Raw genomic sequence first — 72,089 nt, forward strand, 5'->3', positions numbered from 1 at the left:
AGGGTTTAGGGTTAGGATGAAAGAAGTTACAGGGGTTAGGGTGGTTAGGGTTAGGGTTTAGGGTTTTAAGAAAAAAACCTTAAACCTAAAATTTAGGGTTTAAGGTTTAAAAAATAAACCCTAACCCTAAGAGGTTTAAGGGTTTGGGGTTTGGGGTTTGGGGTTTGTGGGTTAATGATCAGGGTTTAAAGAAAAAACTCTAAACCCTAAAATTTAAGGTTTAGGGTTTAGATTTAGAAAAAAACCCTACCATAAAATTTAGGGTTTAGATTTAAAGAAAATACCCTACCCTGAAATTTAGGGTTTAGGGTTAGGATGTTAGGGCTTACAGTTTCAAACCCTAAACCCTAAAATTTAGGGTTAGAGTTTAGGGTTTAAAGAAAAAAAACCTTTAAAATTTAGGGTTAGGGTTCATGATCAAGGTTTGAAGAATCTAAACATTAAAATTTAGGGTTTAAAGAATCTAAACATGAAAATTTAGGGTTAGGGTTTTAGGGTTTAGGTTTTAAAGAAGTTAGGGTTAGGGTTTGAAGCCCTAAACAGTAACCCTAAATTTAGGGTTTAGGGTTAGGATTTTAGGGTTTACGGTTTAAAACCCCAAACCCTACATCCAACCCTACATGAAAGAAGGGTTTAGGGTTGTTAGGGTTTTAAGGAAAAAAAACCCTAAACCCTAAAATTTAGGGTTGGATGTAGGGTTTTAAGGTTTAAAGAAGTTACAAAACTCTAAACCCTGGTTTTTAGTGTTCATGGTTTATGGGTTTATGATTAGGGTTTAAAGAAAAAACCTTAAACCCTAAAATTTAGGGTTAGGGTTTAAAGAACCTAAACCTTAAAATTTAGGGTTATGGTTAGGTTTATTGTTAGCATTTAAAGAAAAAAGGGTAGGATGTTAGGTTTAGGGTTTAAAGAAAAAATATATGATTAGGATGTTATGCTTTTAGGGTTTTAAAGAAGTTTAGGGTTAATGGTCAAGGTTTAAAAAAAAAACCCCAAAATTTAGGTTTAAGGTTTAGGGTTAATGATCAGGGTTTCAAGAAAAAAACCCTAAAATTTAGGGTTAGGGTTTAGGGTTTAAAGAATCTAAACATTAAAATTTAGGGTTAGGGTTTTCAGAAAAAAAACATATGGTTAGGATGTTAGGCTTTTAGGGCTTAGGTTTTAAAGAAGTTAGGGTTAGGGTTAATATTTAAAGAAAAAACCCTACCCTAAAATTTAGGGTTTAAGGTTAGGATTTTAGGGTTTACGGTTTAAAACCCTAAACCCTACATCCAACCCTACATGAAAGAAGTTACAGGGTTTAGGGTTATGATTAGGGTTTAGGGTTTTAAGGAAAAAATCCTAAACCCTAAATTTTAGGGTTGGATGTAGGGTTTTAGGGTTTAAAGAAGTTACAAACCCCTAAACCTCGGTTTTTAGGGTTCATGGTTTATGGGTTTATGATTAGGGTTTAAAGGAAAAACCTTAAACCCTAAAATTTAGGGTTAGGGTAGGATGTTAGGGTTTAAAGAAAAAATCAATGTTAGGATGTTAGGGTTTAAAGAAAAAATCAATGTTAGGATGTTAGGATTTAAAGAAAAAACCCTACCCTAAAATTTAGAGTTTAGGGTAGGTTCTAAGAAAAAACCCTAAACCCTAACCGTAAACCATAATTGTAAACCCTAAACCATAATCGTAAAATTTAGGGTTTAGGGTTTTTTTTGTAAACCCTAAATAAACCCTTTAACCCACCCTAAACCTAAATTTTAGGGTTTAGTGTTTATTGTTTTGTAACTTCTTTACACCCTAAAACCTTAACATCATAATCGTATATTTTAGGGTTTTTTACTTCAAACCATAAACCCTACAACATTAAACCCTAATCATTAATTCTAAAGCTAACCCTAAATTTTAGGGTTAGGTTTAGGGTTTATGGTTTGAATGTAAAACCTAAAGCCTCTTTAAACAATAAACCTTAAACCCTAAAATCATAACCCTAAAGGTTTAATTTTTTTTCTTTAAACACTAATACCTAACCCTAAATTTTAGTGTTTTGTAATTTCTTTAAACCCTTAAACCATAACATCCTAACCCTAAACCCTACATTTTAGGGTTCAAGGTTTTTTCTCGAACCCGTAACCCTATTACCCTAAAACCCCAACATTAGGGTAACTTCTTTAAGCCCTAACCATAAACCTTAAAACCCTAACCCCAACCCTAATTGTATCCCTCAAAACGATATCATTCTAACATTGATTCTTTTTAGTGTTATCCCAACTTGTAAAGTTCATTTTATTTTATTTTATTTATATTTAGTTTTAAAGAATTCAATTATTGTAACATTGATTATTTTAGTGGTTGAAATAAAGTTGATTAATTCATTATTAATTGTGATAAAGCATATCATTATAATGAAAACTATAATGAATAATTAAAATGTACTTTTATTTCACCTTTGCACTCACAATTTTCTTTTTCAAACTAACTTAAATTTATAAAAAAATATTTATTTTAAATAAAAATATTTACACGTAAGCTTCCCTTAGCTTCAAGAATATTTATTCAAATATTCTCTACTAACAAGGCCAACCACGTGAAGGTGGAAGCTTCTTTGGCCTCCCCTAATGGACCTAAGACCCCTAATTGACCTAAGACCACCACAAAACGACACAACACACAAACACACTACAAATTTAATTAAAGCCCCTATCCACCTTTTAATTAAATTCAAATTTAATTAAAACAGTTATCCTAAATTAAATAAATCTAATTTATTTAATTGCAACCAAATTGAATTAAATTCAATTAAAACCTATTTTCCCTCACCCACTTGCAAAATCCTACACCTCCCACTTGTATCCTAACCCTCTTCTAACCTCTTTTAGATTCTTCTAAACCTAATTAATTAACCCAAACCCATCCATTATCCCTTTTCCCTAAATTTGAGGTGGTCACTTCTCAAATTTGGAGTAAAGTCTTCAAAATGCATTAAAGCCTTTATCCATTCAATGCCCCCAAATTCGGAAGGACTCTTACAAAGTTATCCCCAAAGTCTTCATAACCATTAATGGTTAACTTAACCCTCTTACATGGTTAAAGAATTTCCATAAACTCAACCTCCACTAACCCAAGGGTCTCATCAAGCATTTATTGCTTTGACCATGGTTATCCTTAAACCTTTGCACAAGAGTTTATCCTTTGGGTAAAAACTTTATCCAATGGATAACCCTAACTTAGCCTTAACCCTTAACCCCTAGGGTAACCATGATGTCTTCTCAAGAATTTAATGCTTCTTACACCTCCTCTCAACCAACCTTATGTTGACAATTGTCACCATTTCATTGGTGCCAATTGTAAACATGGATTCCCAACTTTCAAACTCAACCCTTGATTAACTCTTTCAATCCTAGCCATCCATTGCCCGATTTTTGCTATAAATAGAGCTCTCATTCCTCCATTTTTCATATCCAAGTCTTTAGCATCACACTTATACTTAAATCCATTCAAGCTTTCATATTTTATATGCTCATCGTTTAGCTTCTCTTTTAAAACAGGAATTAATCTAAATATGCTAATTTAGAGTATGTTCGTTATCATCTAGCTTAAATCATGAACTAATATAGCATGCTAGGATAGTTTTGTTTACTAACCTTGTCATCTTATAGCTAGTTTATTGCATTTGTATCATCATGCATAGCTTAGGATGCATCTCATATTAAAATCAACAAAAGCATCCCTCGTTCTTGCATTTATCATCCCTAAACCATTTTGCTCGGTGATCTGAGAGCAAAAACATTGGTTTGAGGGACCGTGTAAGATAGAGAACCATGGAACCATCCTTGGGAAGCTGAGCCATACTTCATGACTGCATAGCTTGCACCAAGAAGTCTTGTGGGTGTGTGAGCAAGGCTCCATAGAGCTTCGTTTTTCACATATTGAGTTCTATCGGCCCGCTTTTCCCGCATACATTTTTGGTGCCCACCGTTGGGCATTACCCCATATATCAAATCAGTTTTCAAATATAACCACTTTTCCAGGTTCGCGGAAAATGAGAATCAGCGCGTGGGAATCATTCCCTAGCGCATCTGGTCAATAGCCTAGCACATCCAGTTCACTGTTCAGCGCGTTGGGTCCATCATCTAGCGTGTCAAGTCTCTTTATTAGCACATCAGAATATTAAACTTTTCTTGTAGGTCTCGGCGCGAGAGAAAAACAGAGCAGCGCTTCCAGAACACAGAGTAGCGCATCCCAAAAATAGTGTAGCGCATCACCATTTTCTTTTAGCGCATCACGGATATTTTGTAGCGCATATAGTTTGTTTTGTAGCGCATCGAAAACAGACAGAAATCAAAAATTTAAAATCTGTAACCAGGAGTAAAAAAGTATACTTGTTGAAGTCCACCAACCATCTAACATTTTCCACTTGTTTTCTTACATGATTCTAACAAATTTGTTGCAGATAGGAACTTAATTTTAAAAATATTAAGATAGTTAGGATTTTCACTAACTTAGTTAAGTTAGTTTAAAATTTTGAACTTCTTTTATTCTTAAAATTGAACTCACCTATTTCCTTTGGGCTATAAAAAGAACCACAAATCAGAACATTTCTTGCTTTCATAGGAGAAAACATATTTTTGGGCTTTAAAAAGAACCATACAAACCTTCCTTTTTTGCAAAAGTAGCTATAAAAAGAACCTCACCATCCTTTGGTGTATAAAAGGATTCATTTTCAAATTTTTTGCAAAGGAAAGAACCTCACCTAAAAAAATGTGTTGCAATCAAAGAGGGAAGTTATTCTCCTTTTGTTTACCGATTTTTCTTTTGTTGACCAAATTGAACCTTTTGCTTTGTTGACTCGATTATTTTCTTAGATAAAATAATCACTGATTTGGGGAAATGAAATTAACACTATGCTTTTTGGAGCAACATCTCCCAATAGAAGTTAACAAATCATTTATCTTGAAAGGCTAAAAAGAAAAATTGTTTGCCTTGTCTTGAAAGTGGAAGGAATATGCTCTCCCCTTAACTGGGTGATCAAAAATTCAGACCTCTTAAAGCTTTCTTTACTTCAAGCAAATAAATTTCTTTAACAGGTCTGTCTTCCCAAGGAGTTGGAATCAACTCTTAAAGCCATTTATGGCCGGTGTGAAAGGAATAACCTAAGTGGGAAATGACTTTGATGCCAAGTGTTCCTATCCACTATAATCAAAAGTGGAAAGTGACGAAAATCCTTTTCAACGGTTGCGCGCAGTGATTAGCCTTCCCCCAATATCCTCGAGATACATAAAGTCTTTGTTCTAAAGGTTGGAAAGCCTCTTGAAGGAGTTTATCACTGACGACCGAACAGGAAGCCTAATTACGAACCATAGAAATAGAAACCTTGAACCGAGTCAGTAACCAAACATTTATAACATCATAGTGCAAAGGTGGGGAAGAATCTGCCCCCAAGATCACTCACCATATATCTCCCAAGATAACTACTCAATTGTGAAGCAATTCACTTTGAGTTAATTTCTGGCAAAAGGCAAAAAAAGGGGCACCCTCTAGGGGGTGACACAGTTGTTTGAGTTGACAAAGTATCGAAACTAGTGGGCTATGATGGTATTTATGACCTTTGAATAAAGAGTCCTTCTGAAGTGTATTATTCGTATCCAAACCTGTTAAAACATTGGGGATTTGAACACATCCTCACAAAACACACTTTTTGTTAGATTAGGCAAAATGGTTGTCTTTTTTGTGATGTGCTTGCATTTACTACTTCAGAAAATCATCCATCAAGACTGAAAAAACTCACAATCAAATCCGAAAATTACAAAGAAACCAACCAAAGAAAAAATCAAGGCAATTTAGTGCATGGGAACAACTTCTTAGTGTGTAGGGTACTTATGTTAGCACATCCAAGCATCAAGTTAGCGCGTTTGGTCAAAACAGTAGTGTTTTATCCGAAATTTCAAAATAGTGTTAAACAATTAGCGCAGCAGGAAAATAGCCTAGCGCGTTGAAACATCAGCTTAGTGCGTGGAAGCCAAACTTTCGCGTGTAGGGTTTAACAGTTAGCGCATCACAGACCCATACTAGCGCATAGCCTTTCAAAACAAACAGAAAACAAAATTTAACAGTCAAAACTTTAGCGCGTGGCTGGGGGCAGCCTAGCGCATGTGGTCATTCTTTTAGCACATGAAGTAAATTTAATAGCGCATCTTGTCTCTATTTTAGCGCGTGACCAAAAACAGAAAGACAGGGGGCAAAACAGTAAGGAATTTGGAAAATTTGGAAAACATCTTCAGAAGCCTCTTTTCATCAGCATCATTTTTCATCAAAGCAGAGTAGCGAAAACAAAGCTTTAAAAGCTATTTCTTGAGCAAAGTTTGTGTCAAAACAAACATTGTAAAAATCCGAAACTGATCGCACGATAAAACATATCTATCCTATCAAAATCCAGAAACATCATCACAAGTATCAAAAGGATCCTTTATCATCTCACGAATTTCATCTCAAAAACACTTGTTTAAAAACTTCAGGTTGTCAAATCAAGTTTCCATATCAGGAAACTTTTATCCATATCATTTGACACGCTTTGTCATAAAGGGGCATCTAAACCTTCACTTTGATAAAAGTAAAACTTGAATTTACAAAACAAGATCAAACTAAATCCAAAACAAATCGAAGGAAACCATTGATCACTTATGTATGACTAATCCCCATATTCTGAGAAGAAAGAATCTTTATCGTAACATCACGTTAAGGAAACAACAACCAAGTTTTTCCAAATTTATCAAGAGAAACAAGTTTTTATACATCAATCGTCAACTCTTCAAATCTCATCGAGTATTCCTTCATCACGTCAAACGTTATATCCAAAACAAATCCAACGAATTTGACAAAGAGCCTTTAAAGACTAGGGCATATTGTCAAAAATCTGCTTTTAATCAAATCATAAACTGTGGAGGAAGGATCAATCCGGCATTCTTGCCCGACGAGTGTATCACTTATAACACACCTTGACCTGAACCACCAACCCTCGAGCAACATATCAAAGAGGATTTTGTCCCCTTCGTCACTGTAAGTTTCTACTAAAATATCTGTTACTCACTCTCAACAAAACCAACAAAGCGAGGCACAAACAAAGTCCGGTATGAATCGAAGGTTGTCGAATCCTTTTGAAGGTCCACACCTAGAGGATACTAAAATTTCTGAAGAGCTTCTTCAGGAATGTCAGGAAAGTGCTTAATTCCAAAAGCTTGTAGAAAGGCTCATGGAAAATGACAAAGAAAAATATTTGCTCATGCTCACAAGTAAAAGAGTAAAACTCCCTAAAAACCTTGACGCAGATGTATTTAGAACGCGACCTCAACATTACGAATATCAAGAACGACAATGAGAAAGGGAAGCACGCGACCCTGAACAAGATATCCCTGATCAAAACATACCAGAACAACATACACCAAGACAAAACATCCCAGATCAAAACATACCGGAACAACATACACCAAGGCAATACATTCCCGAGCAAAACATACCATTCCATACACCGTTTCAACCCAGGATCAATACAAGGGAAGAACCTTTCCCTCAGCAAAACAATGCGCCTTTGGTTGCCCTTACTCAACAAATGCAAATGTTACAAAGAAAAATGCAAGACATGCAACAAGGGACAACAATGCAGTACTCATTAAACAAAATCTGTCCTTATCCTTTTGACAGAAGATTGCACATGATCCCTTTTCCTCCAAACTCCGACATGCCTAAATTTGACAAGTACGATGGAAAAAGTGATCCCCATGATCATGTCAGAGAATTCTGTACCATGAGTCTTGAATTTGCTCATGATGACACCTATCTGATGAGGTTATTCCCAAGAAGCTTGGGAGGGCAAACAATGGAATGGTTATCCAAAATTACACTGCCTATCAGATCGTTTGATGAATTGGTTAACAAGTTCATAACACAATATTCCTATAACATTCAACATGCTATAACCATGCTAGACATCTGCAACACCAAAAAAAAGAACAACGAAACAATCATGATATTCCTTCAACGTTGGCGACATATGGTATCACGATATCCTCGAGATATTCCTGAAAAGGAGAAAATGGAAATCTTCATCGACAACTTGAATGGTGAGATGAGTTACAGGCTCAAACTCCAATGCATACCATCTTTCTAAATTGATTGAAAACAGCATTCAAGTAGAGGAAGCATGTGTCAAAAAGGGAACGCTCAAATTCTTCAAAGAAGGAACAAATTCATCAAACTACAATAACCAAAACAACAGCAACTTGGACAAGTCTCGATTCTAGACTCGAAAAAAAAACGAAGGCAACAAATCGCATGATCCAAAATCTAAGCAACCAGTGCTCGCATTATCCGGAAATCCTCAGGCTACGAAAAATCCTAAAGGTGCTAATTTAAATGCTAACACATATGCACCAAACACCAATCAAGGTCAACCCAACGCAAACAACACCAACGATACTCAAAACAAAACCAAAGGACCTAATAACAATTCACGCGACAGCACTAACGATTTCCAAAAGTGTATTTTCACACCACTGGGGCAATCACTAGAGTCAGCATTCAAAGAGCTTCTGGCAAACAAGATTCTCTCTTTACCTGCAATCAGTAACTATGAACCCCAAATCAAACCACCTTGGTGGAATGATTCACACTATTGTGATTTTCATCATAGCAAGGGTCATCGGACGAACGATTGCATGAGATTGAAAAACATTGTTCAAGACATGATTGATTGGGGTGACTTAACGGTAGATGGTCTCAAAACAAATGGTGACCACGGAGCCTTTAAAAATCCTCTTCCAAATTACAACAAAGATGGAGTTTCAACCTCAAATGATACACGTGGAGCTCGTATCAACCACATCTACAATAACACCATCAATCACATATCAACTGAAGACCATCAGGTAAACATCATCACAATCTGAGACCAACATGATCATGAATCTGTCAATGTAACAACCCGAACTCAGAAATATGTCTTGAAAGGACATACCGCGCCTACAACCACTACACCAAAGATCCAATATGATTTAGTCAGCCAACTATGCAAAACTCCGGCTCAGATATCTATACTAGAATTGTTGAAACTGTCGCCCAAACACAAAAACATATTGGAACAAGTGCTCTTGGAAACAAATGTACCTCAAGATCTGGATGCAGACAGATTTCAAGCCATGGTCGCACATATGACAGGGCGTCATAATCTCACCTTCTCAGAGCATGATAATACTTCCTTGAGTCATCCGCATAACACTCCTCTCCATATTGAAGTCATCGTTTATAAACACCGAGTAAAAAGAGTCTTAATAGATGGAGGAGTTGGACTTAATATATGTACTTTAAAGATTATCCGTGCATTAGGCTTCTCGGAGGAGTCTATTAATCCCCGTAAAAAGATTACCATAAAGGACTATGATGATGAGGAAAGGTCATCTAAAGGAACCGTGATGTTACCCATTCAAGTTGGACCAGTGCAAAAAGATATTATGTGTCAGGTCTTAGATATAGACCTCACCTACAATATTTTATTAGGTCGACCCTGGATACATGAAATGCAAGCAGTGCCTTCTATGTATCACCAGTGTGTCAAATTTCCTTACAACGGACAAGAGGTCTCTATATCTTCCGATCATAATCCATTTCAACATTGTAATGCAATGGGGGCAACCCAGGACAGTTTGGTTCCTCATAATAGGGAAAAGCAGAGATCCTCAACATCAGATCTACAAAAGGCAAAGCCCGAATCATTATCTAGAGATTTCAAGCAGAAAATGCAAATCAAAGAACAAGGTATGGGAGAATACTCTTTGGAACCCCTGTGTTTGGCCAAATTACCAACATCACCTAGATCTCATGGATTGCCTACTCCATCAACACATCAGGTAACTCAACCCATCACCAAATTTGATGGTACCTTCATCCAACTAGGCACTCTAGCACATGAATCAGAAGATAAAGACATTCTTAGCTGGTTATACAAAGATGAGGAAGAAGATAACAGAGCAGCTGCTCTGGACATAGTTCTGCCAACACACCTATATGGAAAGGGCTACTTAATTATGCAACAAATGGGATATGACAGTAAAGGACCTATTGGCAAATGCAAAGAAGGAGTCACTGAGCCCATGGATCTTCCTTCACAGCCCAGTAGAGACAAAACAGGATTAGGTTGTAAACTCACTTTCCTATTAAAAAAGACACCATGCATAACTCCAAAACCTCAATGGAAAGCAAAGAAGAAGTACAAAGAAGAATCCTGGCAAGAAGCACTATTTGAGTCAGCAGAAACAATCCGCAAGGCATGTGAACGTCAAGAACATAAGCTACATCAGGAAAAGCTTCTAAGTCACAAGAAGGTCATATCTGCAGCAGTAGCTCATATTCAAACACCAATATCTCAAGAACTGATAGTATCATCTCCTGATACCATTATTTCTCCCCAAGGAGGCACAGTCTATGAACAAATACAGAAAATAGAAGCAGGATCTAACACCAAATCAACAAAAACTATCAAACCGGTATCCATCATCAAAGATCTATTTTCACCCTACAACATACCTATTTACAACACTGATAGAATCTGGGATGATGCCTCAGAGACTGATTCTAATGAATATGAATGGGGTAGCTGCTCAAATGCTACTGCAGATATCACTAATAATACTGGTACCATATCCCTTTCTCAGGAAGAACATAACGCAAACGGTAGACCTCTTGAATTTGGACCACAGAATATCTATGACGCCAAGAAAAGCGAACAGAAACATTATGAACAAGTCTATACGGAGGATAATACCATCGAAGACCTTGATGAAATCCTTGACTTCTTTACCAAAACCAATCACGATGAAACCTATGTCTTGACACTTACAGTGGCAGAACTTGATCCACCGAACGATTCCTCACCGCTTGTCTTTCCTGACCTCATTGACTGGGACGAACCCGAAATACATGATATACCAATTTTCCCAGACGATGAATCTATTATCCATTACCTATGTACTGTTAACCCGGAAACAAGCTCTACCAGCGAACAAAGTAACTATGTCTGCACACCAGGGAGTGCCAAGTCTCTTAGTCGCAAAAATGAACCAAATAAAAGATTTGATGCTAAAAACCAGTCAATGGCAGCTCTAGATCACAAAAAAGTAAAAATAAAGGACGCATCTGAGGGTGAAAACCTTTTTAAGGCATCTAAAGATGGGAGACTTGACACTCTTCCAGAGACTTTCATGAGCGATCACCCATATTGATTGAGCTCACTCAATCAATCAACATTGGTACCACAGAAGCAGTCAAAAACATACACCTTGCAGAATCTCTAACAGAGGAGGAAAGATCGGCATTTATCGTCTTTTTTAAAGAAAAGCAAATTAACTTTGATTGGCCATATGCTGATATGCCTGGAATTGATCCACACTTAATCATGCATGACTTGTCCATCTCTCCAGAAGTTAAGCCAGTCAAACAAAAACTACGAAAGATGAATCCACAGGTGGCACTCATGGTCAAAGCTGAACTAAAGAAACTATTAGATGTCGGATTCATCTGACCCATCGACTATGCAGAATGGATCTCTATAGTGCCAGTATCAAAACCAGACGACAGTATCAGAATCTGCACTGATTTCAGAGATGTCAACAAAGCCTATCCAAAAGACGACTTTCCTTTACCCAGCATCGACATAATTGTAGACCTCACAGCAGGCCATGCAATGCTCTCACTAATGGACGGTTTCTCAGGCTATAATCAGATCAAAATAGCCCCGAAGATCAAGATAAAACAACATTCACCTATCCTTGGGGAACATACTATTGGAATGTTATGCCTTTTGGCTTAAAGAATGCAGGGGCTACTTATCAAAGAGCAATGACAACAATCTTTCATGACATGATGCACACATTCATAGAAGACTATGTGGATGATCTGCTAGCTAAATCAATCACCAGAGCAGAACATCTTGGCATCCTAACAAAAATCTTTGATCGATTGGAGAAATTTCAAGTTCGGCTCAACCCTAAGAAGTGTGTCTTCGGGGTTACATCAGGAAAGTTACTGAGCTACATTGTCTCAGCTAAATGTATTGAAGTGGATCTAGCAAAGGTACAAGCCATTATGGAAATGCCACCACCAAAGAATATCAGTCAACTCAGATCTCTACAAGGATGACTTCAATCAATCAGGCGATTCATCGCTAAACTAGCTGATAAAAGTCTACCATTCAATCATTTGCTCCATAAGAATGTACCTTTCAGATGGGAGACCAAGTGTGCAGAATCCTTTTATCAAATCAAACAGTATCTGATGAACCCACCAGTTCTAGTACCACCAGTCGCAGGAAAGCCCCTTATTCTATACATTTCAACAACAGAAATATCACTGGGGGCACTGTTAGCACAAGAAGATCAACAAGGAAAGGAACGAGCCATCTACTACATCAGTAGGACATTGAATGGCTATGAACTCAACTACATATTCATTGAGAAGGCTTGTCTAACAGTAGTCTTCGCCTCTCAAAAGTTCCGACATTATATGCTAGCACACATAATTAAGCTAGTAGCAAAAATTGATCCTCTCAAATATCTACTCAACAAGCAGCTCTTACTGGTAGATTGGCTAAATGGGTCATGATTCTCAGTGAATTTGATATCCAATACACAGAACGAAGAGCCATCAAAGGACAAGCAATTGCAGATCAACTGGCTGAAGCACCGCTACCAGGAAAACAAACTATGGAGATTGAATTTCCGGACAGGGACATTCTTGCTATTTCTACCACGCAATGGACTCTATACTTTGATGGATCCTACACCCAACATGGTTCAAGTGTTGGTATTCTCTTCATCACTCCTGAAGGACACACTATACCAAGATCATATAGGCTTATGCTCCCATGCACAAATAACGTGGTTGATTATGAGGCATTGGTTATAGGCATCAAAATGGTCGTAGAATGGAAAATCACAGAGTTAATGGTCTATGGAGATTCACAAGTAGTCATCAATCAAATCAACAATGACTATCAGACAAAGGATGACAAGCTACTACCCTACAAACGAATGGTGGATGACTTCAAACACCATTTTGTACACATCACCTTCAAGCAAATATCAAGGTTGAACAACAAAGCAGCCGATGTCATGGCTACTATCACTTCATTACTACAAATTCCTAAGCAACAGAGTCATTACGAGTTCCTGGTAGAGCAACTGTTCTCCCCAGCCTATGACCACTCTGAATCCCATGTTGTCTATGCCTTAACCGGTTCGGATTCACCTTTATATGGACCGATATATGATTATTTAAAGAACATCCTACCCATTGACTTATTTCAGAACCAAAAACATAATTTTATCCGACAAGCCGCCCGTTATACCCTTACTGCTGATACTTTGTACCGTCGAGGTCTAGATGGTACTCTTCTTCGTTGCCTTGATCGTAACGATTCTGATTCCGCTTTACACGAGCTTCACGAAGGTATTTGTGGAACACATTCAAGTGGGACTAATCTTGCTAAAAAGCTTCTAAGGATGGGATACTACTGGCCTACAATGGAGAAAGATTCTTACCACTTCGCCAAGAAGTGTCATAAATGTCAGATCCATGGCAATCTGATACATGCACCAGCACAGGAACTGCAGCCATTTACAACATCCTGGCCCTTTTGTCAGTGGGGACTAGACTTGGTCGGCAAAATTCATCCTTCATCTTCAAATGGACACAAGTTCATTATAATTGCAACAGAATATTTTACCAAGTGGATAGAAGCAGTCCCAATGACCACAGTCACTAGAAAGCAAATTGCGTCTTTTATCCTGAACTATCTGATCTGCAGATATGGTATTCCAAGTTCCATCATCACTGATAATGGACGACCATTCAAAAACCAAGATGTCTGAGAACTATGTGAACAATTCAAAATACAACATCGGTTCTCTACACCATACTACCCCCAGGGGAATGGTCAAGCAGAAACATCCAACAAAACAATACTGAAAATTCTCAAGAAAACAGTAAATGATGTAGGCAAAGATTGGCATATACAACTCAATCCAGCACTTTGGGCATACAGAACCAGCATCCGTACACCTACAGGAGCAACACCTTTCTCATTGGTCTATGGATCAAAAGCTATTTTACCACTGGAGGTAGAAATTTCATCTCTCAGAGTCTCTCTAAAAGGCTTAATCCCAAATGAAGAGTATCGGGTCAACCGACTGCAAGAACTGGAACTATTAGATAAAAGACGTCAGCATGCTTACACTCATCTCAAAGCATATCAGCAACGCATGTGCAGAAGCTACAATCACAAGGTCATCCCTCGCAATTTCAAGGTTGGTGACCTAGTCCTCAAAGAAAATCCAAGAAATCAACAAGATCAAGAAAAGAAAGGGAAGTTTTAACCTAACTGGTTGGGTCCCTATGTCATCATATCAGTCTATGGATCAGGTGCCTATCAGCTCACAACCTCAGAGGGAGATGTGCTCGACGAACCAACCAACAACATTCATCTAAAGAAATAATACACTTGAGTAGTCTAATGCACGAAAAAAGCAAAAAAAAAAATCAAGAAAAAGCAAATAAAAGGGTACAATAAAAACAACTGGTGAAAACCTGGTAACAGGCGCCATTGTGAAAGAACAGCTCCTCCATCTACATCTATGCACTTGCAATAAAGTACTATCAGCCATCGCCTGACACTTAGCAAATATCCATTCAGGACATACTTAGCGTAGTCACTATCCTGGTCTATCCATATATCCTCTTACCACATTTTGCCATGGCTTGGTAATCACTGTACATATTCACATCAAGAGGCACACTCAGCTAGGGGCAATAAATCGTCAGAACTTGTAACACATTCAAGACATCAAGACTCTTTTCCAAACTCAGAAACATCACATCCAACGACCAAAAACTTCACTCCATCGCAGAGCAAAACATTGGATCACTAAAACAAAGAATCACAAAAATACCAAAGATGGATGATTTTCTAAAGTACTAAATGTTGCATTATCGCATAAAGTCTTGACTATTTTTGCATTTGAACTTTTTAATTATTGGATTCTCTGCATTTTCTCACTAAATGCTTCAAAGCTAGAGATCATGCGGAAACTCTAATATTTTCTTAGTCTTATGTCTGGGAGGCGATCATTTGTACTGTGTAAATACTTGTCTCGAGACCTGATACATCGAATATCACTAAAGACATGATTCCACTTTACGCATACAAATGGTTTAATCTTGTCTGTTTATACGCAATCCGCACTCTGGTCATCCTGGTTCAATTATACCTTGACGCTTGTGCTATCTTGCAAAATCAAAAATCATGTAAATTTTTCTCAGATCATTATGGTTCAATTATACCATTATGCTTGTATAAATTTTCAACATATCCCGAACAAATCAATGTTCAATGATGATACCTATATCAAAAGTGAAATAACATATGGTTATATCAAGATGACAAATGCAGAATGAGGATGCTCCAAAAACAAATAGTTACATATCATTTTAAAATAGTTGCATTATCATTTTAAAAGCAGTTGCATATCATTATCATACATCTCATTTTCAAGATACATCTCACATCATTATCATTATCATACATCTCATTTTCAAGATACATCTCACAGCATATCAAAGCATATATCATACATTTACATCATGCATCATCTCATCTATCTAAGCATTGCATCATCACAAAGTAAAGAAAGAGCACATAGAACATGCATCCATATAACCCATCACATGATCAAAGAAAATGGTGCCATCTATATATAATATAAAAAAATGATCCAAATGTACAAAATCTATCATGTCTGTGCCTAGTACAAGTAAAACAATGATCTAAAAATACAATAGAGACATCATCTCTTAGGTATGACTATCTCCTGAGGAGAATGGTCTCGCAGCTGATGTCCCAGCTCCTGGATCTCCAGGAGGATCTTGTCTCGAGGGCCCCGTCACGCCTCTGCTCTCTGACTGTGTCCCAGTCTCTCGAGATCGACTCGATCTCGCCTGTGTGAAGCTCTATACTCTGCGCTCCCTGGGCACGACATCCTCGTAATGGCATCTGTAATACTCCACCTCCCTCACTCTCGAGGACAGCTCCCTCATAATATCTCTCATCGGACCCCCTGCTGCCGCTCTCTGAATGTTAGCTGCCAACTCCTTTGCCCAACCACGTCACTGTATCTTTGTGTCTCGCTCTAGTGTCAACTGAGTGATCTGATGCTACTGCGCCAATAGCTATGCCTCCAGCTGCTGAACTGTTAAATGCAGGGTCCTGATCTACGCATCCTCCACATGCGTCGGGACTCGGACCCGTAGGGGCACCCGTGAAGGGGTACCCCCTATCCCTTTGCCTGTCCTAGGTGCTAGTGGAGGTAACTCATCAGTCCTCCTCCTCTATGCCGACCGCCTCCATTCATCTGTCCCTCCCACCGCTGCCATCACCTCTCCCACTCTCCCCTCCTCCCTTGCTCCAATAGCCAGCCCTCCTCTCCCCGTGTCCATCACAGCTCGCCGAACTGCTCTCTCCACTCGACCTCCCCCATCCCTACCCCTATCTCCTCTCCTCCCCCGATATCCTCTCCCCCATCATCCGCCTCTACCTCCATCATCTCCATCTCCCCCAACATCCTCCTCATCATCATCAAAGGCTGGTCGCATCTCCTCAAGATCTGATATCCTGGCAACAACACGAGCTGCAAACAAACCCGCAAACTCATGGGTCATCCCTGCGTCTAAAATCTCGGGAGCATAGTCTCATATCTGCCCTGCTAAGCTGGAGAACTCCTTTATGGCTGCTTTGTTGTCAATAGTAGGACCCCAATCAGGTACGTCTTGTCTCTGATGCGCATACAAGCAGGTCCCTTGCGGTATACCCTATTGCCGACCATACTGCCTCAACACCTTGCCCACCTGAAATCTCTCTATCAGAAAAACCGGCTAATAAACACATAGGGCATCTCTAGACCATCCTCTGCCCAGACCTCACAATCTGTATACGGTCGCCAGACGACTGTATCTATATTATCCAGGACCCTCCTCCAATGCTCCAATTTGCCTAGCTTACGCTGGACAACTAGACCCCTGTAACCATAAGCATATGCCCGTTCAACAGGCCTATCTCTGTCTACCAGTGGTCTCGCTGCTGGAATGTGCTCCCAGCACCATACCTGTAAAAGTGTCATGCCAGCTGACAAACTGTCGTAACCCAGATACACAACGTCATGCAAGTCCCTGTACAGGTGGACTAACATGGTTGATCCCCAAGAAAACCTGCGGCCCTGGGTCACCATCTCCTCAAGAACCAATCCCCAACCCACAAAGAATCCCTTTGACTTGCGATCAGGGCAAAGGAATCCACCGATGAACCCTACTAGTACTGACGAGAGGGGGGCATAATCTAAATCCAGGAACAACTGCCATGGGATCTCATACCCACATACCGTCTCATCATGAAAAATACGCCGCAGTGCCTAAGTACCACCCTCCTCCGTCTGCTCATAGGGCAATAAAGCACCTGCTACTGGAATCCTCAAGATCCTATAATAGTCCTCTGGAGTGACTGTCATCTCGCCCGTAGCAAAGTGAAAGGTGTTCGTATCACTGTGCCACCTCTCAGCAAGCGCTGTTAGTAGACCCCGGTTCACAGTGAACCAAGGCATGTCTAGCAAAGATGATAAACCACATCTCTCGATCACATCTAAGTCAGCCTTTGCCAACCATGGTATCAATGCCCAAGGTCTGGGAAACCGCTCCCGCGACTGCACCACTTCCAATCACTCTGTCAAAACACAAAACAAATTCAATATTAGTGTCCACATCCAAGCAAAGATATCAAAATCAAAATCACATCAAAAGCATGAAACAATTTGCTCATCTAATCAAGTTCCACATCATATCATATCAACTTGTAACACAACTCAAGTTTTCAAAAACCATATCAAAACTTGTAAAACAACTCAAGTCTCCACATCACATAAACTTGTAAAACAAATTAAGTTTCCCACCCATATCAGCTTGTAAAACAACTCAAGTTTCCAACCCATATCAACTTGTAACACAAATCAGGCTCCACACATTGAACTTGAAACAGTGCAAAAACAAATCATGGTTCAATCAAAACAACACCTTCATATCTACATCAATAACTTGAAACAAATCACAAATTAAATCAAGTTATATCAACACTCATATTGGACACATTTTCAAAAATATGATCAAAGACACAACAAATGGCAAAAATCCACCTCCCCAAGCAAAATTGACCTTTTGCTATGTAATTTTTCACCTTCAAAAATTACTAACTCTTGCAAAACCCGATCCATGTGCTACAAAAACTTGGTTGTGCGCTGAAATACACCCATGCGCCACCCTGTTTTCTCCACGCACTATTATGTCTACCCTATGCGCAATTCATTTTCCTCCATGCGCCACCCAACCTACCCTAGGCGCTAAAACCGACTTATGCGCTAACCTATCCCATGCTAGCGCTACCTATTTGACCCTATGCGTTGGGTCTAACCTACGCGCTAAATCCCCCTACCCATGCGACCCCCTGTGACCCCTGTGCACTAGGTCTAACCTATGCGCTACCATTTTAACCTGATGCGCTACCCTATGTTCATCATGCGCTAACTTGAGACCATGCGCTAGCCTAAAACTTTCATGCGCTAAACTATTCATTTTCGGACGCTACCCTAAATTAATACCTTATGCGCTACCTTATTTATCGTATGCGCTAAACTACAACTTCTATGCGCTAAACTGTTAAAACCAAATTTCAAAAATAAAAAACGAACCAAAAACAATCAAATTCAAAATCAAAAAGGGGTCAAAAGCATTGACTTACTGGTGATCCGTATGCGTCAGGTCACCGATGCCTCCGAACACGCTCGAATCGATGCGTGGAATAAGGAATAGGCATTTTGTCTTCTCTCCAAAAGTCTCTTTCTCCAAAGTCAACAAGCACAAATGAAACAAATCAAAGCACTTTTTCCCTTTTATAGGAGAAAAATGAAATTAGGGTTAGGGAAATGAGCATGTAATTTGCTCGTGGTCTCCCTCCTACCCTAAAAACACGTCAATTATCAGGAGATAAATCAATTTCAACGTTTCACCTAGCCAAAATTTTGTGCCGCAAACGCGATTATCAAATCAAATGAAATTTTTCAAAATATTGATTCATCTCCCGAGGGGGCATTATCACCATCAAATCTAGGGCAACACACAACAAATCTGGGGCATAACATAAAAATCATAAACAACATCGATCATAAAATCGCAATAACACATCATTTTCTTTGAAATAACATGTGCACACACGTCACTTCAAAGAGGGGCAAAATGTAGACGTATAAAAATGACCATATTCCTAAATGAATATTTTATGTTCATTTCTCTATTTAATTAAATCTAATTTAATTAAATAATCCACATTCTTGTATTTAATTAAGTAAATTACTCAATTAAATTCACTATACCATTTAATAGGATAAATTCATTTATTCAATTAAAGCCCCTATCCACCTTTTAATTAAATTCAAATTTAATTAAAACAGTTATCCTAAATTAAATAAATCTAATTTATTTAATTGCAACCAAATTGAATTAAATTCAATTAAAACCTATTTTCCCTCACCCACTTGCAAAATCCTACACCTTCCACTTGTATCCTAACCCTCTTTCTAACCTCTTCTAGATTCTTCTAAACCTAATTAATTAACCCAAACCAATCCATTATCCTTTTTCCTTAAATTTGAGGAGGTCACTTCTCAAATTTGGAGTAAAGTCTTCAAAATGCATTAAAGTTTTTATCCATTCAACAAGCGTTGAATACCCCCAAATTTGGAAGGACTCTTACAAAGTTATCCCCAAAGTCTTCATAACCATTAATGGTTAACTTAACCCTCTTACATGGTTAAAAAATTTCCATAAACTCAACCTCCATCTAACCCAAGGCTCTCATCAAGCATTTATTGTTTTGACCATGGTTATCCTTAAACCTTTGCACAAGAGTTTATCCTTTGGGTAAAAGCTTTATCCAATGGATAACCCTAACTTAACCTTAACCCTTAACCCCTAGGGTAACCATGATGTCTTCTCAAGCATTTAATGCTTCTTACACCTCCTCTCAACCAACCTTATGTTGACAATTGTCACCATTTCATTGGTGCCAATTATAAACATGGATTCCCAACTTTCAAACTCAACCCTTGATTAACTCTTTCAATCTTGGCCATCCATTGCCCTATTTTTGCTATAAATAGAGCTCTCATTCCTCCATTTTTCATATCCAAGTCTTTAGCATCACACTTATACTTAAATCCATTCAAGCTTTCATGTTTTATATGCTCATCATTTAGCTTCTCTTTTAAAACATGAATTAATGTAAATATGCTAATTTAGAGTATGTTCCTTATCATCTAGCTTAAATCATGAACTAATATAACATGTTAGGATATTTTTGTTTACTAACCTTGTCATCTTATAGCTAGTTTATTGCATTTGTAGCATCATGCATAGCTTAGGATGCATCTCATATTAAAATCAACAAAAGCATCCCTCGTTCTTGCATTTGTCATCCCTAAACCATTTTGCTCAGTGATCTAAAAGCAAAAACATTGGTTTGAGGGACCGTGTAAGATAGAGAACCATGGAACCATCCTTGGGAAGTTGAGTCATACTTCATGACTCCATATTTTGCATCAAGAAGTCATGTGGGTGTGTGAGCAAGGCTCCATAGAGCTCCATTTTTTACATATTGAGTTTTATCGGCCCACTTTTCCCGCATACACATATTACAATGCTATCAAGTCAATATGCTTGACCAAACTTTAACTACATAAATGATTGAAGTCTAATTCCATCTCTTGTTGTTTTTATACATCATGATGAAAAATAATTCATGTAGCTGCTCAGCTCACTTTAGGATCCTTCTTATCAAACTGCAGTTTTTTCGCTGCAACATGCTACCACCCTGTCATACCAATTCAGCTATAAATTAGTCAATGTAATGCAGCAAGTGAAAACAATAATGAAAATGATCTCCAATCCAAAAAGATTCGGGCATTTTACAACTACCAAAAAAGACAAAAAATAGAAATCACAAAGGTAGAAAATTGTTTGAGTTTGAAGACAGTTACAAACAAAAAAATAAAATAAAAATTCACAAGTGCATTTCGAAATACGTGGAACATTTATACTTTCTTTGTCATGTTTTGTTTCTTCAATATTTTTAAAGGAATAAGGGAAAACCTCATTCAGGATGCTATGACCAGCATTCTTCACAATATCCATGCTTGAATTATGAAAATATTTTGCATCCCTAAACCCATTTCATGTTCAACAATCTTGGAGATGAACTTGATGACACTATGGCAGTCACCTCACAACAGACCAAAATGTAGCTACATACCCTATTTTAGACCATAATACTAGGATTCTTTCAGTTTTCTAACAAGTTTAAATAGTTGCTTGCTTGTTTCACTACAATCAAGTTGTGATATAAATTTCTTAAAACTCACTCTTCCCCCTTTTAATATTTTAATAGCCCTTTTGACAAATTTTCAAATGTTATTAAAAATAATGACTATTTTGAACACAATCTCTATCTTCAAATCAAGATCTTGTTAGACTATTTGCCATTGATGTAAAAATATATCAAAAGATCCTAAAATATCCTACTATAGTGCGGATGCAATGATATTGGAATGAAGAATGATTAATGGTTTGTGTAGATAATGGTCAAACAAACTTCATGTATTACATATCTCCATTGTTCTCTTTGGCTGCATATGATTTGGCTGTACACAGTTGTTCTTATGATTCTGGATTTGTATATTCTTCTAGTCATACATAAATAAGATTGGAAGATATTATTCCCACGAACATGAAACAACAATTAAGAAAATGATAATAATGGATGATTGAAAGAACTAATATACTCAGACCTGCATTGCTGCTTAAATGTTCAGTCATGTTCAGATTTAGAAATGCTTGAAGAGGAGATATGTATTGGTTTCCAGCATGAAAGTTTTCATTGATATAGTTTGCCTTATATAATATCTTTCTCATTGGTTGATTGGTTACAATGTTTTGTTTATTTTTGTTAAGATGATTAGGTAACTTGATTGAAGTAGTTAGACTATTTCGGTTGTAACTACTTGAATAAGTTAGAACCATCACAAAGCTTTGTTTTAAAATGCTTAGAGAGAGTCGATAGTTTGTAGAGAATAAACAGGTGTGATTTGTAATTGACTTGGAGAGAAAAGAATATTATTCTAAAGCATTCATTGAAATATAAAGGAATGTAACTATTGTGGTAGTTCGAATAGAATACACAGTCATCAAGGACGTGGACTTCCAATGTTTTGTGTTTATACAAATACACAGTGAGTACTGTACAAAGGCTGTGATCAAAATCATGGATAGTCAAATTGCACAGTAAATGCAATTTTAAACTACAATCAAGGTATCATCTTCTTACATAAGGAAGATATTATTCAGATATTCAGGTTACTAGTCATTGATTAGTTTTATCTAAAGAATAATATACAGATTTGTATCCAGAAATTTGTGTTTTTACTTCTGGAAGTGTAGATATTGTTCTCTTATTCTAATATGAAAATGCAGTTTGTCTAATGTCTGTTCTAAGTTGAATCACAGGCCGAGTGAAATCTGAAGTACAGTATTGTGGCAAATAGATCTGTATAAATTTATTGATTAGATGTGTTATGCAATTGGTATCAGAGCCAATACTTGCAAAAGACCTAACAAGTCTAAGTCGATTCTCGTAGTTAGAACACATGGCATGTCAAGAAGGAGCATCCTCTAATAAAGGACCACTCTTTGATGGGATTGATTATGAATATTGGAGTATTAGGATGGAAAGTTATTTGGCTTCAATTAGTTTTGATGTATGGATGTCCGTTGAAACTGGTTATACTAAACCTAATCATCTTTTCACTAATCCTACAGAAAAAAGGGATTATGAAAATAATACAAAAGCTAAGAATGTATTATTATGTGGTTTATCTAAAAATGAATTTGTCAAAGTTATGCATTGGAGCACAGCAAAGGAAATTTAGGATAAGCTAAAAAGTATTTATGAAGGCAATGACAAAGTAAAGCAAGCAAAGTTGCAAACATACAAAGCTAGGTTTGAAGAATTAAAAATGAAAGAAGAGTTTATCATAGATTATCTCCTATGAGTTGATGAAATAGTAAATGCCATCATTAGGCAAGAAAGTGCCTGAAGCAATAGTTGTTCAAAATGTATTGTCATTATTACCCTCTAGATACAATGCAAAAATTTCCACTATAGAAGAGGCAAGGGATCTCACTAAACTCAAATTAGATGATGTTAATGGAATACCAATAGCCTATGAAAAGAGAATGACAGGTGGTGAGAAAACTATCAAAAGGGAAATTGCAATCAAAGCAACCAAGAAGGCAAAGGAAGAAACTTCAGAGTCCAAAAGAGATGTAGATGAAAAGCTTATAGAGCTTGTAAAGAAGATAAAAAGGAGTTTCAAAAGAACAAGAGGAAAAAAATCTCTGAAATGCTGCAATTATATATGTAACTCAGAGGCCATTGACTACAATTCCTCCTCTATTACCAGGACCCTGGTTTTCAATCCTGTTTTGGCCTGTCTAGATGGGGGATGAAATAAGATGTTGGCAGGAAAAGCTTATGATATTTATAATGCAGAAATTTGGTCATCCGGTCTATGTATTTATACTCTAAAAACATCTGGGTTGTGGCCAAACCTGAGATCCCACATTGGGTAAGGAGAATGGTAGGTCTTGCAGTGATAAAAGTTCCTTATTCCAATCTTGGATAGGTAGTCTAGACTATCACCAGTGAAACTGAACTGAAAGAGTTCATGTACTTTAAGCATTGTTGTGGTCATTTCATAGTTCAGGTAAATTCTTTGTAATGAGTAAACATTAGCATTGTGTACAATCTGTGGCCATATAACTTAGAACTAATGCTTATTCTGAAAAATAAATCATATCATTGGTTATGTTTTCTCAAATCACTGTAGAATATTGTTTTTGTTGTAATTGTGCTTCAAAATGTAAATAAAAACATGGTTAAATCTTGTTGCTAACTTCTTCAGCCTTGATCATAATAAGATTTTGATTATAGATTGTGTTGGATTTTCATTGCCATTGTAATTCTTGGTCTATTCAATCTTGCTTAATAGGATGCCTAATAATGGTGGATTTTAAATTTAATTCAAAAGAATCAGAACAAAAGTTGAGCATTTACCAATAACTGGTTTTATGCAGGTCTCTCATCGCTGCCTAATAATGATGAGGACCTAAGCATTGATTAACAATGGCAAAGTACATTCAAAGTTTTGGGAGAACTTGTTGAGATCTCTAGAGTATACTTTCTCCCCCAGGGTTTTGGAAATTTGCTGGTATTGAGCTGCAGATTGATTGAGTTGATCATGAATCCAATGAGTGGAATGGACCTTTTTTGCAAGAGATTGAGAATGTATGGGAGGAATAGCCAATTGGTAGGGTACCAAAAGGGAATTCAATGAAATTTTGGTGAACCGTTTAGGATTTCCATGATGAAAGACTATTACTATCAATTATGCCATCATAATCGGGAACTTCAACATTCACAAAGAGGAGTTTATAGGTATTACCATTGATTGAGATGGGGGCTTTGCAAGCCATTTTGCTAAAGCATTTGTCACTAACACCAAATTCAATACTGGTTTGGTGAGGAAACCATTTATCAGGTGGAAAACAATTCCAACATGCTACATTTATATTTGCACCAACGTTGGCACTTGATGGCTACAGTCCTATCTTACATTTGGAGGGTAGTTTGTATGAATGGGGCAAAGTAGGTCTGCCTGTCAGTTAAGAGGAATAATGGTGGTGTCCATGGAACAAAGACAATTGGTATCCTATAGTTTATTGTAATTTGTGGGATGCTTTGAAGGTCAAATATAATAAGGTTTTGGTTGTAACCAAGATCTAGCCTTGTTGCACCATAGTCATTAATCTATATGTTGTATTCCTTTCTTTTTGGATCAAAAATGGTGGATATCTGATATCCACAACAATTTTTCTCATTTCTAGCCTGGATTTCTTCTTTCTAGTTTTGATGTTTTCCCCCTTGTAATTGCTTATGTTAGTCTAGATAGTAGCCTTTTTGCAATATGGTTAATGAAGAAATCAATCACTGTAAACACTAATGTTATCTTATGGTGAGATGTTCAATTTCTGAACTACAGCTAGAATTGTCCTCTAAATATTTTCTCTAAAAGAAAAGCATCTTATATTAGATCAAAGAACATGATAATTTCATTCATATGAAAATATGACTACTCTGAAAGCCCAGTCCTATAAGGCAGAACACAAGCTAACATTTTTTTTACTTTACCCTAACTGCCAAATTGCCCTTAAAACTCAACTTTCCTAAGCTTGACATCAAAGAGAAATGCATGTTATATGGCATTAAATTACATGATAACTTTGTAAGGTTAACAAGAGAATTACATAGAAAATCACATCATAAAGGAAGTACCCCCAAAGCTAACCTTGGATTTAATTTTATATTTTGAAAGAGTTTTGAATAGATCTTTAATGAAAAACAAATAGGGGATTTTCCCAAACCAAAGCCAATTTCATAAGAAGATCCAAAGGAACCAATGGCTCACAAATGTGACAAACCCTTTAGACCAATTATTTAAACTAATTAAGATTTGCCAATTAACCCAATCAAGTTGAAATCCAAAATGTCATTAAACTACTGCACACCTTTCTTGAATAGATAACGAGCTTGTTCGAGAAAGATGACCGCAAGAGGCTGCCCATGATGTTGAACTAGTTGTTCCACCAAATAGAAGTAGCAGAAGTAAACCGATATTGTAATTTGAAATTCCTCAGTCAAGGATACCTTATAATTTCTTAGTTACTTCTTCTTTTCTTACATTTCTTTACCTTGTAATCAGCTTTGTTCAATAAAAATCAAGTTGTAACCTTTGTCCCTTAGTCCCAATTGCTAGAAATTCAACATCTTAGCTAAGAAGTCAAATCCTGCTTTGAAATAATGACGTTAGGATGAGGGGATAAATCTCATGAAATGTAGCCTTATATCTTGTCTTCCATAGGAGACAAATGGCAAACAATCAAGTTGTATGCCTAAGATTTTTTGCACTACGCCTAATCATTTAGGTGCCCCCAAAAAGAGGACCTTAACAAAAAAGGGGACATCTAATTACATCAATAAAATTCAGCTAGTAATCCTTTTCAAAATGTCCCTAGCAGAATTACATCTTTAGAGGACATGACTAATTTACTCTTCCTGCCACATAAACTGCATAAAAAATCTGCTGTACCAATCATGTGTGGTTTTGACTTGACTACTAGGCCTTAGTGAAGCATTAGCTACCTCAGGTCTTAGTCTATAAAAGAACCCTGAAAATCCAAATATTCTTTCGATGCCTCGGAGATCATTCAAACCCCATGGAGCAATAGTAGATGTATGTCTCGCTTCACCATATAAGTCTTTTGTCACATGGTCATAACAGTAGCTTCCATTGCTCTTCTTCCAACCACTCCAATAAGTGCCTAATCCTTGAAGATGTAGTTTGAAAAGACAACTTTCAGAATTCACTTTGCAAAGCTCTTGATTATCCAAATTTTATGCCTGAATTAAAATTTGCCTAGTAGTATGATTCCCAAATTTCCCCCCAACATGACTAACATTTTTCTTTTTCCAAAAATCAAGTTAACAGCCCAAGCTATCCTCATGAATCACATTGAAAGAAATTTCCATATAATGCTCGATTTGACAATCTCACTATCCCTCATTGTGTTTTGAAGTGTAAGTTCTCCTTGCCAAGTAAATTCATTTGCTCAGCTGGGATCACAAAGCGAAATGCCTTTGCATTACCAGTTATGTTACAGAGTTAAAAGGGGCCTGTGATGTAGAGTTTTTGAATTAAAATTTATAGCTTTCTTCTACAGAGATAGTATTAAAATTCAATCTAATAGAATCACATTAGGGTTCAGTTCAATATTGTTGACAATTTGAATTTTGTGAAGAAATTCTTTGATTTTGAAGGCTCTGATTGGAAATAATGGATGGAGCTCTGTATCCTAGCATGGGAGATTGTATCATGTGGCAACAATACCAAACCTCAAGGGCAATATATATGTTGCATATCTGAAGTTGATGATAGGATCTTCATGCCAAGGCTTTTTCCCTTTGGCTATATATGCACGCAGAGCTCACCTCCCCTTAGCTGCGAAACTAGATGGAGGAGAAACCCCTTCTTGGGATATGTTGGGAACTAATTTATCTATTAATGTGAGCTCTTATGTTTAAAATATATATCCATCTATTCTTTTTATATGATTCGATTGAGAACAATGAACAATTCAAAAAATCTCTGTAACATATTTTCTTACTTCTCTTTGTTTTGTTTTTTGGAATCAAGTACAATGTGATGAAAGATACAAGTAATATCCTTTCTAAACAGCTATTTAGTTTACTAATTATGTTTTGGATTATGATAATGATGAAATGTCTTAAAAATATGATTTTAATCCACAGAGGTACATTCAGTTGTTATTATTTTCCACAGAATCCTGATGGAATCATGGAACTTGGGGAACAGAGACAGAGAGGTTGTTGCTAATAGATAGCAGAGACTTTAAGCGGATAGGCATAAGGCTTGATGACCTTATTGAAGCTTACATGCAGGGAATGTTATAAATTTACATTTCTGCATTATTTCAGGTTTGAACATGATATAGGCTTGATTATTTATGCATAGATTCAATATGGCAGACTGTTCTTGCTGTCATGGCAATTGATGGTTTGGCTTGCAAGTTCATCACACCCAAGGTATTGCTTATGATTTAAAACCCTTTAATAAGTTGGTCTGTATCTTTCAATTACCTAAAAATTTAGAGAAACAATAAATCTGCAAAAATTGAAAATATTACTCTATTTTATGGAATTAAAAGAACTTATTGTTTGTTTCTAGAATCAATTATGTAGATTCTCTTTGCATCGACACTTCAGATCACACTCCATCTTCCATCATCAAGATGAGAGAGTTGTAGGAGAAATCCTACCTACAAATCTCTCATCCTGATGATGGAGAATTTCTCCTACATCTCTCTCATCCTAATGATGAATCACAGATTGTGATCCAAAAAGTTGATGCAAAAAGTTGATGCAAAAAATCCTACACAGTTGAATCCATAAACAAAAAATAAGAACCACAATAAACTGTGTCTTGATTAAAAGAACTTGTGAGTTCATGGGGTTTTAGTAGTAAGGTGGGGTTTTAGTGAAGATATGTTATAGAGATATAAAATTTAATCTCCTTATGCCCAAAATGAACTTTCATATCACGTAGTTTAGTTTTTGTTTTGATGATTTAATTATAAATGATGCTTATTATCAGAGGATGATGGAAAATCAGCCTCAGATTGAAGATTACGTACCACATCAGTCACGAGGACTCGGTCAAAGTATCTCTTTGCCCAGTAGCGGTGGCACTGGACTTGGAAAGGCTTCTTGATATTTGCCTCCTCTGCATCATGAAACTTATAATCCTCCCTTTGATCTTCCTCCTTTGGATTCTCAGCCTCATCATGGATTATTTGTGTATGGTAGAGATCCATCCCTTGGTGGAAGAGTTGTTGGAAACCCGCCACTAACAGTTGTTATTACATAGGTGGCTGTGTTTGTATAACAGTTTCAGGTTACTGAAGTATTTCATCAGGACAATTATGACTACTTTTTCTTTCATAAGGTAAAACCATATCGAAAGTGAAGTGTACAACCACTGGAAATTTGTGGGATTGTTTTGCAGGCGACTCAGCAAATCCAAATTCCACTTTCATATGCAGATGCAATCATTGGCACAATGGGTTCCAATAATAGCTACATGCACAGGACTAGTGGACAACAACAATAGCTATCCAATAAAGTAGGGGAGTTCCTGGTAAAATGATAGTTGAAATACATGGAACTGCTACACAAGTCCAAATTGCCCAACAATTGATACAAGTTTAAAATCTTTTCACTATAATTTTTTAAAATTGCACATAGTTTTGAAGAGGAGAGTGGGAGGAAAATGTTTTGCAGATGTCTATAACACCCATTTCATGTTCAACAATCTTGGAGATGAACTTAATGACACTATGGCATTCACCTCACAACAGACCAAAATGTAGCTACATACCCTATGTTAGACCATAATACTAGGATTCTTTCAGTTTTCTAACACGTTTAAATAGTTGGTTGTTTCAGTGCAATCAAGCTGTGATGTAAAAGTAAAGGTTAAGGTTTGTTAAGTTCCTTCTCATTTTTCAACTTTCATATTACTAAGGCATCATCCCAACTATTAGCTTCTATATAAATATTCGAAATGAACACATAATACCCAGGCGTTTCAGTGCTAATGTAAAAAAACTCTACATGCGCTAAGAAATCCTTTCCAAACAAGTAGGTTGTAGAGGCATCTATTCACTTAATTCATGTGCTTAGCACAACCAAGAAGGTCTACTAGGTAAGATTAATGTTCCATTGTAGTACAAACTCTTTAAACATAATATCGAAACACTGCATGCTTTGACAGTAGACCTACATTATAGAACAGAAGAATTTGACACATTATATTTTCACCTAGCTTCCCCCACACTCTTTTCAAGATTATAGATAGAAGAACTCCGTTGGTTTTTTACTTCCTCTTTCTCTATTGCCAGCAAATGGTGCATGTGGATATATATGGAGGACTAGTGAAAACAAACATGTTCGATTCTATGGGGCCTACCTAGTGCAGAATCTAAAGATTAAAGAACATCAACTCTATGGAGGTCCAGAAGGCATCAACAATGAATCCTTTCCACTAGAATCCACATAAACAAAGACCAGCAAATCAAGGAAGGGTAGATTACTGACTACACCTCCAAGAAAAGAGAAATCGGAAGAGGAATCATCTGAAGCTCAACTCTAGATGAGCGTGAAGCAGAAGCAAAAGATAAGTAAAGAAAAAACATGGAGGGATGTCTCTTCACAAGATGTCGATGAGTAGTTGAACACACCAGAAGACACTTTGCTCCTGGAACAAGTCTCACCACCAGCGGACGAGGACCAAATCTATAGTGGCTTATTCCATAAGGAGATTTTGGACTTGACCCTTCAAAAATAAACCAACATAATGGCGCCTAATAAATTGATCGTTGAAAGGGCCCTAATATGGTACATAGTAACAACCATTTCATGTTCAACTATCTTGGAGATGAACTTGATAACACTATGGTAGCTACATACCTTGTAGACCACAATACCAAGGTTCTTTCAGTTTTCTAACACATTTAAATGGCTATATGTTTCATTGCAATCAAGTTGTGATATAAAAGTAAAGGTTAATGTAGTTTGTTAAGTCCCTACTAACAAAGATATTCAAATTTGGTATGAGTTTCCTGTGACATTACACATCGTATATACTATTCAATGAGGCATACATCCTTCACACACCTCCAAATTTAAACATGTGTTCCTTGTATGGAGTACACAACCTTCGCCATTAGGCCCAATCAGGTTGTACTCCAGGTTGAAGCAGTGACTATAGCTAAAGTATTGCTAAAAAATCACTTCCCGTCAAGATCCTTGTGGCAAAATACACAACACTGAATAATAACACAACTTACATTATGATTCTACCCTGCTTCTTAATAAAATTCCCCTTGGGAAAAATTTGAACTCGAAAAAAATCTTTGATTGTATTATAATATGCTCTACTGAGTATAATGTATATTTTAATTCTATTATGCTTTTGAAGTCCCTATACCAGGTATAAAACTGAAGTAGTTTCAGTATTGGCTAATTCTTTCTCTCTATGATGGGTGCAGTAGTATAGAACATAAAAAAACACATCTGGCTGTCTAAGTGGAGATCCAAGTTAAAGTTTTGATCTAGTAGGGGAGTATCACATAAACCAAAAAATAAAGCTAAAAAGAAAGAGTGAATATGCTCACAAATTCCTGTAAGTGTAGTGCTGGAATCAACACCAACAAAAGCAGATTTTTCTGTTTGTTGTCTTCGTTTGTTTGGCTTTATTTCACCATCTCTCTTTCCACCATATCTCTATGATTGCAACGCCTAAAATGATTTTGAGTGGCTGATGTAAAGCCAATACATCCTCACAGCCTGGTGGAAGTTTTACTACAGATATTTAGATACTATTTACATTCATTTTCGATCATGTTCATATTATCATGTGAGGGGAAAATAGTGCAACGAAAGGTATTATCACTCAACTTATGGCTTTGAAGAGGAGAGTGGGAGAAAAATGAATAGGAATGATGTTTTTTTTAATAATTCCTAGTTTTATTTTGCTTAGTAGATTATCCAGGATGCTATTTACATTAATTTTTGATCATGCTCATATTATTGTGTGAGGGGAAAATAGTGCAAGGAAAGGTATTACCACTCAGCTTATGGTTTTTGTTGATTTGTAGCTAGGTCGGATCCCTTCTAGGGCCGACCTAGTACATAAAATGTTGAGTGGCTTGTCGGCCTTATCATTTTGACATGTCACTTTATTGTGTAAACCCTATTTGGGTCCGACCCTATTTGGGCGATGGGTGTAACTTGTATAACTGACTGGTATATGTAATGTGTAATTAAGTGAGACTCATATTGAGTCCTACCCCAAATGAAACTTGTAATAAGCAACAATTGATGTAACTTGTGAATGGGCCTTGACCCATATTTGAAATGTAACTCGGCTCCTAAATATACAAGGCTGCCCAAGGGTTATTAAGGACATAGTCACCTATATAAGAAATGTAATGTGGGTGATTAAATACACAAAAAAAGCATTCATTCATTCAATGATCTACTTCTGATTAGCAACGAATTTCTCCTAAGCATCATCAGTGAATTACTTCAGTTAGATCAGCAACCTATCACTTGGGCGAATCATCCAAGAACAGTGATTTCTCGGTTCAAGGCTGAGTGAATCATTCTCCAAGATTGCAGAACTTGTCAAAGAGTTGGCATATTATCCTAGAGCTGCCAGATAGATACTCAATTATAGCAAACTGCACTTCAAGGATATTCTGATCAGATTGTCTCAGATACGTTGTGCCCTAATTGATCTATGTCTTGAGAAGACTAAGTTGTAATGTGCTTCTATGTTTATTCTAATTTGATCTGAAATTGCTTGCTGGGTTTTTCACCTCCAAGAGGGAGGTTTTCCCAGGGTACTGTTGTGTTGTTCCTGTGTTGTTTTGTGCTGTTATGTGTTGTATTTTTAGTTTCAAGTATTTACTTTCAGTCTAATTACTAAAAATCAACAGTTTTGAAGAGGAGAGTGGGAGGAAAATGAATAGGAATGATGTGTTTTTATGTAATTCCTAGTTTTATTTTGCTTAGTAGATTATCCAGGATTAAGAATGTACCTAAAATGAAATGCATACCACAGAAAAAGAGTGGGTATACATAGAACAAAGAATGGCATTCATATTCAAAGAAAAATACAATGATATGTATACCAATATTAAAGACCTCAAATCAATAAAATTACACTCAAAATTTTATCATAGAAAAAGGGTGGGTATACACAAGAAATGCATAGAACAAAACATGGTAGTCACACAAATTAATCATGAAAACAATCTAAAATATTAGACACATGTACATACCAAGTCCTGTTTGTAATCATTCACGTCAACCTCACCAAACATGTCAACTTCAATGATTGCAGCTTCTCTGTGTTACGACAACCAGCAAACAAACCTAATAGCTGATTGTTAATCATAGCATTCCAAAACTTGACCAAAAAATACTTAAAAAATAGAGCAAATCTAAAGAAAATGACCTAAAACATTTGTGATTTACCAAGAAGTAAGATCTTTTGTCCCACTCCACAAGCTTTTTCCTTGAACAAAACAATGACATCCACCTAATCAATTTTCATAACATAAATATGAAAAAAATGAGAAGTTAAAAAAGAAAAAGAAAGCCACAAGCCTAAATATATCATCCTGCATTTTACACACTTGATTTAGGTTTGTATACTTCATTTGGCCTTGCTATGCCATTGTCAACTGTGTATTTCAAAATTTAATCAATATTGATTAGTGGAGATTATACATTTGCACATTTTAAATTGACATTTGTTTTCTATTATTTTGGGATGTAGACTTTATCTAGAGTCAACAAAAGTTTACCATGGTACAACAAACAGGGTATAGAGGAGTCTAGTTATGGAAGACAAGGTTTCATTCTATGAGGTTACCATCTAAACTCAAGATAGCAGCAAATATCACAGTAAGGATTGAAAGGGTAGTAAGATAAACAAAAATTGGTTTTAAGGCAACTATAAAATAAACAAGATAAAAATCATCAAAACAATATAAAGATCCTGCAATTGAACATTTAGTGCCACATTTTGACAACCAATGAGCCATCAAAGGATCATATTTCTGTAATGTGTAGTGAAATGTTTTGTCTGGTTTTTAAATTGGTGACGAATTCATCTGAAACATTGATCAAATAACCACACATCAGGCTCTGGAAAACAGAACCCATCATGAAGGAGAAAAATAGCATCAATCCTCAAAACTAAATTATCTACAGGAGAAACAAGAAAAGAGTATCGGGCCAGAAATGAAATGCAAAAAGATTGACAAGATGAACTGGACTGGACAACAACAAAATATTCAATGAAACACAAACCATTCATCAAAAAGTGATACAATGTACATATTTATCAATATTAATGACTGTTCAGTTCATCTCCTAGATGCAAACTCAACTTTTAGTGTATCAAGGATATATAAAAGGTAAAATATTATCCTAAGCTTCATTTGGTGTTTGAAGTTTCTTTTTTAATTTTCTCTTTCTGCTGCTAAAGTCTTGAGTAATTATTAAATACTTTAGTTCAATAGAAGATGGAGCCCACTTCAGTGCCTACGTAGCTTAAGGAGGGAATGCAATAGCTTATTAAGTGGGGCCCATTTCAAGTCCCTTACTAATAATTTATTCAATGACTTAGTTAATATTTTATTATTTGCTTTTATTTAATTGAATTAATTAATATTAAGTTATCATTTAATATTTCATTTTTTTTTATAACTTAATAAAAAATTAATTTAATTATTCACTTAAAAATTGGTGACATTACATAGTGCCCTGTGAGATATTTAAATTCATTATATCACTATCACTTCTTTTGTTGACATCCATCTTCCATATCAAGGCTCAAAACATCTATCAATGAATTTGACTACTTCTTCTCACTATCTAGAAATTAGAGAATTCTGCCTAGTTGCTTGACAATATCTAGTGATCTCTACTAGGTGAGGATTTGGAAGATAACCAATTAGGGTCTAACAAAACTATTGTCTTTATTGTTGATTTTATGGTAGTGCTCGTTAACTACAGACAAACATTAGATCTGTTGCCTTCCCAACCATAGATGATAAGCTCTTATTGTCACCCCCGAGCACACTACATGCCCTTCATGTCATTGAATTCATATCAATTGATGCAATCATACCTTGCATATATATGAATCAATACCTCCTAATAGATCTCAAGTCGACCATATACTTTTGACACAAAGGATAGGGCCAAACCTATATATTACAAGTTACATACGAGTCTCCCTCAGCTGCAAGTTACATTTGACTTAATCACAAGTTACACACAAGTGGTTCGCCCAAATAGGGCCTACCCCAAATTAGACTCATACAGCTGAGATATCCAAATGCCAAGGCTGACATGCCACTTGGCATTTTGTGCACTAGGTCGGCCCTAGAAGGGATCCGACCTAGCTACACAACAACATTCATGACTGTGTTTGCCTTTTGTCTACTCTTTCGCATGCATTCATAGGCTCTTTTGAATGATAGCAGTAAGGAACAAAATATTTTCATCCTTATGGTGCTTCACTTCTAACCTTTTATCATTCACAAACCCCGCCATTATATAGCGTACAATCCCTTTTGTATTATCACTGAGCTATCATGTATCTTCTATTGTGCACTTGTTCTTGCTACAGTATGGGCACTTAAGTGTTCTCGTCATGAAGATCTGCCCTCTTTATCCCTATCTCGTGAGAATCCTTTGATGTCCCTTGAGTGTTCTAGATTGACTTGTGAGCATTGTCTATAACTGAAATATGATAATATTTATCGTCATACTATTATCTTGAACACATGCCATATGATTGTCTTCCTTATAGTCAACATGTCTCACCAATTTTATCACTTCGACCACTCCATATTTTTTAAGCATTTAACTACCTTTGATGATTCAAAAGGTTGTCATCTTTGCAAGACTGTTTTAGTGAACTGGGTTAATAGATCTCTGTTCAGACCTTCAAAATTGAATCTTTATTGCTATCCTTGTTTTTTTGTGTTTGGTGGATATCTTTATTATGTATACCTTTTCTTGATCCTATTGTCATACATATTGGATCATTGTCATCTAAAGCATGCTTTCCTTTAATATGGCAATCCTTACACTTAAACTTCATAGGGTCCTTATATGGTCCTCTAAGAACTATGTGTCATCTTTGCACCTTTTAACTTCCATCACAGATTGATATGACAATTTTAATGTCTTATTTCATCCATAGACTATGTATTAGCTTCCCTAACTTCCATTTATAACTTGTGAGCTCCTATTAGCTTGGATTACCCAATTCACATGGGTGCAGTCAAGCTAGAGACATGTGATAGAGACAAAACTAGAACGATCTTCTTCTGCAAATTTCACAAGTAATGCTAATTTTTCACTTAGCACAGAAAACGGTGGGGAACTCATGAATTTAGTCATTCACAAGTAATGTTGAGTTTCAATTAGCACAAAAACAAATGGTGCAATCAGCCTAGGGATAGAAGATGGAGACAAAAGTTGAACAACCTTCTTTTTCAAAGTTCATAACTAGCTAGTAATGTTGAGTTTTAACTTTTATGGAAGCATAAAAATGGTGTTGAACTCACAAATTTCATTGCTCATAATTAACACTAAGTTTCAATTATTGGAGAAAATGGTGTTAAAAAACCTTCATAACTGAAGGGTGTGATATTCTATCAAAATGTGATATAGCATTATGGATAGTTGACTCAACTCATGAAAATGAACTGAAGTCTTTACCAAGTCAATATCTTTGTTAACAAAAATTCTATAACCGCAGAAATGAATAAGCTATCACTCAAGCAAAACTTTTTGTGAAAGACTAGAGCTTAGCATGAAGCAAATGAGGTGCCATTAACAAGTTGCTCAATGCACAGAAACAATGGTTTTACCACTACCCCTAGGGATTAAGGGGGGGGTGTACTGTACATAATCCAATTCCCTTCCAGCAGCTATAGTTGTGGGTTAAATATTCTTTATTTCTCCATGCCATGATTGGTTGTGGCAATAAGAAGGTTTTTCGGCTTCATGTGATAATATTACAACAGTTGTGTTTGGAGCGAAAGACTAACAGTTCATCGCCATCATGGAAGCCAATGGAATATTTGATTATCCACTAAGGTGTAGTCTGCATTGTTTGTGCTGGAGTAGTCAAGCGGCATGGTTGGAGTCGGATATTGTGAACAGAATCTCAGCGCCAACACTCATTGTTTATCGCCAAGTTAAGAGTCCATTACTGGCGTGAGTTTTGGTGCTGATAATGGATCGCATGGGGTTTGAAGGTTTTAATTGAAGGAAGTGATTCATTTTTGGGATCCATTTTGAAATCATTGTTTTTCATTTTCTGATAAAAACGTCTACAGCAGCAGCACGGGAGTGAGACAGCATTGGGGACACCAACCCCCAAGCTATAGGTGATAGGACGCCAAACCCTAGTCATCCCATTTTAGATTGCAGCACTGAATTTGCTCCAATCAGGTTGTGATGGCCAAATTCAGGAGCTCTGAGATTGGAATCAGCGAATCGGGAATTGAAATATTGTTTGGGTTGAATTTGTGCATTTTACAGTACTACGGCAGCATTGAATGATCAATATCAGACTATTAAGGGGTGTAACTAACGAAATACACCTCTCTCAGCTATGTCAAGTCTGCTATAGTAGTTTTGAGTAGTATACAGAGGATTACCACCAAGTTTAGCCACTTAATTTACAGATCGTACCCTTACAGGCAGGGTCGTACCATCATTTCTTACCTTGAAATCATAAGAAATAGTTACAAGGGTTTTGATTCATCTATTTGGTTCAGATTTCATTGTCAGGGTATAATAACAGCATTCAGATCATCGTTTCAGAAGTTTGCACGCATGTGAGAGTAAAACGAATGTTCATTTGGGGAAAGGAGCCCTAATTTGGATGAATTGCACCTGGCACCATACAAATTCGCATTCGTCTTGCACTCTCTTCTTCAGATTTATTCTAGTTATTCATTCTTTGCATAATAAAGATGATTGGAACTGCTTAAGCATACTGGAGGTTCATCCATCTGCATTCATTCAATTTCAATCAAATAAAGAGGCTCAGCTGGACAAGCCTTACTTGCCTGGTATGTGTTGATGTGTATTTTGTACACGACCAAACACAGAATAAAATACCTAAAGGTACCTTATCCTCTCTTGAGAAAAGTTTCCCGACTGCTAAAGATCTCGCCGAAGGATCAGTCGAGGCAACTCCAAGGTTCTTGTATGTAGGATCTCTACTCGTGGATAAGCTTTATGTGGTACGATGTGATTTTGCTGGAATCACAAGGGGACTTACACTTGATGGTTGAACGTTTGATTTGCTTTGAATATTGCTAGAACACAGGATTTCACTAGTCTAGATTTTGAAAAAAAAAAGGAAAAGGATGAGGGCAAGGAAAGGATCTAATTCTGGCACTAAGAATGTAGGAGCAATGAATAACCTTTGATGAAATTCTAACTAAGTCTAGTTTTGACATCCCAGGACCATCTCCACAAGGTTAGTGCAATCTTCAGAGGAAAACTTTATGATGTTCAGATCATTGCTACAAGCATAGACACCATCAGGCTGATGCATATCAGTGAAGAAGCGACAATTGAAATTAAGCTTAAGCTGAATGATTCCAGTTGACTACACGAGGCAAGTCTGCAATCAACAAACTGCTAGTAGTATGGATAAACAAATTTCACCATCAATCAAACACATTTCTTCCATTCATCTAATAACATGAAATCAAATCTGAGAAGTATAAAGACCATGCAAATTGTTGAATCGACCCATAGATTTCACCATTTCTTCAATGAAGTTTACAAGTCTTTTACAACAACATCTTGGCAACAATCCTTGCCTTCTCTTTCTATTCTACTCTAATTGCTATTCTATCAACTGACTATTGACTATTAGCTAACTATTCGCCTTCTAATTACTGACTAACTATTAGCCTTTACAAATGAGGAGACGGGGCTTATATAGCGACCTCAATACAATTTAATGGCCCAGATCAATTTGAGATCAATGGCCGAGATTTTACAATGAAACCCTAATTAGGGTTTGCTACAACAAACTCAATTCTGCCCAATGAAATAATTACATTATTTGGACACATGTCTTCTCTGGAATATTCGAACAATGGAGAACTAGGGTAGGTACATCAAAGTTTGTGTCATATTTGATGAGTAAGGTACATTGAATCTAGACACGCCGAGGCGAACCAATCCGACTGGAGGAGTGATGACTTGGACGCCACCTTGTCTGACACTTGGTTGATGTTCAATTTGATGATGTTAAGAAGCTAACTTTAATTAACTCTTCTGAAACTATATGCTTCTTCAACAAACCCCTACTTTAACCTCCTTTGTCTTTGATGTGCAGGATGGATGATGTACCTTTTCTTCAAATTCTGGACTGGAAGAGGTCGTCCATGATGATGTTGGGCCGGAGGAGGTCGTCCTTGATGATGCTGGACTAGAGGAGGTCGCCTTTGATGATGCTGGACTGGAGGAGGTCGTCCTTGATGATGCTGGACTAGAGGAGGTCGTCCTTGCCCTGGCTTGATCTTCTTTCATCTGCAAAACAAACCATAAGATGATTAAGGACACATAATATATTTATTTTAACATAGCATTTTCTACCTTAAATCATCAACAAAAGATGTTAAAATGAAGTTTGCTCAATATTCTCCCCAGGGACAGACCCTATAAGAATTTCTCCCTGGACCCTTTAGAAGGGTCAGGAGCGAAATTTGCTATTTTGCCCACTTTAGACCTCTCTTCAATATTATTTCACAATTAGCTCTTCGCCTGCACAAACAAGGTGAAAAATAGTAGTTTCAAAGGATTTCGCCCTGGACCCTTTGGAAGGGTCAGGAGCGAATTTTGCATCTTTGCACAAATTCCATCATTTCTCTACTCCAAAATGCCTTCCAAGGCAAGCATACGCTATCCTCCTCCTCACCAAAGGTTGGGAATTCATAACTTGACCTTCCTCATGGGCAAACTAGGTGATTTTGGGAATTTCACTCTGGACCCTTTGGAAGGGTCAGGAGCGAAATTCCTTCTTTAGGCTTCATTTTACACATCCTTTACCTCAATTCACCCTACAAGGCTTAAATAACCTCCCTCCAGTCTTTTCATGCCTTAGGTATCAACGTTTTGTCTTGACACAAAGGGGAAATAATGATTTTGATGAATTTCGCTCTGGACCCTCTAGAAGGGTCAGGAGCGAAATTCACTTTTTGCTTGCCTATTCACACCCAATTTCATTTTCTTCACCTCACTTTATCTGGACTCCCTCACATTGAATCCACTTACCAATTTGGCAACATTGGTTTGATCTTCACAAGGCCTAAAAAAGTCAAACTCGCTCAAAAACCTAGCCAGGGACAGGACCTATCTAGAATTTCGCTCTAGACCCTCTGGAAGGGTCAAGAGCGAAATTCTCTTTTTAGCTCAAAATTCACATCTTTGGTGATCAAAAATCCTTCCAAGGCATTCCAAATAGCTTCTCTCACCCTGGCCTAGGCCTGACTTCACTCAAATCTTGGAGAAAAAGGTGGTTTTTAGGGTTTTCGCTTTGGACCCTTTGGAAGGGTCAGGAGCGAAAATCTTGTTTTAGGCTTATTCCTCCATCATTTCAACTTGAATCCACCTAACAAGGCAAGAAAACACTTCTCCTCTCTCATCCAACCCAAGTTTGACTTGATTTTGCAAGGGAAAATAGGTGATTGAAGAATTTTCGCCCTGGACCCTTTGGAAGGGTCAAGAGCGATTTTCATCATTTGGCTCAATTTCTTCAAACTTGATAATCATTGGCAATTCGGAGTCATTCCTAAGGCCTTCTTTGATCCTGATCCACACTAGATTTGACATGAAACTAAGGGAAGAGATAGGTTTTGCACAATTTCGCCCTGGACCCTCTGGAAGGTTTAGGAGCGAATTTCCCTTTCTAGCCCAAAATCATAATTTTTTGAGACAACAATCAATTCAAGGACAAACTCAAGGGCATCCCTCACCTTGGTCTAGGCATGGCTTGGCACAAATCTTGGAGAAAAGGATGGTTTTTAGGATTTTCGCTCTGGACCCTTTGGATGGGTCAGGAGCGAATTTCCCTTTCTAGACCAAAATCATCATTCTTTCAATCCCAATCTTCATTCCAAGGTGAAATCTCATCTCTCTTTGCCCTAGGAACAAGGTTTTAAGCTCAACCAAGGTTAAAAAAATAGGCTTGTAAGGAATTTCGCTCTGGACCCTTTGGAAGGGTCAAGAGCGAAATTTCCTTCCTTGGCTAAAACACTTATTCCTCGACTCTTTCAAACATTCCCAAAGGCCACAACATGTTCATTCTCCCTTTCAACATGCCTTGGAAATCAAAATTTGGTTGAACAAGGAAGGAAATGAGTCTTAGGTAGATTTTCGCTCTGGACCCTTTGGAAGGGCCAGGAGCGAAAATCTTGATTTAGGCTTTGATTGCTCATTTTTCAAACTTCAATCTTCTCTGGAGGCAAACATAGATCATTTTCCACCTAAGGAACAAGGTTTTAAGCCCAAACAAGGTAGCAAATGAGGTTTGTAGTGAATTTCGCTCTGGACCCTTTGGAAGGGTCAGGAGCGAAATTCTCTTTTGGGCTAAAATCTTGATCTTCCAAATCATCCCACTCCCTCTCAAGGAAAGAACATACTAATTCCTCCTTCATCATGCCAATGCCTAGCCAAAACAAGGAAGAAAACAAGAGATATACGGATTTTCGCTCTGGACCCTTTGGAAGGGTCAGGAGCGAAAATCATGTTTTGAGCTTGATTCTTGACTTTTCCAACTCCAATCCTCTTTGAGAGGCAAACATAGATCCTTTCTCTTGCATCTCCACCAAGATCTTGACTTTGGCTAGAGGGAAAATGAGTGCTTTCAAGAATTTTGCTTTGGACCCTTTGGAAGGGTCAGGAGCGAAATTCACTTTTTAGGCTAGAATCCTTCATTTTTTTTCACCTCCAATCCTCTCTAGAAGGTAGCTAAACATCATTCTTCACCCAAGGGACAAAGTTTGTGGTCTAAGCAAGGTCAAAAAATAGGTGTGTAAGTAATTTCGCTCTGGACCCTTTAGAAGGGTCAGGAGCGAAATTCCTAATCTTGGCCAAGATCCTTCACATTTTCACATCCCATCACCTCAAAACTAGAACATTGGTCTAAGCAAGGTCAAAAATGAGGTGATTTCAAGAATTTCGCTCTCAACCCTTTGGAAGGGTCTAGAGCGAAATTCCTACTTTAGGCTAATTTCCATGATTTTGTCACCTCAAATCTCCTCTCAAAGACAAATGTGCATCAAAACCTTCCCATCACGCCCCAGAAGTCAACAAACTTGGTCATATCAAAGAGCAAAGTGGAGAAAAATGAATTTCGCTCTGGACCCTTTGGAAGGGTCAGGAGCAAAAATCATCCTTGGGCTCAAATCCTGACTTCATTTTCACATTTCCTCATTCAAATAAGCGTTTTTACCTTCATTCAAGCCTAGGAATGCATTAGTTCTAGGTTTTGGTCAAAGTAGAATGTCTTATGGAGAATTTCGCTCTGGACCCTTTGGAAGGGTCAGGAGTGAAATTTGATATTTTGGTCTCTCCGTCAGGATCATTTTATGGAATATAACATTTAATTATAAGAACGTCTTATACTTTAAGTTGTATTCCATATATACTGTCAGGATGTTTGAGAGTGATTTCGAACCTCTAGGAGTTATATTGCAAAATCTAGTTTTCGAAGGATTCTTCAGTTTTCCAGACTTAGTCAAATTTCAGGATCAGGACATTCCAGACTTAGCCAATTTTCAAGACATTTGAAGATCAGGATGATTTTCCAGACTTCATCACTCACCAACTCGACCTAACTCAGACCTTCAAGGATGATACTCACTCACCAAGCAAGACACAATTAGCAACAAGAGCAAAACCATGCGCTAAGGAAGACTCTCAAAGAAACCCTAATTCTGAGGCCCTGTGGACTCACCCTGGCTCAAGCAGAGCCTGCCATCCTAGTGATCCCTCTGGCAACACTCAAAATGCAAAGGCTAACAAACAAACCCTAAAAACCAAGAAAGAAAACCCTAGAAAGCCAAAAAAGCAGGGGTCCCCATTTGCAATGGAGCGATGTGTGAATACGTCACAACAGTATGCCATCTCTGGCTTTGAATGTCAAAGATTGTGATTTAATTAGATTTGCAATTAGCTGTTAATAAAACCAGAGATTTGAAAATTCATTTCAGAATATTATTCTTTCCTATACTGCATTTGTGTTCTATTCATTATTGGCAAACTCTCAAGCAAAAAACCATAACAACTTCAAAACCGGAAAGTACACCAAAAACTTGAAGCAATTCACACTGGTCAACGATTAATCAGTCAAACCAAACCTATCAGATTGGGCAAAGATTCAGTTGCGGTCTTTCAGTAGTATCAAAGCGCAAAATTTTGCCAGCCTGTGGAGGTTGCTTACAAAATGGAGGAAAAAGAAATTCAGGAAATGGAAAACGAAATTGCAGTTTCTACAATTGCTAGATGGTATGCTAGATATCAAAGAATGAAGGATGATCTAACATTTCAAGAATATCAATGTATATCAAGGTTGGCTATACCGGTGACTGAAAATGTTATTAGAATTTTTTATGAGTACTTAAATGAACTTCAGGAGGTCAATACTAGGGAATCTTTTGACAAGTACTACATGAGAAGAAGGAAGGAAGATTCACTTCAGTTTATCTATGTTCATGATAAAGACTCTGATTTCCCAGAGGTGATGATGTCTGACATTGAACTGGAAGAATGTCAAAATATGCCTAATCAAGAAGAAACTAATGCTTGTGAACACCCTTCAATTGGGCAGAACACCATTAACAACATGGACACTACAGATGAATGGGATTCATTCTCGTGTGGTATCACTGGTTGTATTTGTTGCATGTCTCAGGATGAAGAAAAACTCAAGTATGGGCAAGGTAAAGAGCTTGAGGATTTTACCAAAGACACAGGTTTTGAGGCTGATGAATTGGATGATTGTCAAATTATTGACCAATATTAACAAAATAGGATGGGGTATTGTCTTAAAGACAAACAAGATGGACAGTCGTATGGAAGGGCATAGAATAGGAGGGGGGGGAAAAAAAACAGTTTAGGACGAAGACTTGAGATTCGAAGAGGAACGGGTTGTAAGCCATCGTTCCAAGTATGAATCATACTCAGGTTGATATGGAATTTTTGACGTCCTGTAAATCACACTTGTTCATTGTATTCGTCTTGCGAAGAAGTTGATTAATCGCGATGCGTTAAAATATCTGGATGTCTTAAATAAATAAAAAAGAAAAACAAATTTCAATACCATTCAATCGGATTCATTCATAACATTCGTCCCACAAAGGGAAATCGGAAAAGTATTAAGATGACAGTATGAATAGATAAAAATGATTTCGCTGCCTGTGATCAAACTATTATAGCACGACACTAGTGATGATATTGTAATCAGGAAATTAGTATATAGTATATACACATGTATTAAAAACTGAGGCATAGGAATTATTCCCATTGAAAACAGTAGCTATAATGTAGTTCAAATTGAGTTACAGTCTGCTTGTCTGAGAATGTTTTAAAAATAAGAAAGAACTAATTAAAGCATAAATTAACAGTTCGACAATAAACAGAACCATGCTATGTAACCATCAAACCAGTTTGCACTGTCCAGGTTATCAGTGGATCTGTAGGGGGGTCGATTGCCCACCCAAGTACCCCACCTATTGAGCAAAGATGAACCAATAGGCCAGGAGGGCAAGTGACTGCTCCTGGGCTTGAGTTTGGCATGATGAACCACCTCTACCATTCGCTGTCTCTTTGGGCAACTGGAAACTGTTTATGGTTGAGTTTAAAATTAACAGTCCGCTCTTAAGCATTACATTCCTTGTTTAATTCTGTTAGGCATATTGATGTATATATTGTAAAACAGAAATATTTACAGTTTGTCTGATTTTTAACTTTCTATTTCAGATCATTATAACTGAGTGAGATTTCTAAGATTATTGTTTTTTTTCTACTGCTGCGTACCAAATCTACTATTTCTACTTATTTGTCTTAATTTTACTATTTAAAAGAACATACAATGTGCTGTAATCCTGAGTCTAAAAAATTATGTACACTGTGCCCAACTAGTGGGGACATTACAAGTGGTATCAGAGCTTTGATCCTGCCATCCTGCAGGGTAAACACAAATCAATGAGTCATTCTAGTTGATAAGAAGGAATCTAACAGTACATGTATTTGTATCTATGCTTCATGTTTGCATATATCCATGTGCATGCTCCATGCCCTATGTGTATACTTTATGTTTTATGTGCATGCTTCTTGCCTTAAGTATATGCTTCATACCTTAAGTATATTCACATGCCTATGTATATTTCTCTCAAACGTATGTTTCATGTATATATACTCCATAGTTTGCAGATATTTAGGTGTTTGCTATATGTTTGATGTGTCTTCAGTATGATAGCTCCATTGTATACATGTATTCTTTTCATGTGTGCTTTATGTCTTGAATATACTTCGTATCAGGATTGATGTACTTTCAACATGTTTATTTCATGCACATTTTATGTATGCCTTTCTCAAAAGCTTCATATCTCAAACATATTTACTTCATGATTGATGTGTTTTCAGAGTGTTTACTCCATGTGCATATATGTTTGTACCTTGTATGTATTTACGTATTACTTCATGTTTTACATATATGATTCATGTTTTGCATGTATTACACCTTATGCGTATTCATGTGTATGACTCGCGTCTTATGTTTCATGTTCATACTTCATGCTTTATGCTCTACATGTATGCCTCATGCCTTAAGCGTATTCATGAGCATACGCTTCATGTATGCTCCGTGCTTCAAGTGTATTAATTGTATACTCCATTCCCCAAGTGTATCCGTTGGCATGCTCCATGCTTCAAGTGTATTAATGGTATATTTCATTCTTCAAGTGTATTCCTTGGCATGCTTCATGCTTCAAGTGTATTAACTGTATACTTCATTCCTCAAATGTATTCATTGGCATGCTCCATGCTTCAAATGTATTAATTGCATATCTCATGTTTCAGGTGTATTCATTGGCATGCTTCGTCCTTCAAATGTATTCAATTGTATACTTCAAGCTACAAGTGTATTCATTTGTATGTTTCATGCTTTATGTGCTACATATATTCACATGTATGCTTCATGCCTTAAGTGGATTCATGTGTATATTCACATGTTTGCTCCAAGTCTTAAGTGAACTATGTATACTCCATGCTCTATGTGCTACATGTATGCTTCATGACTTAAGTGAATTCATGCTTAGTGTGAATTCATTCATATGTATGATTCATGTCTTATGTATGTAGGATCCATGGCTTGTATGAATTCGTATATATCCATGTGTTTGATAAATGCTTTATGGGTATTCGAGTGCAAATATGTTATGCTTTACGTGTTTGATTCATGTCTAGCATGTTTGTAGCATGGTTACTTCATTGGTGTATGTGCTTCCCTAATGTAGACGCGTCATGTTTGAAATGTTTCCAAACAAGTCCATTCCACGAGTGCTTCATGAGTACTTATAAATATTTCAAGAGCTATATCCTTGCATTCAAATTAAATAGGGTGCATGTTTTAGATTATCAAGACACTCTATCCACAAGTAAAACGGATAAGACACTACAAAAAAAACATAGGGATTGTTGAACATAACAATGCCATGAAAATATATTAAGGAATATGCAAAAGGGCGAGAAGGAAACATGTGTGAGAATACAACGTGCCCAAACACCAAAGGTGATGGTGTAAGAACTTAATGAGCAGGGAAGGTGGGCCTATACGTTGTCACAAAGTATGTCAGGAAATGCATTCCACCATGCAACTTGGCAGATCTATCATTGATTGCAAAATGATAAATCACGTCCTTAGCATAAACCTGTCACATATTTTGACTACCATAGTCTATTAAGTTTAATACTAAATCCGGTCCTCATGCTTGACACCAAACTGCCATGTGCTCATCACGGACTGCTATATTTATGAATGGTCTTGACTGCCAATTCTTTAATAGTATATCAAAATCAACAAACAAAAAAACCATTGTATGACCGTATGAAGGTGAGTCCTTAACAAATCAATTTCTATGGCATACCAAATAATGCACATATCTAGTGCACCCTACAATGTCTAAAACAATTGAGTTGTATGAAATTTTACATGAAAATACATTAATTGAAATTACTAAACACGACTTCATGGTGACAACCTTCAAAAATCAAATTCTCAAGGCCACAATGAACATAAAATTGTATGAAAAGGGCAACGTTCAAGGAACAGGAGATAGTCGATAACAGTGAGATCACAGTCAAACTTATTGAAATAACATCATTTAGAAGGAACGTTGTTAGCTTAGAGGACCAATATCTCCCACTATTAGAATAACAAAATGTATCAAAACCGTATACATACAGTTCGAGTATAAAGAGGAAGCAAACCCAAACACAGTTTGGCGAGATATAATCCCACAAAGGAATTGATAATTATCATTTAAGGCAATGAGCTTCTCAACTCCACTAACCCAAAATACTAAATTACAAAATGTGAAGGACCAAAAAGAGATATAAATGGATCCTTTTGAACATCACTATTAGTACCTTAGATTTATGACACGCTTCTAATCCTCATCTTAATGTATGTTAAGTGATGAGAGAAGGAAGATAAGAGGACTCTTAATGTATGAGAAGAGAACTTTTCAAATTTTTCAACACCTTGGTTAAGTTGTGAATTTATGATGATCAGAGGGTTGATTTGGGCTCAATGAACAGTAACTTTGCTTGAGGACAGGCAAAATTCGGGAAGGGCAGACTGTCAGGACCCCGATCATGTCATAGCAAACATATTAACCACTCACTGTCATATCAGAAATTCATAAATGGATTTAGAAAGACTTCACAAAGAATATCAATTACCATTATTAATTCCACCAAGAATAATATATATGACAGGGTGTTCAAGTAAACAAATATCGATTAAGGGAACTAACCATTTCATTGTTTAATGATTTACATAATGATTTGTATTAAGCAAGCAACTCCGATTACATACAAACAGCAATAAACAAATATATCGAAGAGACCATGTATATCGAGCATGAGATGAACTTTACGGCTATCATTAATATCGCCCCTCAAAGGAGTTGTTAAAGAAGTTAAACAAGTATTATGGAGACATTATAAATTACGTGGCTGCTCATTTAGAGGTGGTGCGATTAGTTATTAGCAAAAGGAAGATGACGATTAGAATACACAATCAATTATGAAAGGTGCGATTTGCGTAAACAGATCTGTTATGAAGAGGTATGATTAAAAGTGAGACATATCTCTTATCCTTCAAGGGATGCAACCATTCAGGTTTGCAAATTATATAACGAGGCAGGAAGGGCATAGAATACGAGAGGGAAAAAAAAAGAAGTTTAGGACGAAGACTTGAGATTCGAAGAAGAACGGGTTGTAAGCCATCGTTCCAAGTATGAATCATACTAAGGTTGATATGGAATTTTTGACGTCCTGTAAATCACACTTGTTCATTGTATTCGTCTTGCGAGGAAGTTGATTAATCGGGATGCGTTAAAATATCTGTATGTCTTAAATAAAAAAATAAAAAAATTTCAATACCGTTGAATCGGATTCATTCATAACATTTGTCCCACAAAGGGAAATCGGAAAAGTATTAAGATGACAGTATGAATAGATAAAAATGAATTTCACTGCCTGTGATCAAACTATTATAGCACGACACTAGTGATGATATTGTAATCAGGAAATTAGTATATAGTATATACACATATGCATTAAAAACTGAGACATAGGAATTATTCCCATTGAAAACAGTAACTATAATGTAGTTCAAATTGAGTTACAGTCTGCTTGTCTGAGAATGTTTTAAAAATAAGAAAGAGCTAATTAAAGCATAAATTAACAGTTCGACAATAAACAGAACCATGCTATGTAACCATCACACCAGTTTGCACTGTCCAGGTTATCAGTGGATCTGTAGGGGGGTCGATTGCCCACCCAAGTACCCCACCTATTGAGTAAAGATGAACCAATACGCCAGGAGGGCAAGTGACTGCTCCTGGGCTTGAGTTGGCATGATGAACCACCTCTACCATTCGCTGTCTCTCTGGGCAACTGGAAACTGTTTATGGTTGAGTTTAAAATTAACAGTCCGCTCTTAAGCATTACACTCCTTGTTTAATTCTGTCAGGCATATTGATGTATATATTGTAAAACAGAAATATTTACAGTTTGTCTGATTTTTTCCTCTTTAACTTTCTATTTCAGATCATTATAACTGAGTGAGATTTCTAGGATTACTATTTTTTTTCCACTGCTGCATACCAAATCTACTATTTCTACTTATTTGTGTTAATTTTACTATTTAAAAGAAAAAACAATGTGTTGTAATCCTGAGTCTAAAAAACTATGTACAATGTGCCCAACTAGTGGGGACATTACAACACGATATGATATGCGTTCATTAACTGTTTCCAACGCTGTTCTTTCAATGTTGGGTGAGCTTATTTTATATGCTAGGGAAAAGATTGTAGACGATGTGGAATTCATAAGCCACATACGAAATGTCTTTGATACACTTCAAAATATTCTAGGAGCATTTTTGCCAGACTGTTTACAAGAAAATTTAAACAAGAAGATTCAAGGCTCTGTTTTTCAATCATTTCCAACAAAACCAACAACAGATGGTAATGCATACCCGATGCAAATATGTACTACAAATTATGTGCAAGATCCCAACATTCTTGATAATTTCAGTTGTCATTGTAGTGTAAATGAAATGGTTAAGAAGATTCACGCTAAACATTGCCTACTGTCTTCTCAAAACATATCTAATCATTCAACAGAAATATCATATCAGAACTTTAAATTGCAGCAAAAGCATAAGAATATAAACAGCTTTAGTTGTGTTGTTATCATAGGACTGTCATCTCATTTGCAAGATTACAAGTCTGAAATTGCACAGCTTAAGGTGTTGGCTGCAAATCATGATACAAGAAAAAGACTTATAGAATTTGTTTGTAGACTAGTAAGGCATATAGGATCTGAGATAAATCTTAAAGCTTTATGTCAAAATCTTCTACACCCATGGATGGCAATGATTAACCAAATCGAGTCTTTGAAGGTAGCTTGGTTCACAGGGATAATAGAGCTTGTGACAGTATATTTCTTCTACACTCAACTCTAGCCCTTATGATGGATGAAAGGATTATGGTTCTTGTTACTCTTCCAGAAAATTCGGGAACATCTTGTTTCAATGTTACAAATACAAGGGACAAGTCAGAAAAAGAAAAGATTGAGGCAGTAAAAAAAGTGAGCAGCGATCTTGCAGTGTTTCAATTGGAGGCCATTGCATAGTGCAGGGATGTGGTAGCTGTATAAGCTCCAAGCATGAATGAAGATCAGTTTGTGACTATTTTAAAGAACTTTCTATTTCTTAGAGTTTTCAGTCATACTTTCCGATGGGTGAATTTTTTGGAGAAATAGAATGCGATTCATTGCAGTTACTTGATTTTGGCACTCAAACATCTGAAGAAGTTTTGGCAAGTATGATTCTTCTTGGCATTCCTGAATTTTTTAAGCAGTTCACATTGGTCAACAATTAATCAGTCAAACCAAACCTATCAGATTGGGCAAAGATTCAGTTGGGATCTTTCACACTGTCACCTGTTGGTAAGCAAGGTAGTTTAAGCTGTTACATTGCAAACACAAGTATGACACTTTCTCAGACATGGATAGTCCAAGTAGAGGATAATGACAAGTCGCATTAACATACTGAGCAGACTAACACGGTGGACTGGTAATGTTAAGGAAGGTGTCCAAACGATTGCACAGTGCCTATAATCCATGGCAGTCAATGAAGATCCATTTTCTACTACTGTGCAATAAAAAGTATGATCATTTTTGGGTGTATGATAGGCATGGGTCTCTATTAGCCTTTGTAAGGGTTTCATTGTCCTCCTTGGAAGTTGTTAAACCCTCTATCAAAACTAGTCTCAATATGTAAACCCAAAGATGGTCAAGACAAACTATGACACTATTATTGTTAGAAAAACACAATGACCCTTATTAGAAGTCAGAGAGTCAAGAGATGAAAGCCTCACAGTCATAAAGACAAGTTGTAGGCGATATTAAGCTATTGTGAGAGGATAAAAAATACATGCAAAAGACAAAACTCCAAACCCTAAGTTTTTAAATAGGAAAAGGAAAAGGAAAAGGAAAAAATCTAAGTTGATGGTGCAGCTCACCAGTGAGCAGGTTCAGAAGAGATGAAAGCCTCACAATCATAAAGACAAGTTTTAGGCGATAGTAAGCTATTGTAAGAGGATAAAATATACATGCAAAAGACAAAACTCCACACCCTAAGTTTTTAAATAGGAAAAGGAAAAGGAAAAAGAAAAAATCTAAGTTGATGGTGCAGCTCACCAGTGAGCAGGTTCAGAAGTAGTTATGAAGAGCTTAGCAAGGCCTCCTCTGAGAAATGGTCCCACTAGTGAATCCATTGTCAGTGTCGTGACTGGCTGAACACAAAAATAAACATGAGTCATTCTATTAGAAATTAAAATAGATCAAAACATTTGTTTCCAAGATAAATAGTATACATTGTGAAAACTTAAAGATTAAAAGAAAAGCATCCTTTCAAGTGGTCAGATCTAAAATATTTCATCTATAAATTTATATTCTAAACAATAAATTATACAAAAATAATAAAAAATTAAATCATTGAATATTAGATAAAAATGTAATAATTATATTAAAATATTAAATTATATCAAATATCTAAAATGTAATGCCCACCACAGTCACTGTAACACCATGGAGAGTAGGCAAGCCATACCAAATGAGTCAACCTACAAGATCAGTTACTAGAAAAATTGCTATTCCTAATTAGGGTAGGAAATAAGAAAATGCTCTAACTAAATGGATTCCCCATTTCTTCTAAACACATTCATGTCCAACCTCGCAGAATTGTGTCCAAAGATTTTTTAAATTCTACAAAAGAGAAGTTAAATTATGTTGGCAAGGGAAGGGTTAGTGATGGTTGGAAATGTCAGAGTGCAGTTTTGAGGATGGTAAAAATTTTCCCAAATTTCGGAGTGGGAATATAGCTATTAAAATCACTTGAACAAACTAAAAGAAGATGAAATTTAAAAAGTAATACAATATGCTGAATTTATGATGACTATTCAAAGACTCTAGCAGGGCCCAGCAGCAGGTTACATCTGCCTACATCTTAAAAGACCTAGCATGTGAGTTTCCAACAAGACTTGCAAACCCAGATAGCCAGTTTCATCACCTTGGCTGTAGTCTCATCATACAGTGACGTCTTACACTACAGGGACAACACATCCAACATTTACTTAGGCATTCAGGGCAGAGACAAACCAATTACCAGCAGCCTGTCATCCTTAAATCCTCTTCACACAGGAAATAAGGAGATAGACCTCAGATCTGACTGGGAAGGTACTAAATTAGTCATCTGCAGGCGGCTCACTGATCATACTAGCAAACCATTAAGTTAAAGCAATTACTCAGATCGCTCCAGCAAGTGAATTATTACCATTATACCAGAGTCTCAGTCTACAGATATCTAAAATGTAATGCCCACCACAGTCACTGTAACACAATGGAGAGTAGGCAAGCCATACCAAATGAGTCAACCTACATGATCAGTTACTAGAAAAATTTGCTATTCCTAATTAGGGTAGGATATAAGAAAATGCTCTCACTAAATGGATTCCCCATTTCTTCCAAACACATTCATGACCAACCTCACAGAACTGTGTGCAAATATTTTCTAAATTCTACAAAAGAGAAGTTAAATTATGTTGGCAAGGGAAGGGTTAGTGATGGTTGGAAATGTCAGAGTGCAGTTTTGAGGATGGCAAAAATTTTCCCAAATTTCAGAGAGTGGGAAGATAGCTATTAAAATAACTTGAACAAACTTGCAAACCTAGATAGCCAGTTTCATCACCTTGGTTGTAGTCAAATCATACAGTGAGGTCTTACACTACAGGGACAACACATCCAACATTTACTTGGGCATTCAGGGCAGAGACAAACCAATTACCAGCAACCTGTCATCCTTAAATCCTCTTTACACATAAAATAAGAAGATTGCAGACCTGTAGAATTGCAAGATCCGTCCACGGAACCCTGGCCCTTAGATTTGACTGGGAAGTTACTAAATTAGTCATCTGTAATCGGCTCACTGATCGAACTAGCAAACAATTAAGTCAAAGCAATTACTCATATCGCTCCAGCAAGTGAATTATTACCATTATACTAGAGTCTCAGTCTACATATATCTAAAATGCAATGCCCACCATGGTCACTGTAGCACCATGGAGAGTAGGCAAGCCATACCAAATGCAATAAAGATAATAATTCTAAGGATAAATAAACTAGGGCTAACAACTTCAAGGTTAGAGGGATATTTCTTATGATTATTATCTTTCTTACTATAATCAATTGTCCATATATAAACAATCTATTCATTCGGGCAGGTCAAACAATCTATTATCCATTAGTTTTCATAGAATAACCTGTGATTCCTATTCATTTCGACAGAGTAAACAAATCCTCCACTTTCTCTGGTACATATAAGAAGAATACTCCATAAGATTATCTATAAAAATAAATATTAAAAAAAATACAGATATAATTTAGAAGAAGAATTACCTGAAAGAAGAATTTTTCCCTCAATCAGCTGCCATTTCTTGATTCCTACCTCCTCTTTTTTTCCTCTTCATCTTCTACCATACAAAATGTGAAAAAAAAAGAAAAAGAAAAAACAATAGATAAAGCTCATGACAGACAAACTAGTGTGCACACTGTAGTAGACTCCAAAAAAAGGAAAAACAAGAAATAATGAAACAACAGAACAAAACATTGTATGGGAAAAAAATAATGAAAGAAATAACAGAAAGACAGAACAAAGCACTGACAGAAAAAACATAAAAGAACATTAATTGGTCTGACAGAGGTTAGGGTTATGATCTTAAACATGCAAATGCGAAACAGACAATGGCTGCTGCCTTTGCCCAAATAATTACCATCCCTCCCTTTAAAATGAACTCCGTACCGTGGTTTACATGGTTTACATACCGTGGTTTACAAGGTTTGAATACCATGGTTTACTCCAGTTGGTTTGAAATTTGAATTTTTTTTCACATGCTTTTTTCAAGCATTCTCTCAACGGCTCCAATTGGTTCTGCTCCATGACATCTGAATTTTCCGTTATTTTCTGTGCAATCCGCTCCATGACATCTGAATTTTCTGTGCATTCCCGCTCCATGTTACTTTCAGACATTTTCTCATCGGCGTGAATGACATCTGAATTTTCTTTTCAGTTTCAAACATTCTTTCGAGGGTTTTTTTAATTAATTTAATGAACCAGTGATACATATTTAAACAAATTATTCTAGGTATTAATGTTTTAGTTATTTTAATTAAATTTGTATGTAATTTGGTTTATATCATGATTTTTATAATATTAATTAGCACTTTTCATGATTTGTTATAATCATTTATATCTTTTTATATGTATTTATATAATTTATTAATAAGTTTTTCACATATAAGAATAATGATGAAGAAAACATCAAATGTTGAAAACAACATACAATGGTGGCATTGATGACATGTTACACTGCACAAACCCAACGATTTTTCATTTAACTTATTCAATCAAAAACATCTACTATTAGAAATATTATCAATATTGTGCCAACCAAAATAAATAAAATCAACAAACAATGCTATAAAAAACATAATATAAGATAACTAAAGAAAAGATTCCTAGCAATTCAAATAAAATACAATAAAAAATTTAACAACACGGCTTTTTTTGGATTTAAATGTGAATAACAACTAGTATACTTATATTCTAAAAAAATATGCATAAAATAATGCCGAGAGATATCACATAATTGTCTTCAATGTTTATTAGTTATCAAGAAGGACACGGAGCTAATAAGATGTAATAGTTTTATATACTTAGAGACAAGTGGCAATGATTCTATTTTATTCAGAGTAATAAAATAATACTTATAGAGAAACTGAAACACACATGCATTTACGTGTCATCTACTCGACAAATTTATTCAGACAAGTGGCAATGATTCTATTTTATTCAGAGTAATAAAATAATACTTATAGAGAAACTGAAACATACATGCATTTACTTGTCATCTACACGTCAAATTTATTCAAAATCATTTTTTTTGTTTACGGATGTTTGTATGCCATTGTAGATGCCTCTCGGCATAATGACAATAGTGACTTTCAAAAGATTTTAAAATCCATGTACATTCTCTTACTTAAGTTATAGCTAACAAACCAATTGTTTGAAAGGCACTTACTTCCTCTACATGCAAGGAAGAGGTGTGGAGGATGTAGAGGAAGTGCAACAACTATCTAGCCATCAAGATGCATCATAGCATTGTTGGTTGGATCCCCCCCATAATTGTAGTTTGACTTGTCCTCGATGAAAATTGTCATTATATGCCCCTTCTAACCTAGTTCACTCCAGTTTGCAAACTATTTACGTGTTTTTCTTTTCTTTTTTCATGATCTCCTTCTCATTTCATTATTGTTTTGAACTTTTGAAAATGTTGCAACTTTGAGCTTGGACTTTACAAAAAGTATAAGTCATTGTAGTAAGGAGATTTATGCTTCTTCGATCAATTGTTTGATTAAGAGATTTAATCAAATTTCCACAATCCATATTAATTATTGTCTTGCTTCTAGATTCATTGTGTGAGATTTTGTTAGCATCACAAAATCTCACACAGTGATAAGACAACAATTGTGTGGTTTCAAAAGCATGGCCCTTCCTTTAACTTGCATTTAAGACGATTATTACAATTTAATCATGCCACTTTACAAAGTTCTCTAATGTGAAAATATTGCAATTATAGCTTACCATCGGTCTAATGTGAAAAATGCTTCTTAATATTAATTTAATATCATGACTATGGTCTCTAAATAGAGACATGCGACATTGAATTCCTAAAATAGATGTTGAGGGTGTTCAATGATTTCTTGAATTTTTAGGTGAGTTATCGCATCTCTTGCTTCTATAAAGTGTAGTTCAAACCCTATATTATAAGAACCATTCTTGATCAATTTATCTATCCTTTGGGATCTAATTATTACACTTGGTGGTAATTTTATACCAAAAGTTCATAATTTTTCCCATGTGTACTAAAATCCATGGATAAGTCTCTAAAATTGAAATATATTGTTCTTAATTGTTTAAGCCATTTCCCACCCAAAACTAGATGCGCACCCTTGCTTGGCATAACAAACATTTTTTAATCTAATTGATAACTTCCAACTAAGAGTTTAATATGATGGCATTTATCACCACAAGGGAGTTGTTTTCCATCATCTATCATGACTTGAAAATTCGAGAGTGGATAAATAAAAAAGTTGAGCTCACAAGCTATCCTTCTATCAATAAATTTTTGTGTACTACCACTACAAAAAAATACTTTCACATTTTGATTTTTAACATTACTAGTTAATTTTAGTGCATGTAGTGTATATATTCCATTCGATGCTTGTAGGGGGATAGTAGTGTTTTTTTTTTCCCCTAGAATCCTCGGTCTTAAAGTTTTATATCTTCTTCTTTTACAATTACTTTTCTCTCTTCTTTTACAATTATTTTCTCACTACTATAATAGTTATGACTCTTTGATCCTTTCCTATCATAAGTGTCAATCTCAAATGCTTAACATTATTTTCAGCTAAATCTATTAATTGTTTTAAATTTTTATTTGGGTAAAATAGCTTCCAACACATGGTTTTTCATAAAAAAGGTTGTCAATTCTTTACTAAATTATTTCCAACTAAACATTTGTCCTTGTTTATCATTTGTCTTTCATCAATACCATTGGTAAGGTCCCAATTCAAAATATGTAAGGCGATGTCAACTAAAGAATTATTCGGTATATTATAAAATTTGAATTGTTTTTTCTAGGAGTCTATTCATAAAATTACATTTCTAACACCATATTTATGAATGTTTATTTTTGGTGGGTATGGTTCTTGACCTTGAATGAAATGTATCATTAATTTGGTTTATTATGGTTGTACCCATCTTGGTGGCTTTTTGGGACTTTAATTCTAATAATAATTCTTGTGTAAGCTTCTTTTACACCCTCATTAAAAAAATTTATAAATTGGTTAAGCATTTTATCTTTAATGAAATGTATCATTGTTTCATATCCTTGTGGAATTCTTTCTTCAATTTTAGGTGGTTGAAAATAAAATGGTGCTTGATTTTGTTTGTATAATAAGGTCCTCTAATTCTAAAGATGGCATGGTTTCAATTATATTTTTATTTTAAAAATTAAGGTACAAAAAGATTTGTATGAGAGAATTTGATGTTTAAATTTGGAATAAATTTTGACCACTGAATTAAGGAATATATTTTAAGTATAAATATAAAGAACTGACCATACCTAACTTTTTATAATCTTTCGTTAAAAAATATCAAAAAATTCCAAAGATTGCAATCTATAGAGAAAATTGAATGGAAATGTTGACTAAAATTGACCATTGAATTGGAAGACTTATTTTATGTCAAACAATATATTACAAAAAGCTAACCCTATCTAATTTTTAATAAGATTTCCAAAGATATAATTGTTTTAAAAAAAATTCTAAAATTATCATCTTATAAAATAATTGTATAAAAGATAATTAAATAGCAATAACTTTCATAAAAAATTATCTTCAAAGTCTAATTTTTTTAGAGATTACCTAACACACTCCTCAAAATCCAAAAAAAAACATCCAAATACGCACTAGTTTAGAAGTTACTAGGAAACAAAATTGTTGGCTCAAATCATAGCTTTTTTTTTGCTTTTTTTAATCAAGTTTTGCCTAGGGGGTAGCACCCATTGTATTTCCAAGTGAAAAAATTTCACAGGGTGATGGAGATGCCACTCCTTCTACAATATCCAAAAGGGATCAGTTATACAGATACTTGACCCCATTTCCCATGACCACTAGCCTATCACCTACTCCTTCTGGAAAGAGATCACCATTTTCCTGAAGGAAGACTTCAAACCTATCCAAATTGTTTTCCTTTGCAATGCCTGCTTTGAAGATGGACCAAGCCTTCTGCATCTTTGTCTTAATCCCTGCTGCCTGCAGATAGAAATAACCCAACATGCACTCGTCTTCAGGATTGGAGACAATCTCATCCAAATCTCGCATAACCTCTAAGTAAATCCCCTCCTCCACCGTCCTCCGCAGGATGCCATTCGCCGACAATGGATGCCCCAAGACCTGAATAATTGGTTGGAACAAATCTTCCACCAATCTACCATCGTGCACATGTCCCCCAGACCAATAGTCAGGACCCAGAATATCTACCACGGTTGCTTTCTCCTTATCATTTGCCTTAATTTAGAAGAGGCGCTCAATCTATTCCTCTGGCTTTTCCTCCAGAGCAGACACCCTGCTGCACTTGTAGACGATTCCTAAATGCTTTGCAATAATTCCTTATACTACGAATGAAGCCAAGATTGGGTTTATAAATGGTGTTCCCTACAGGTCTATCAACAATGACACCCAAAACTAGAAATCTTGGGACAATCTAGCTGTCAGACAACATGTGCCCAAGCAACTTTCCTTGATACGGAAGCAAAACCACACATACCTCATGTCCTCCTCGCAGTCGATTAGTCTCCAATTTGGGATCCCATCACCCTCTGCCTACGCCATCAAAATCTGCTAAACTATCCAATACCAGTCTTCGGGATTGAAACCTTATCAAGAGATACGATTTCCTTAAGTCCCATCGACATCATGTCTTCCCTACCAACTTCTCTGACAAAATCCGCCTCAATCCCCATATTCGCCAAATCGTCTGCTACTTTGTTGCATTCCCAGTACGTGTGCTTAATGTGATAGTCACCTAGATTGTTCAAAAGCTTATTAATCCTTGGAATCCAGCACTCCAACTGCCAGTTCTAGAATACAGATTTGGTTACATCGTTGAGGATGACCTAAGAATCTCCTTCAATAATAAGATTGACCACCTCATTGTTGACACATCACTGAAGCCCTGCCTCTAATGCGGAAATTTATGCCACATTGTTGGTTACTACTCCAACCGGACCTGATAAGGCTCGCACCACCTCACCATCATCATTTCTGATGATAGCTCCGAGACCGCTCCGACCCAGATTTCCACTACTTTCACCATCAAAATTTAATTTCATCCACCCTGACAACGGAGCTTGCCACATAACATTCTTTCTTTTTGCTTTCTTATCATTTAATCTGTGATCACACTTCTTCTTTAAGTCCCAAGATTTTTCCATATCGAAGTCCCACTTCGATAGGTATTTGTAATTAACCCCTTGCGTTCTATTGTTAACAACTTCCTCAATCGTACATTTTATCTTGGCCTTAAGGAAATGAGCCTCCATAGCTTCTTCCTTGAAAATCCTTTTGTTTCATTCCTTCCAAACATGCCAGACTAACATAGAGGGACAAACAATCCAAATTAATCCCCATTTAGAATGTCTACCTTTAGTCGGCCAGGATAAGAGAAAATCCTTTAGAGTTTGGTTTTTAGCAGTGAAACATTGTAGTATATCTAAAAGCCAATCCCAACAATTACTTGCATAAGGGCACCAATAGAGAAGATGATCGGCTGATTCCTCCTCCTGCTTGCACATGATACACCAATTTGGCCTCGAGATCTTGATGGTTTTCAATCTGCTTCCAGTGAGAATCCTGCCATGAATAGAAATCCAAAGGAAAGCCCCTACTTTTGGAAGAATCCACTTGCCCCAACACAAGATTGAGGGCCAATTACAATTCCTCTCTCTCTTCCTCTGGAGCTCGTATCCAAGATTGACTCTATATTCTCCCGATTTGGAAGCACTCCATATCAGGTTGTCTTCCTCATCTGAGGGGAAAACCTTTTTGCTCTGGAGAACATCTGAGAGCCGACTATGATTTACCTGATGCCATTCACCCACACTCTTCCAAGACAAAGAAGTGGAGGGGTTAGGAATTGTTTGAAAGTAATTTGCCACTCATTGACCAATAGATGCTTCAATCTGATTGACCCAATCTTTGTCTTCAAACAAGTCTGCTATTGGCTCATCCCCATTCCACGAATCATGCCAAAACCGTGCTCTTTTACCATTGCCAATCTTCCAGGTTAGGTGCTCTGTGAGAAGCTTGCGACTTTCCCAAATGAATCTCCAAATCGGTGAACCTCGAATCAAATTGGCCACCGCCAAGATTCTGTTAGGGGAATTAGAATCTAGATATTTTGCCACCAAAGCTTCTTGGGGAATTTATACATCTTCCACGCCAACTTAGCACCTAATGCCAAATTTTGCAAATTCATCTTTCTTAAACCTGCCCCACCTTCTTCCTTGATCATACAAGTAGTGTCCCATTTAATCAAGGGAATCCTTCTTTCCTCCTTCGATCCTTCCCACAAGAATTTCTGAAGCAATTCATCAATCGTCATGGACGCCCTACCAGATAACCTATAGCACGACATGTAATATGTGGGAATGGCCGATAGCACTACCTTAATCATTTGAATTCTTCTTGCCTGAGAAAGCCATCTATTTTTTCCAGGAAGCCGCCTTGTGATTACATTTATTGATTATCTCTTCCCACAGTTTATTGTCGACTCTTCCGGCAAAAAGTGGGACTCCAAGATAAGTTACGGGGAACTCACCCAGCTCAAACTCCAGGATTTCTATAATTTAGAACGAAGCCTTTTGTTGGTGTTTAAGAAAAACACCATTGACTTGTTTTTGTTCATGCATTGGCCAGAGTTTGTCTCATAACAATCAAGCACCTGCCTGATAATTTTTGCCTCCCTAACCGAAGCCTCCCCAAAGAGGATGGTGTCATCTGCAAATTGAGAGTGCGAGATAGGCTCCAAATTCTCAGTAATAGAGATCCCTCTCCATAGGCCCAAACTTACCTACTTTTTGATATTTCTCCCTAATACTTCTGCCATTAAAACAAACAAAAAGGGAGACATGGGATCGCCTTGTCTTAACCCATTAGTAGCTGGGAAGAAACCACACACTGAACCATTTACAAGAATAGAGAAATTGACTGAAGACACACAATGCTCAATGCATTTCACCCAACCTTTATCAAATCCGAAACAACAGAAAACATCAAGCAAAAAGGACCACCAAACTCTATCATATGCTTTGCTAACATCTAATTTAACAATCATGCTTTGTTTCTTATCAGAGTGCATAGAATGGATGGTCTCCCCCACCAAGATGATGTTGTCCATAATTTCTCTCCAAGGGATGAAGTCGTGTTGTTCATCAGAGATTATCTTTTTGAGCAACAATTTCAATATGTTAACCATAGCCTTAGACATGATTTTGTACAAGGAATTGCACAAAGAGATCGGATGGAAGTCCATCATGGTCGAGCATTCTTGCTTCTTAGGGATCAAGACAATGACCGTATTATTCATTTCTCTAACAAATTTCCCTTTCCTTCTGAAATCTTCTGCCACCTTGAAGATATCTTCACCCATGAAGGCCCAACATTTTTGGAAAAATTTCATGGTGACACCATCGGGACCAGGCGCTTTGAAGGGGGGATTATCGAATGTGGCCTTTTTAATTTCCTGCAGTGTAAAGGGCCACATCAACTGTTCATTGTCTTCCACCAATACCACTCTGTTGATGACATCCAGCATGGAGGAGGAAAGCTGAGGGGTATTGCCACAACTTTCCCCCAACAGAGCTTTGAAGTGATTCACTGCTATGTCTTCAATTATCTCTGCCTCCTCCTACCACACCCCGAGCCTGTCCTGAATGCGGCTAATACAACTATTAGCTCTTTTGTCCTTGACAGAGGCATGAAATTGTTTTTTGTTCAAATCCTCTTCTTTGATCCAACACTCTCTCGATTTGTCCCTTTAATAGATTTTCTCTTTGAGCAAAAGTTCTGATAATTTGTTTTTTAGTTGTTTCTCTCTGACAAATTCCTCATTGGACATCCCTACTAAAATAACAGTTCTATTCAGGTCATCTAGCTCTTCTTCCACTCTATTCTTTTCTGCAAAAATATTCTTGAATGAGTCTTTGTTCCATTCTTTAATTTTATTCTTAACCATCTTCAATCTCTTAACAAAGCAAAAACTTGGGGTGCCGAGAAAATGTTGCTCTCTTTCCACCAAGTTTCTACACTTGGGAAAAACTCCTTATCTCTCCACCACATACCCTGAAACCTAAAACTCCCTCTGGAAATCTTGTTGGCTTCCTTAAAGCTTAATTGAACCAAGAAGTGATATGACAATGAAAATGGGAGGGTACAAGAGTCTAGGTTGAAGGTAGAATCCACCCAAAAGGGCCCTACTAGAAATCTATCTAGTCTCTCAAATATATTCGCAAAGTTCTCTCTCATGTTGGTTCAAGTATATCTTCCATTCTTTGGAATGACGTCAAACAAATGATTCAACATCACAAAATCCCTGAAATCCTCCATGACTTTGTTAGACATTTTCATACCACCTCTCTTCTCCTCTAGATCAAAGTAGAGCATTAAAATCCCTTGCTACAATGACTCTATCATTGTTGAGGGAACCGATCTTTTCAATAATGTCCTTCCACACCTTTGCTTTCTCCTCAGTATTAATTGGGCCATATACATTGATTAGTGGAAACATCATATTTTCCCTCAAACTATGAACCACTGCAAATAACCAATATTCTGATCTTTCCAACTCCGTCATCTTAATATTGTGCAAGTTCCACATGACTCCCAACCCCTTGGCAGTGCCTCTGGCTTCATGAAAAAAGCCTTCCCAGTTATTGTAGGAGTGGAGAAAACTGAGAGCTTTGTCCAAACATAATTTAGTTTCTTGGAGTAAGACAATATCGTTATCAACTCTACGTAACTCTCATTTTATCAAGTGTTTCTTATCAAGGGCTGAAAGACCCCTGACATTCCAAGTAATGATCTTCATAGCTTTGATGCCACTCGTTATGACATTTCTTGAAAATATTTATATAAATAAAAAATAAAGTATACCCTATTGAGGAGGTGACTTCCAATAATTATATTATAATATATTAATTCGATATTTTATGATGATGATATGGGAGAATGTTCTCATCCTTTTTTATAGGCTCAACTATGTAGGGACATACCCCTTCATCTTAATTAAGAGGGATTAGTGTATTAGCTAATATTTATGATATGTATAATATATTACATAATGTGTGGTTTTTATAATATTAAGTATTTTTTTTGTGTTAAATCGTTGGGTCATTTGTGTTGGGATATTAATGAAAATATTCATTCTTGAGCTCATCCTTCCCACAACCATCATTAGTGTAGATTGTGTAAGAAAAAATATTGTAGCTAATTCATCTAAGATTACATCTTGAGAGAGAGTTTAGTCAATGAAAAATGGGAAAGCTACGAAAAAGATATAATTTATACATAACTTTGGGATTAAATGTTCTAAGGCTACAAACATTAGAATACATCCAATACTTCAAAAAGGATGTTTGACAATTATAATAAATAAGAATAGTTAAGTTGAGGTGCACATTTTTTTGGATTTCCATTATATCAGCCTTGTCTGTGTAGTTTAAATTGAAACATAGTTTGATTCATCCCTAGGATTACCAAGTGAATTATGAGGGATCTCAAAGATTGCTAAATGTTTAGATTCCCTTATAGAAGAGGCTTTTCGATTTGAATCTTGGAATAATAGCTAATGGTATGTTATTTTCTTGGATTAGATAATTCCACTAAATCAAAGAAGTTGCAAAGATCGATCCTTGGCTAAAAGATTCATCAAACTAAGACAACTTATGGGAAATTAGTTTCAATATTTACATATATAGTTGAGATAGTGTATTCCATATATCTTAAAATATATGTCTTAAGAGAAGCTTGTCACTCCATTGTAGAGTGTTTCATGTTTTCACTAGTAGTAGCCATTTGAATACAATATCAAATCAAGAGTTTGCAAGGAAAAGTTCCTTCTAAACCTCTTCCAATACATTTGGCTATAAGAAAGACCCCTTGTGTGAGTACCAATGATGCCTAATCCATCCTTCTAATTTTTTTTAAGAATATAGTGTAACCAACAAGTAACTCTTGGGCCAAATAAAACTTTGTATAAGTTGTATTAGCTAATTGTAGCAGTTTTAGAGGGCAACCCACAAGAAGAGATTTAGACTTGACCAGAGAAGAGTATTCTATTAGCCAACTTGATATGCTCATCCATTTATAGGAAATTATTTTTCCAAGATAATAATTTGAGTTTGAACTTGTTTAAAAACCACCTCCATAAATCTTTTGATGAAACTTTAATTCAAAAAGAAATGCCAAGGTGTACTATTATCATTCCATGTTTGATCTCTCACTATTCTTTTGGGATCAAAGGTCGATGAGGATTGGGATGTGTCATCCAAAATTTAATTTTGTGCATATCTAACTGAGAGTTCAAAGAAACACAAAAAAATTTAAGGGTATCATGTAGGTTATTGTCATAACTAGTAGTATTTTGAATTAAAATCATGTTATCATCAATGAAGAGAGAGTTGAGAGTAACAAAGCTACCTAGCAGAGATGTGTCATTAATGAGGTGACTTGATTAGGCACGATGTAAGAGATATTCTAGTGTAAGGTTTGTGAACTAAAATGGTGTACCAAAAAGTAGCCAACATAGAAAAATTAAGAAAACATGAACATATTATTTTGAAAACTTCAAACATGCTCATGTTATGGCTTGGGAATACCAAGCCATAATACAATCATGTTATGTAGATTTTTATATAGCATTTCCATTATTTTTTTAATACACTCACAATATGTTGAGCATAAAATACAAGTGTATTTTATGCTCAACATAAATGTTTTTTAAACATGAAAACACAAAAAAAGCTAAGGCCTCATTTTGAAACTATGTTTTGGGCTCAACATAATGGTTTGAAACATAGAATGCATAAAAAACTAGGCCCTCATTTGGAATTGTAATGTTGTAATACCCTTTACAATTTCATGCTATATTTAGCACCTATTTTGGAGGTAACTTATTTGATTTGGTGCAAACATGCTCAAGCTAGGTCTAGATAGGCAACACTGGTCTCACCCCTTAGTGCCTTTTACCTTTATGTAGCCTAATTATGTTGACTAGGGTGCTCAATGATCCTATCCGCTCAATTTTCCTCTAAATTAGAATATTTGAATGTCAATGTTGAACCTGTAATGGTGGTAATTATTTGTTCCCTCTTTTTGAATAATTATTGATGAAAATGTATAAATCACATATAAACATGACTTCCTCTATCATTTAAAATCCTAGTTAATCAATCTAATTTATATAATAATTAATTTCAAGTACTCTATTCAAGCACTCCAAAAATCACACAAAGTCTATAGACCTAAGAAATTTGAGAACACTATCTAGTATATCATCAAGCACAATTGAATTTTGTTTCCTATTTGTCATCATGTGATGTACTAACATTTGTAGGATATTCACAAACAACTTATGTGGAATCCTTAAGATAAGGCTTCAAATATGATGTAATCATTATAATTTTAGCATTGTCATTTTTATTTATCTCTACTCCTTGAGGGCAATAACTCTTTATCACTCATCCTTGTATTGTGGAGGTGGAAACACCAACATGAGGTTTGAATTACAAAATCCCATATGTGGCACAACCATTTTCTCCTATTTTTTATGTATGGAGGTTTAGATATGAATATTACAATCAAGACAGTGATATAGTCAGATAGGGTAGATATTGATTAATAGTTGGGGACTTAAAATGGATGAAAAGAATAATATTATGGTGGCTAGTGTCTCTATCTATTTGGTTTTAGCTAAGATTTACATGATGGAAGCCCACAAATCTCCTAAGATTTTTTGAATCACTTTATTTTACATCAGAGTACTCTAGGACCTTAGTTCCCAATGCCCCTATCTAGCATATTCTACTTCAAATTTCACTCACATACTTGGCTTGAAATAGTTCATTCTTAGATTTGAGACTCTATCTAGAATATAAGTCCTATATTTTACATACTTTGATAAACTTCAAAAAAAAATTATACCATCATGTTCCTTAATGAAACACCTCCTAATTATTTAAATCATATTTAAAGAAGGAGTGAGACTAATAAGGATTTGTGTTCTCATCAAAGGATTAATTCTTCCTCAGCCATTCATTCTTTTATGCTTCTCAATATGATTAGACAATACATATTCTTGGAATTTTTCTTGTGAATCCTCCTCCATCAAAGTTAGAAACACATTATAGGGTTTGGTTTAAGATGTTTTTCAATTATGGTTATAATAGAGAAGATTCTGGGCTTATGGAGTAAGGAATTAGGGTCATGTGGATGCCACACCATATTGTTATAAAGAATGTGTTGGGTTCCCACCTTCCTCTCCAACTCCACCTCCTTCCCCATTACCTCATAGAAAGAACAAAATATTTTTTCACATGAGTTAAGACTGTAACCTAATCCTTATACTCGATCTAGGGAAGACCAAACCTTTTTAAAGCTCTTCAAAACCTAATTTATTATTATTCCTCCTCTAAAATATTACAAAGTTTAAAATTATGATCACATTTATCACTTCTTTTGTTTGAATCATCACATGATTAGCCATCCCACCAGTGATTGTGAAGCATTTAAGAAAGAATTTTGCAAGATTCTTTGTGATGGTATTATTCACATGATAAGTGTCATTGAGTTTCTTTGTTGTCCTATCTCTATCATTATTGATTAAAAACTTGTCTATTACATTTCTCCTCACCGTGTCAGATTACTAACTCTGTACGGGGGCTCATTGTCATTCATGGTGGTAAAACCTTATGAGAAATCATACTTTATCTTCAATAGAAACATTATAGTCTATGGTATGCTTATTATTTCCTTTACACTAAGGGGAAGGATAACTTTTGTTGGAGGAGTATTTATCCTTGTTTAAGGATATCATCTCCTTGTTTAATGGGTATGTATTCTTGTGTAAGAATTTTATTGATGCCACCAATTCAAGGCAACCCTTTGTTTCTCTATATATCAGCTACCAACACATCACTGGGGGCACTTTTGGCTCAACGGGATGAGAACAAAAAGGAATGAGCTATATACTATATCAGCAGGGCGTTGGTGTCCTATGAGATGAACTACACTATCATTGAGAAAGCTTGTTTTGCATTGGTCTTCACATCACAAAAAATAAGATATTACATGCTAGCACATTCTATCAAACTGGTGGCTAAGATTGATCCTCTGAAATATCTTCTAAGCAAAGCAACACTCACAGGGAGATTGGCTAAATGGGTTATGATACTCACAAAATTTGACATTGAGTATGTATAATGCAAGGCTATCAAAGGGTAAGTCATTGCAAATCAACTTGTTGATGCTCCGCTTGAAGATAATCAACCTTTGAAAAATAAAATTTCTAGATGAATCCATAATGCATCTTACTCAGCGATCCTAGAAAATGTTCTTTGATGGATCTTTTACTCAACAAGGTTATGGTGTTGGAATCCTTTTTATCACCCCTCAGAGATACTCAAAGGCGTACAAGATCCTCTTTCCTTGTACCAACAATATTACAGAATATGAAGCCTTGGTAAATGGAATCAAGTTGGCTATTGAATGGAAAGTTGTTGAGATATACATCTATGGAGACTCTTAGCTGATAATCAACCAGATCAATGATATATATCAAACTTGGGATGAAAAGATGATGCCTTATAAAAGAATGGTTGATGACCTTAAGAAATACTTTATCTTTGTATCATTTCAACAAATTCCTAGATCAGCAAATAGAGCAACAGATGCTATGGTTACATTGGCATCTATACCACAACTACAAGAATCTGAGTTCCGCTATGAATTCTTGGTGGAAGAGCTACATTGTCTTGCTTATGATTCCCCTTATTCCCAATGGTCTGTTCTATCATCAATCATGACTCATCTCGTTATAACCATATCTACTCCTATTTACATGACCAAATTATCCTTGATAACCTTACCCATAATGAGAAAAGAAACCTGATCTGAAATGCTTCATGGTATGTCATTGTCGTTAATGATATGTATAGGCGAGGTTTAGATGGTACTTTGCTTAGGTGTCTAGAACTTGAAGAATCCCAACGTGTGTTATCTGAAGTCCATGAAGGTATTTGTAGATCTCACTCAAACGGTCTAACTTTAGTTCATAAACTACTAAGGGTTGGCTACTACTGGCCATATATGGAAAAAGATGCTATAAAATTTGCTAAAACTTGTGAGAAATTCTAGCTACATAGGAATCTCATACACGCTCTAGCAAGAGAGCTAATACCTTTTATCACATATTGACCTTTTCAACAATGGGTGTTTGATCTCATTGGCCAAATCTATCCTGCATCATCTAATGGACACACGTTTATCATAACTACCACTGAATACTTCACTAAGTGGGTTGAAGTAGTTCCGATAATCAAAGCAACTGACTAACAAGTGGCTATGTTCATTCTTAACTATATCATTTGCATGTATGGAATACCTTCTTCAATTGTGACTAATAATGGAGGGTAGTTCAAAAACAAAGATATAGATGAACTCTGTGAAAACTTCAAAATCAAACAACATTGGTCTTCTATATACTACCTTCAAGGTAATGAACAAGCTAAAGCATCTAATAAAACTCTGTTGACTATCTTGTACAGAACGGTCAACAAATCTGGAAAGGATTGGCATCTACAGCTCAATCCAATACTGTGGGCTGATAGAACAAGCATCGGAACACCTACTGGGGATACACCTTTTGCTTTGGTGTATGGGGCCAAACCAGTCTTGCCTATTGAGGTGGAAATTCTTTCTTTGAGAGTTTCTTTGCAAGTTCTTATCACTAATGAAGATCACAAAATATCTAAATTGTAAGAACTCAAGTTGCTGGATGAATGTTGCCAAGTGGCATTTGATCATCTAAGAGCTTACCAAAATTGAATGTCTAGAGGTTATAACAAAAAAGTAAGAGAAAGAGAATTTCAAGTTGGTGAACTTGTTTTGAGAGATAATCCTAGAAATCAATAGCATCAAGAACAAAAAGGGAAGTTTGAACCCAACTGGTTGGGTCCCTACATTGTTACTGCAGTCTTTGGCTCTGGTGCTTATCAACTCTCAACATCGGAAGGAGAATAGTTCTGTAAACCGATCAACACGATCCACTTAAATAAATTCTACACTTAGCATTCTCTGCTTCAACAACCTGTACAACTAAAAAGACCTGAAAAAAAAATCATTAAAAGTCCTGAAAAAAAAAAAGAAAAAAGAAAGAAAAAAATCAAACAGGTGCCTCTTGTATTGAAGTTCTCCATCTATCAACACAAATTTGGCATTTCCTATTTTATTTCCCTCTTTCCTACATTTTCTTCAAGCTTGTACATATCTTTCATTCACTTTTGTGACACCCTAGTTCTTTTGGAACCCTCATGACTTGAAATCAATCAACGTCCTAGTCTTAGGGTAATTGACTAAACAATCTAAAAGTCCTAAGAAGTTTAACCAAGTCATCTTTCTATCGGTAGTACCAGGTCATCCAATATGAGTCAGTCATCTGTCTCCAAATCACTGCAGGGTTTTACCACTGAGTAAACAAACAAAGCAAAAACAATAAAAACAATCACTAAAATTGTTTGAGATATGATTGAAATTTTCTTTGTGTGTTGTCTTTTAAATTGGTTTTCGATTATTATTCACTCTAAGTAACTCAAGGAAGTCTATATTGACTAAGAAGAGCAAGGACTAGGGGCATAATACTTTTCTTTGTTTTTTGCTTGTAGGAATGATTCTGATGATCTGGAAACATCTCATAAGTTGGGTGTTTGTGATTAGTGACTTCACATCAAGGTGAAATCGCCACACATACCTCGACTTTGTTTATTTGTATGCTACAGAGAGGTTGGAATTATTTCCTTGTCTGTTTTGAGTAAATTTCTTTATTTTGCAATCTGGATGAATGCTTACTCTGTCCTAGGATATGAACGATAAAAGGGTCATTGCAGACAAGATAATCAGTATTGCATATAAAAAGGAAGGAACTCTACTTTGTTTGGTGTGTTTTCATATAAGCAACATTCAGGTCATCCTGGCTCTTCATGCCTTGGTCCTTATGTTCGCTTGCTAGATTAATGGGAAATGACATTCAGGTCATCCTGGCTCTTCATGTCTTGGTGCTTATGTCTATCTCCAACATTATAAAAAGCTCAGTGATGATAAATAAGCATACAAAATCTAGTGATCAAGTTTTAGGTTGCATTCATACTAAATTTTGTGCATTTTAAGTGATTTCAACATGATAACATTGATCTCTTCATCTTTTGAATGAGATCTTGAATTTGAAACAATCATCATTTCTCCGCTAAGTCGTCAACTACAAATCATCATTATCGACATGACTAAGTACCTGTGTATGAACTTTACAATTCCTACAAGATGTTAGCTGCATACATGAGCATATCATATAGATCCAAAATCCACTGCATATCCATTTACATCCACATTATTACATTGAAAAACAAAAAAAAATAGTAAACATGGCATGTCATTCACATATACATTTGCATCATCATGTTCATCCATTAGGTCAATCATTTGCATGATAAAAATAAAAACATTCATGATCATAAGCAAAACAAACATACATATAAATCATCTCATATCAATCAACACAAATACAAGAGGTCAAATCATGTGTCATATTTATATCTCATCAAAATATCAATGTCAAAAGGTACAAATGATCTCAAAATGTCATATACAATGTCTATCAGAGCAATAAATATATCAACTACAAAAATGGGGTACAAAATTTGGGAGATATCCAAAAAGCTAACTCTTTGCCTCTCCCTCATCGTCGGGAGAAGGAGGTGGTGACTATTGTACGAAGGCATTATCCTGTCTAGGTGTCCTAGCTCCCTTATATCGAGCCATATATTGAGAATAAAGCACAACCTGCCTATTTGTTGGGACCACAACGCTATAGGTTGCCACATAATATGTTGCCCTTCTAGTCTGGTGTACAACCTCACGCTGGAGGTTGTCCCACTCTTCCCTCATGCTCTGAAGCTGCATATCATGCTCAGCGATCTTGTTAGGTCTCGGGGACAACTGAGAGGGGTGGGGGGGTGAATCAGTTGTCAAATAAATTCAAACCAAAACCAACTTAACCAACTTTAATGCTTAATACCGGTAAACCAGTCTTTTATGTCGGTAGATAGTTTTATCAGTTAGTTATAGTACCGATAAAGATTAATGCATGAAATAGAAACACAATAACATCCACAACACATAACACCAATATTTGTACGTGGAAATCCTGTAAGGAGAAAAACCATGGTGGGAAACCTTACCCACAATCAAATGATACTACTGTAGATAGTATGTGTATACAAATGGGGTTTGCACATGCAGAAAGGCCAAGCACCTAGAGCTCACTGCTCAAACACAAATAGGAGTCACACTGACTACAACTAGATGGTTAAATCCAATAAGGATGTACTGCTCAAATTAGCATCTTTCTATATTGGATTCAGTACCGGTGTAGTTCTGATTGTCTTCACAAAAACCCTCCTTCAACCTTCAAATTATGTCTGTGTGTATAGCTCTACTTATTCTCGCATATACCTTCATACAATTCTTTTCCATATTACACATTCGATCTTACAAATAAGATCTTACATTTATATCATAACCGAAGACCAATTTTAGTAGGTTGGATCTAAAGGATATTACAATAAAATCAATTTAGAAATAAAACAATGTCCAATGCAATAACCGATTCAACATGTCAGCTTGATGCATTTACAACAATAATAAAACATCTACATAGCATGTTGTGCTGATCTCGAATAGATAAACCTGTCGATGTATATCCTGGACCTATTTGTCGGTAACAACAAATATGCAAGTACGAATATGCCAATGAACAAATCTCCAAGACAAGGTGTCCAAACGATGTCTTCGACATAACCAGGTGTTTTCCATATCATTCCAAGTGTTGGTGAACATTATATCCTGCCGGTGAACCAGATACCAGTGACTATGCATAAGTCACTTGCTTGTTGGTGAACATTGTCGATTCTCTAAAGTACCAGAGTTGATAAGTGTTAGTAGGTGTTGACATCAATGACAAAACCATACCAAAATACCAACAATCTCCCCCTTTGGCATTGATGGCAACACAAGATGGAAAAACCATCAAAGTGCCAAAACAGAAATCCCAAATACCAAAAATCAATAATCTCCCAAAAAGAGATCATAATAAAAAAAACAATCTCTCCCCAGAGTAACAATCTCTCCCCCTGGGAGTGTCATGTGTTTTTCCATATACCAATCTCTCCCCCTTTGACATCAAATGCCAAAGAAATATAAAAACCATTTTTCAGATACAAAATACCAACCAATTCACTATACCAACTACTCCCCCTGAGAAGTAGCTCTCCTCATCAAAGCCGGAATACAA

At 36.2% G+C, this 72,089-nt stretch overlaps 1 long non-coding RNA gene across 4 annotated transcripts; it reads right to left on the minus strand.

The window, feature by feature from the left end:
• Nucleotides 1-20,578: 20,578 nt before the first annotated feature.
• LOC131054730 (uncharacterized) lies at nt 20,579-53,918 on the minus strand. 4 transcript variants are annotated; one of them, XR_009108028.2, is made up of 5 exons: nt 53,246-53,918; nt 50,990-51,084; nt 32,912-32,951; nt 32,716-32,782; nt 20,579-20,992 (listed from the first exon to the last, which is right to left on the minus strand). It is a non-coding gene; the product is annotated as an uncharacterized LOC131054730 (long non-coding RNA). The 4 variants fall into 4 exon arrangements; XR_009372544.1 differs by having other exon boundaries at nt 32,716-32,809; XR_009372543.1 differs by having other exon boundaries at nt 32,716-32,809; nt 32,912-32,975.
• Between the last annotated feature and the right edge of the window lie 18,171 nt (nt 53,919-72,089).

Source organism: Cryptomeria japonica, chromosome 5 (assembly GCF_030272615.1).
Source record: "Cryptomeria japonica chromosome 5, Sugi_1.0, whole genome shotgun sequence".
NCBI classification, from domain to species: domain Eukaryota; kingdom Viridiplantae; phylum Streptophyta; class Pinopsida; order Cupressales; family Cupressaceae; genus Cryptomeria; species Cryptomeria japonica.